The 71136-nt window shown below is 34.5% G+C and overlaps 8 protein-coding genes across 17 annotated transcripts in view; 5 read left to right on the top strand and 3 right to left on the bottom strand.

Annotated features, from left to right (window-relative positions):
* Window positions 1–3193: 3193 nt before the first annotated feature.
* On the top strand, window positions 3194–5077 carry LOC108204813 (probable aquaporin PIP2-8). The gene is made up of 4 exons (XM_017374438.2): window positions 3194–3562; window positions 3829–4124; window positions 4357–4497; window positions 4670–5077. The coding sequence occupies exons 1-4, from the start codon at window positions 3277–3279 to the stop codon at window positions 4787–4789; spliced, it is 843 nt and encodes a 280-aa protein (XP_017229927.2). The 5' UTR covers window positions 3194–3276; the 3' UTR covers window positions 4790–5077.
* Window positions 5078–5867: 790 nt separating this feature from the next.
* LOC108193506 (uncharacterized) lies at window positions 5868–14396 on the bottom strand. 9 transcript variants are annotated; one of them, XR_010287692.1, is made up of 9 exons: window positions 14222–14396; window positions 13136–13426; window positions 11544–11754; window positions 11136–11404; window positions 10815–11025; window positions 10283–10676; window positions 7688–7743; window positions 7355–7428; window positions 5868–7158 (listed from the first exon to the last, which is right to left on the bottom strand). XR_010287692.1 is itself a non-coding variant. In XM_017360223.2 (8 exons), the coding sequence occupies exons 1-8, from the start codon at window positions 14306–14308 to the stop codon at window positions 7421–7423; spliced, it is 1527 nt and encodes a 508-aa protein (XP_017215712.1). In that variant the 5' UTR covers window positions 14309–14396; the 3' UTR covers window positions 7273–7420. The 9 variants fall into 9 exon arrangements, 4 of the variants coding, with proteins under 4 accessions (XP_017215712.1, XP_017215683.1, XP_017215722.1 ...); XR_010287693.1 differs by having other exon boundaries at window positions 5869–6760; XR_001801223.2 differs by having other exon boundaries at window positions 5869–7158; window positions 7355–7540; window positions 14222–14395.
* Window positions 14397–15613: 1217 nt separating this feature from the next.
* LOC108205493 (uncharacterized protein C106.07c) lies at window positions 15614–16401 on the top strand. The gene has a single exon (XM_017375474.2). The coding sequence runs from the start codon at window positions 15770–15772 to the stop codon at window positions 16160–16162; it is 393 nt and encodes a 130-aa protein (XP_017230963.1). The 5' UTR covers window positions 15614–15769; the 3' UTR covers window positions 16163–16401.
* A 3016-nt stretch (window positions 16402–19417) lies between these two features.
* LOC108205492 (uncharacterized) lies at window positions 19418–21521 on the top strand. The gene is made up of 5 exons (XM_017375473.2): window positions 19418–19582; window positions 19691–19787; window positions 20397–20475; window positions 20649–20730; window positions 21054–21521. The coding sequence occupies exons 1-5, from the start codon at window positions 19550–19552 to the stop codon at window positions 21195–21197; spliced, it is 435 nt and encodes a 144-aa protein (XP_017230962.1). The 5' UTR covers window positions 19418–19549; the 3' UTR covers window positions 21198–21521.
* Window positions 21522–23381: 1860 nt separating this feature from the next.
* Window positions 23382–25725, bottom strand: LOC108215515 (monooxygenase 2). Its single transcript, XM_017387995.2, has 6 exons — window positions 25537–25725; window positions 25091–25237; window positions 24911–24976; window positions 24545–24707; window positions 24217–24445; window positions 23382–24077 (listed from the first exon to the last, which is right to left on the bottom strand). Exons 1-6 carry the CDS (start codon window positions 25608–25610, stop codon window positions 23524–23526), a joined length of 1233 nt encoding a protein of 410 aa, XP_017243484.1. The 5' UTR covers window positions 25611–25725; the 3' UTR covers window positions 23382–23523.
* A 3176-nt stretch (window positions 25726–28901) lies between these two features.
* Window positions 28902–41309, bottom strand: LOC108204798 (uncharacterized). Of its 2 annotated transcripts, none has more exons than XM_017374416.2 (14): window positions 41154–41309; window positions 39852–40549; window positions 37145–37226; window positions 37001–37057; window positions 34183–34238; window positions 33562–33796; window positions 32094–32180; window positions 31800–31874; window positions 30973–31056; window positions 30399–30463; window positions 30080–30320; window positions 29899–29987; window positions 29402–29516; window positions 28902–29288 (listed from the first exon to the last, which is right to left on the bottom strand). In XM_017374416.2, exons 2-14 carry the CDS (start codon window positions 40547–40549, stop codon window positions 29247–29249), a joined length of 1926 nt encoding a protein of 641 aa, XP_017229905.1. In that variant the 5' UTR covers window positions 41154–41309; the 3' UTR covers window positions 28902–29246. The 2 variants fall into 2 exon arrangements, with proteins under 2 accessions (XP_017229905.1, XP_017229904.1); XM_017374415.2 differs by having other exon boundaries at window positions 30080–30329.
* Window positions 41310–64427: 23118 nt separating this feature from the next.
* Window positions 64428–67814, top strand: LOC108204288 (probable protein phosphatase 2C 28). The gene is made up of 5 exons (XM_017373647.2): window positions 64428–64783; window positions 65123–65548; window positions 65914–66281; window positions 66871–67107; window positions 67341–67814. Exons 2-5 carry the CDS (start codon window positions 65233–65235, stop codon window positions 67584–67586), a joined length of 1167 nt encoding a protein of 388 aa, XP_017229136.1. The 5' UTR covers window positions 64428–64783; window positions 65123–65232; the 3' UTR covers window positions 67587–67814.
* Window positions 67815–70217: 2403 nt separating this feature from the next.
* The window catches only part of LOC108204289 (protein CHAPERONE-LIKE PROTEIN OF POR1, chloroplastic), a 3166-nt gene continuing 2247 nt past the window's right edge, over window positions 70218–71136 (top strand). Inside the window, exon 1 of the mRNA XM_017373649.2 lies at window positions 70218–70636. Coding sequence (XP_017229138.1) covers window positions 70301–70636 — 336 coding nt within the window. The 5' untranslated portion in view covers window positions 70218–70300. The remainder of the gene's footprint in view (window positions 70637–71136) is intronic.

The raw sequence follows: 71136 nt of genomic DNA on the forward strand, positions 1-71136 counted from the left end.
CTACAACACACGTAGGTCCCATAATAAGCATATATATATATCGGCATCATCATCCCCTCACATGCTTCTCTGTCACTCTTTCTCTCTCCCTCTCATCACCTTCATCCCTCTCTTCCGTCTCATGGATTTATCAGTCCAGCTCCTCACAATTAAGTATTATAATATACTAGCCTTTAACCCGTGGCGGGTATATACTTCGTAATTTATTATTTATAATTTAAATTTAAACATCATTTTATTTGTATTTTAGTATTAATAGATTGAATTTTAATCAAATTATATTATTCAACTGACTTATATATATATTAGTACATTTAATCCGAATTTAGTACATGTAGATTTAAAAATAAAAAATCAGAAAATTCAAATCTTTTCCAAACATAGCCGATCGTGTAATACCTTCGAAAGATTTAGTAATCTAATCAATCGAATTTCAAACGTAATTTTGTAATCTTGATTTTTTTGACAACAATAACTTTTAATATTAGAGTTGCAAAGAGTTATGTAATGGTTCGTGTTTATATTGAAATAGAACACATTAAAGTTAAAAAGAGTTATATGAAGGTTCTTGTTAAAAAAAGATATTCAAAATTGTATATTTATAATTTTATTTATAACATCATTATAATTTTTTTAATAAAATATTATATGATAATGTATTGTTATGAGTGTTTTTAGTATTTGAAATTGTATAACAACAATATAATACTAATAGACTCCACATTTGTAGAGTTGTAGTACCAAAAGGAGAGTACCAAACCAAAAAATATAACTAAAACTTAGGACTACAAATTATACCTATGTTGGCTTATTATAGTATAGTATAGATTATTAATAAAAAGATTGATTAGTATTATTATAATCTTAGATATTTAATATATACTCAGGACATTACGGATCATTTAGAAACTTTCTCGTATTTTAAAAAAAAAAAATTATTTTTATCCGCTAAAGGTAAACTACTACTCCCTCCGTCCCTCCCATTTCTTATGGAATGGGTTGGACACGGAGGTTAAGAAATATGAATAAAGTAGTGGAAAAGAGAAAGAAAAGTGGGTGAAGTGGTGGGACCCATTGATTTTTAATGTATAAAAAGAAAATAGTGGAGTAAAAGTAGTGTGAAAAGCAAAGAAAATGGGAGAAGTGGTAGGACCCATTAACTATTTTTGGTAAGTTTTGAAATGTAAAGAATTGGATGGGACACCCCAAAAAGAAAGTGTAAAGAAATGAAAGGGACGGAGGGAGTAATAATTTATTGTTCCAACTGTTGACTGATATCCATATATTGCCCCAGTTTGGACACGGGAAGTAACTTCTTGTTTTTACTTGTGCTTTTTTTTTTTCGAGATTTTTACTTGTGCTTTTAAATAAGCTGGAAGTAGAAAATGAGACGGTTTGGGCAAGTTTAAAAAAAGTGACTTCTTGCTTAAACTAAAGATGTGGAGCAGAAGTGAGAAGTAAATAAGTGAATAAAGTGTTCGGAAAAGAAGTAGAAGCTGTGACTTGTGAGAAAGAAGTTAGAATTCTCAGCTTCTTAAAAGTGCTTCTGCCTTCTGCTTCTTTACACAAACGGATCAAGAAAAGCAGAAACTGCTTCTGGTAAACAAACAGGCCCAATGTTAGCCTTTTTATAATTTCTCCTTCTTTTCCTAAACACCTTAATAATTTATAGTTATTAATTTAAATAAAAGTTTACTTCTTACATTTACTTCATTTTTTTATTTTAAATAAAAATTATTTTTTAACCTAGCCGAGACAGCCCATTCATACATGATAGTACAAGATACAGTATATTTGGTAATAAGTTCACCGCAGATGATTTTAATTACTGGTAGTACGTGATTATCGTGATAATAAATGCGAAAACAAAGTGAAAGCAAAACCTCTTTTATGACATGCATGCAAAGCCACTCCATTGTTACTTTGTGAGTAATCTACACTATTAAAAGAGTGTTACAAGCAAAATACATTGCCTAACCAAACAAATTACTGATACATACTTCAGTTTCACCATATCTTCTCTTCCCACTTAAAATTACTTAATCATTTGTAACATGATTATTTTCAGAACATTATAGGATGACCGAATGATGAAAAACAGATTTTTAACTTGAGGTTCTCAAGATTTTATTTTATATTCCATATAACAAAAAGAACGACCTTTGGTAAGTACTCCCTCTGTCCCAGTCAATTGTATACGTTTCTTTTTCACTGCTCGACACGCTTTTTAAGGCTCTTATTAAACATAGTTCCACAACTTATTTTTAAGATTTTCTTTTTTTGTATAAAAATATAAATGTTATACTTTTATACAAAAAAAGAAAATCTTAAAAATAATTTACAGAAGTATACTATATCGAAGCGTTAAAGTCCGTGCCGCGCCCCCGTCCCCCAATGTATACTATTGACCGGGACGGAGGGAGTAACATTTTCCGGATGTTCGAGAGTTTAAGGAGACATTCATCAGATGATGAGTACTCATGAGGAATGAGGATAACTGCAAGACCTATCACCTAAACTTTCCACGAAGTAAGTTTCTCAGGATATTATGTAATCACTTGTGTTTAGTTTTGTTTAATATTATTAACTTGTAATTATTTTGTTTAGTTTGGCAATTTTTTTTTATCTATTTTTATACATTTATCATCCTGAAACTTATGCTGATTGTGGCCATTCGTTATAGATGAGAATTAAAAGAGATATCGAAGTAAAGTAGTTTTGATCCTTTGTTCATAAATAAAAGATAAATTTTAATTTATGTATTTAAATATTTTTTTTATATTTATAGTTTATCAGGTTAATAAATTATTATTCTAATAATAATATATTATAATCTTATTTTAAAATAATATTTTAGATTTTTATAAAATCAAAATTAAAAATAAAAATAATTTATAAAATTGTGTGTTCATATTCTGTTTATAATCGAGACATCCAATTTAAAACCAACAGTACAGTAAGATCCAAACTATGCTCACAGTCGCAGACCGGTTTAAATTTCAAATTACTGTGTGGTCCTGTGAAAATAAAATTTGCAGAGTGTTCATTTCATTTCCTAAAACACCCCTGCTTTCTCTAGAAAATTCTCACCTTTTAACCTTTCCCGGCCCACCAGTCTCTGTGTCCACTCTTCAGTTGACAGCTCACCACCACCTTGCCATTCCCATAATAATACATCCCCATATAAACCCCAAGCTAGAAACCAAAGGCAGTTACAAAGCTCTAGAGAGAGAAACACAAAAAGAAGAAAGAAAGAATTGTAGAGAGAGAAACAAAATGAAAGAAGTGAGTGAGGAAGGACAAGCTCATCACCATGGAAAAGACTATGTGGACCCACCGCCAGCTCCTCTTCTTGACATGGGTGAACTCAAGCTCTGGTCTTTTTACAGAGCTCTTATAGCTGAGTTCATAGCCACTCTCCTGTTTCTTTACATAACTGTAGCCACTGTCATTGGCCACAAAAAGCAGACTGATCCATGTGGTGGCGTTGGGCTTCTTGGCATTTCATGGGCTTTTGGTGGCATGATTTTCGTCCTTGTGTACTGCACTGCTGGGATCTCTGGTAAGCTAAACGAAATTCTGAAAAATACCCAATTTATAGTTTTAGAAACCCAGAAAACCCTTTTAATTTCTTGCCAAAATGTTCAAGTTTGTGGTTTCTTGATTTTCCGGTGGCATGTCTTATAGTCTTGTTCCTGCATCGTGAGATCTACAGTGACCAAAACAAAAATGTAAAAATACAACCCATTTCATGGTTTCAAAACCCCAGAAAACCCTTTTAATCTCTTGAAAACATTTTCATGTTTTGATTTTTATGTTTTTTTTCAGGTGGTCACATTAACCCTGCGGTGACTTTTGGCTTGTTCTTGGCACGAAAGGTGTCACTACTGAGAGCCGTTGCTTACATGGCAGCACAGTGTCTGGGTGCTATCTGTGGTGTTGGGTTAGTGAAAGCTTTCATGAAGACCGAGTTCAACTCACTGGGCGGTGGAGCTAACTCGGTTGCACCCGGTTACAACAAGGGTACTGCTCTAGGTGCTGAAATTATTGGAACTTTTGTGCTGGTCTACACTGTGTTCTCTGCTACTGACCCAAAAAGAAGTGCTCGTGACTCTCACGTGCCTGTAAGTAGATAACTCTTTACTTTTTTTAAGCAATGTAACGTTTCAATATACATACATATATATCAGCTTCTTTGTTATTGTTTGGCATATAATTCAACTTTTTGTCATAAAGGTAAGTGAGTCGGTTCATGATTTTGTCCCTTTGCCATAAATTACATCCTTATTTGTTACTCTATTATTAGAAAAATGGTCTGGCTTGGGTAAATGAATGACAATGTCATGATCTACGCAGGTTCTGGCTCCGTTGCCCATCGGGTTTGCTGTTTTCATGGTTCATCTGGCCACTATTCCCGTCACCGGTACCGGTATCAACCCGGCCAGGAGTTTCGGTGCTGCTGTTATTTACAACAACGAGAAAATCTGGGATGACCATGTAAGTTGCATGCCAATATTTTTTTAACTGAGTTAAATGGATAAGAACGAAATTCTAATACATTTTCACATTAAAATCTCTCGAATTGTATTTACATTTTGCTAGTTATATCTAGCTAGTTTGGTAAAGGTTGTTGTTTGTATGCTAACATATGAAATTATGTGGTGGACAGTGGATCTTTTGGGTTGGACCATTTGTGGGAGCGCTTGCCGCAGCAGCATACCATCAGTATATATTGAGAGCTGCAGCTATTAAAGCTTTGGGATCATTCCGTAGCAACCCCACAAACTGAGAAGCACCATTACAAGCATGGAAAAGACTCTGAGAATCTTTGCATGTTATCATATTTATTTTAGTGTGTGTGTGTGTGAACTTTGAACTATGAAGGGACTATGAGTTTGCTATTCTTAATTAAAATTTGAAATAGTTGAATCTTTTGTTACTAGCTTTGGCTGTGTATTTGGTAGGAGTAGTAATGGATAGTGGTGTTGTTTCTTTCACTTTCTGCATTGTGTACTATCTATCCCCCCTGTCTCATTGTCTTTAATGGTATTCAGAACTCTGTGGTCTTTTGTTTTTACCCTGTGCTTTCTCTGTCTTGTTATTTTACCAATTCACACGAGAAAGTTACTGTTTGTGGCTTCACTTGCCACCCCCATTGGCCAGCATCAGATTGATTGACAAATGGTATTATAATCTAGGCAACACCTTAAAATTTGGCCCTTGATTTGATGATTTCTACTGCATGTGACACAACATTGCAGCCAGCACAAAGCCACTAATGTGCAAACATTATTATTGCTTAGACTTATCTCATCAGGTGTTGGTGAAATTTTATTAGGTGAACTTGAAGATATAGTGATAGGGGTCCTCAACCTGAAGCCCATTATTGTGAATAGTTTCTTCCTTAGAATTTGTAAGTATCATGTACATACAAGGCATCCAATGGGAGCAGGACACGTGTCCCCTGAAAAACCAAAGATGCCTCGTGATCATCTGGGGTCACGGGGGATTTGTGTTACGGAATTTGCTGGAATCACAAGTGTTTGTTCATCTTTTTGAATGAAAGACAGGCCACCCTAAATGAGAATAAAGGAAAAGATATAATTGCAAACGGGAATAAAGATAAAATGGCCATTAGTGTCATCTCATTGCTTTGCATAGAAGATTGTAGAGTTATTGAAGATAACAAGGTTGCTTTGTCAATGAAAGCTGCATGAGCTCTAAAGCTAAGCGAAAGAAAAGGCCTACCTAACTCAGCATTTGCTTGCTTTTGGTACCAAGTAAAATGTGACCCTGTGATTCAACAAGGAAGCTTACAGGTTCTTAAAGAGAGAAGAAACAGAGTTGAAAGGGAAAAAATAATAAAGGAAAAGAATTATGGACTTTTTTTCGCTTTCTTTTTAAGAAAACATGATCAGATTGGAAATGTATATCACACACTTCTGTGTTCCACCCTCTTTCCCTGCACAGTTACAGGGACAGTGCAACCACAATCTCCGTGTGCTCCGTTAGGATTTTAGTACATCATGTGAACTTACATAACAAGAAACATGCTTCATCGACGGATACAGAACAAGTTTTAACAAGTGTGATAATAGACAAAGAACCCGAAGTAGCTTCCAAGTTAACGCAGACTGCATTAAGCCACTGCGCTTCTTGCTTAAATGCAGTCTCAAGTCTCAAGTCTGAGGCAAAACAATTTGATGCAACTGAAACAGCATATTCATCGTTGAAGAACTCGGATTGTTGTATATAATGCGATCGGCTATTGCAATTATAATTTTTACATTTAGGCAAGTCAGAACCACAGCCAAGCAACAGATTAGTGATTATTTCAAATTTAAGAACCAACTGCATTGCATTCCACGGACTCTTATGTGAGTGAAACTTAGCTTCATTCTTTGAGGCTCATGAAGCGGCATTTCATCATCTTCTGGCCCTTTTGGCTCTGTATATTGGACCTCGGATCCCTCTCCCCCTTGAAGCGACTCCGGCCCAGCATTCGCCATCTTCTCCATTTCGACTACAAGGTCCACATCCCAGCCATGTTTGGAACTGTCAAAAGCCTTTCCCTCTCTGATCATTGAAACACAAGCCTCATATCCCATTTTAAAAGACATGGCAGTATAGATGTTGAAAATAGTGTTGAAGGCCATTGTAAGGACTTTTTAACGTGGTCTTTGTAAGGCAGCTCTGGAGGTTCCTCCTTACAAAGACCGCGATAGCTGCCTCTCTAGCTTGAAGATACGGCTGGTCTTGGCTGAATAATCAGAATAATCAGATATTTGAGATCAGATCACAATATAAATTGTGATACCTCTCAACAGCCAAACCAAATTATAATCAAAAGAGATGAGATACTTTAAAATCGTAAAACAAAGATGAATCAAGTTACTAAAGATCTCACTTAAGCTTCCGGTCATAATGATTTTTAGGACCGTTAACAAACAAATCTGAGCCGAACTTGTTCTTTTATAGAATGAATCAAGTCGAGACAGACTTTTTAATTGCATAAAAGCTAATAATACATGAGTCGAGCGGTGCTTATTTACGAAGAGGCACTCTTAAAGAATTCTCAGGCTGTTGTTTAGATCCTTTGTTGCCAGAGGTATATGTTGCCTTTGCGCTTTGCTACCTTAATTTGATGTTGACAGTCAGCTTGTAATTCCAAACAAAATGTCATTGGCAACAATGTTAATTCACATATATGCAAGTCCTAATTTCAACATATGTACTTCTTCATTCTTGCAGTCAAAAAGTGAAAATATGAAAAGCCAGGAACTTTTAACTCACAATACCTTTCAAGTTATAACTCAACTTTACCATCAAGCTAATACAAAGCTAAAAAACTTACCTCCAAATTGTATCTCCTACTAAACACTGATTGCGTACAATATTTCAAGTTCAGCCACGTCCATGATTACAAAACTGAAGGAGATTAAGGTAAACGACATAAGAAAGGAGAACAATAGGATCCAGAGCTTCAGATTTCACTACACACTTAAAAATCAACTTCCAGATAATACAGCATTGACAGAACCTGCAATTTTCCACAATCAGCAAATCAGCCAAGGTTTAAACAAGAATGTACACTTGTCCTAATCTATTTGTAGTATATTAGAAATCGTCACAAAGGATGACAAGTGCATCAACAGTGTGCACGTATAAAACTGACTAATTGGTTCACCTGGCACTGCAGATGTCGTAGTTTGACTTGATGGCACTGCAGCAACCTGTACCCTGCTAATTAAGATAACTTGAGTACTTAACAAACTACAAAACACAGTTATCGGATAAAATACAACAATGTAATATATTGGGGAGCTAATATGGAGATTATATAAATAACAATCTTCAGTCAAAATACAGTATGTTCTTTTTCTCATTTCTGTTAAAGAAAAAAAATACCTAAACACTGGACAGAATTATTTTGAGGACATCAAAACTTTTAATATAATCTTTATAGAGTCAATAAGGCAGAAATTGAATAGCACGCAAACAACCTCACAGCACAGGGCCCCGAAATCTGGAGGGCCTCCAATATTCAAGCCCATAATATTTATACAAATATGTAAGCGACTTAACTTTTTATTGTATGTTGATTAAAATCCCTAATTTATATTTCTTTCTTTTCCGTTGGCTGATTGCCATTAATATTATCACTATATATAAATTTATAGTATATATTCTTATGTTAGCGTTTCATTTTGAATTTAATTATTATTTATTAAATTGTTTTTTGAGCCTTTTGTATGGATTTGTTACATTATTCTTAGTGGATAATTAATATATAATCTTCATTTTTTGTCACAGATAATATACTATAACTATTACTTATTTTTCCCCGTGTTTTATAAATATATATATTAATATAAATAAAATTAATTGTTTAATTTTGCACAGGACCACCCAAATTATTGAACCAGGCCTGCCAGAAATGTACTCTATTCCCTCTACCATCTGCATGGGCATCTCGGCTATGACTATAAAGCACCACATCAAGCTCACGTCTCACAGACTAGTACTATAGTTGGTAAAGTTTAGGGGGACATTCTATGTAGATTAAAACTGCCTATAATGCTCCAGACTGAAGTTTGATCCATGCAGTTATTCCAGAAGGAAAATATATTTTTGATGACATTGTAATAAAAACAATTTCAAGATTATCAATACAGAATATGAATACAGAAAACAAGATAAAAGACTATATATACAGAAGTTCACTTAGCAAGGAACTATTAATCACTTGCTAAGAGTTAATTATCTACAATGACCAGAAAGAATAAGATCTTCAAGACACAAATCACAATGTTTAAATGCCATAAAGCAAAGCATGGTGATATATGATCAAATAATCTCCTTAAAAATTGCTAAACTTGGGACCATCCTCCTATTAAAGCTCAAGTATGAATAACTTTACAAACTTCCTATGCAAATCATATACAACTAGGCATTAATTCCTCAAACTTTAGGCTTCTGTCGTACATGGCACAGTATATTCAATACCTGACACAAATTAGAGACACCATTTATGACCCAAAGTATTTTAAGCTATACATACATAGTATATGTTTCTGTTTCTGTTACACAATTTGCGCATAACAATTTTCAGGATCGACAAGACTACAATATTTTAACTTTAATTAATAAAATGATGTGTTATTAATACAGTCAATAAACTAACTGTCCCATTTGCCAAAAATTAACATTTTTCAAATGAAACAAACTCAGTGATAACCCAAACTTCAATGCTTATAGCAAGACATCCTATGAAAGGAACATGATGCCATAACATGAAATCACAGCCCGATCATGATATTCTTTCTCCATATCTGAATAAAAGTCTATAAAGTCATAGGGTGTTTTGTTTTCATGTCAAGCACTACTACCCCTAAAATATTCCAACTCTACAATGCAAATTCTGAAATGACAAAACTTTTTCTAAAAGGGACTCCATTCTCTTCACTAGAATAAGTGAACCTTTAACCTCAAATGTTTTATTATTTCTCATATTCCAATATGTTTATCTAGAGTCTTTATGACACTGAAAGAAAGGGAGAAAAATGTATGATCGCCGAACTTCATTCCAAAAATATCTCACTCACCAATAATTCAAAGCTATGAGCTGATGAATCTGATTACGATACCTATATATTAAGTAAGAGTATATCTACCTAGTGATCAAGTCCAGTTAGTATTATGGTTTTATTTTCAAAGACATAAATGATAAACATATACTTCTTATGTCCCATTTATTTAGCCCCTTAAAATTCCATGGTCAAACTTAACAAATGCTGTGGTTTCTTTTATACAACCAAAAATTGATCTGGGAGAGAAAATAAAACGAAGTCACCTACAACATAGTATTTAACGCTTTAGCACCCAGAGACGCCATTCTTGTGAATCATTAAACAATTGGATTAAGACCGTACAGCATGGAAATTCAAAAGAGAGCATGAATTCCTAGACTTATTTCAAAAGTGAAAAACACTGGATTTGGTACAGTAGGTGACCAACGAAGCATCAGATCTGCTTTATAGACAAGTCGTTTACTCTCAAGTCCTTGGCTTCCAAAAGAGCAGAGCCATAGCAACAAACTTACATCCCATAAAACCACTCCTTTGTATTCATAGCATAAAATAGAATACTCTCCTTGAATTTTCTATGATTATTTCATCAGTGACAAGAAAGAAAAAACTATTGCAGTTCGTTTTGGAGGATTGACAGTTATAACAAACTTTCTGACACTGTAGGAGTACTAAAAGAGGGAAAAAGATCTTACTGAGCATTAATTCCGACTTCATGCTTAGCTTTCTTAGCCTTGCGCTTTCTCTTTTTCGAAGATGTTGAGCCAACAATCAGTGGTTCCACATTTGAAGGCACAATTAAAGTTGTAGTAGCACTAGCCTCAACAAGGGAGACGGATTTTGCTGTAACACTAGACGAATTCCCAGTGCAAGGCTCCTGAGAAGCTCCCTTAAGCATGTTATCATTCGGCACAACTTCGAGCTCATTCCCTTTACTTGAACTGGTGCGTATATTATATCCTGTATGTATCCCCGCAGGCATACCCACATTCTGAGTGTTGCATGAATTCTGAACTTTACCCTTTGCAGGGCAAAGCATCTTTTCTTTTGACTTGATAATCTTAGAAATAACATTGTGTGCATCAGAATCTGCACATGTATGAAACGAAATAACCACTTTACATTATTGAACCATAAAGCCTTACAAAAAAAGAATAGCACAATATATTTTGTTCGGCTGAGTCTTTCTAAAGTAAAAGGTTACAACTTTATATAAATTTTAAGTACCTAAAATAGACAGGATAACAGCACGCGCTGCCAAGTGCTGAGACTGTTTCTTGTTCCTGCCTTTGTCCCCAACATATTGTTTGCCATTAAATGTCAAAGATGAAACAAATGCTAAATCTGAACCATCTGCTTTCTCTGTTTTATAACTAGGGTTCTCTGCATTTATCTTATCTGCATACTCTTTAAGAATTGCTTTGCAAGAGGAGAGCTCCTGGTAAATAAGAAAAACTACATAAGTTAAAAATTCTATCAAATGAAAGGTTTCCCAATTATTTATATTAATCAACGATAAACTACAAATAAAGTTGGAGTAGCACTAGCCTCAACAAGGAAAACAGGTTTTGCTGAAACACCAGAAGAACTCTTAGTGCTGGGATCTCGAGTAGCTGTCTTGAGCATGCAGTCACTCAGCACAACTTCTAGCTCATTCCCTTTACTTGAACTGGTGCCAACATCACATCCTGTCTGTATCCTCGCAGGCATACCCATATTATAAGCGTTGCATGGATTCTGAACTTTACCCCTCGAAGGGCAAAGCATCTGTTCTTTTGACTTGATGATCTTAGAAATAACTTCGGGTGCATCAGAATCTGAACATGTATGAAACAGTTATCACCACTCACATCATTGAACCATGAAGTCTCACAAAGAAAGAATAGCACGAGATAATGTGGTCGACCGAGTCTTTCTAAAGTACAACGTTTACAACTTTAAATGGAGTTCAAGTACCTAAAATAGACAGAATAACAGCACGTGCTGCCAAATGCTGAGACTCTTTCTTGTTCCTTCCTTCGTCTCCAACATATAGCTTGCCATTAAAAGATAAGGATGAAATAAATGTTGAATTTGAACCATTTGCTTTCTCCGTTCTATAATTAGGATTCTCAACATTGATCTTGTCTGCATACTCTTTGAGAATTGCTTTGCAAGAGGAGAGCTCCTGGTAATAAGAACAGTAAGAACAATAGAAAAAGTGCACTACAACTATTGAAGTTAAAATTTTATCAAATGTAGATTTCTAAAGCAAATAACTTGATTAATATGTCAATGAAATACAACTCTCATCGTCCATGCTATTAAACATTACTAAAACAATGTTAAAAACAGTGGAAATAATGGAACAAGAACAACCAGACCTTTTATATATAATTAGCCTCAACGACCGGAAATCTTATTAATTTATCGAGCTTAATATTAAAATGTCATTATCATGCCAGGACCAATAAATTATCAATCTAGCAATTACTAATTTATGAAAGTTCTACTGATACTGAAGCAAAATCCTACACCTTGATATATTTCATTGTGGTTCAATACAATTATATATAATTATATAAATGCTGATGCAATCTACATAGATAATATGAGTTATAATCTGTAATGGTACTGAACAACTGATACATATGATTATAATGATGATATCTTGGCTTCTCTAACCCCCTTTTCTAAACTTGATTTGATAATAAATTATGTTAAGTTACATGACTAATACGTAAATGATAAGATCTCCAGTTGCGTATGTTCATCTACTGCCAGCATATCTCTTGAACATCGCGGTCCCAGCTAAAGAGCCAGCACATTTCTTAGTGCCGCCCGGGCCAACAACTTAACATAGTTATCAGAATTTCAGTAAGGCGCAAAATGCAGCGGATTGTAGCTGCAGCTTGCGAACAGTTTTCCATTCTGTACCTGCTTTTACTTAATACTGACAGCAGTAACACTCTACAGGTGTTACTATTACCTGAGAGCCAAGAAACTTAAAAATTGGTTATAATTACATAACAAGCCAAAGCAGCATAGAATTTCCTTCTACCATTACCCCATGATGCATGATTACAATTTCTTATAAAACTCATATATTCAATATTTCATTTTTAACCGAGGTTCACAGCTCCTGGCTTCCCACTCATCCTATGGTCACAACTTCTATTGTATTTTTTTTCTATTATATCAATATTTAATATTCTGTGCTACAAACCTCAATACTTATGTTACCCATCTCTTCTTATTCTTCAATTAATTCCCCATCACTTTAATAAAGTGCGATGTTCTTTGAGATTAAGCTCCTGGAGGTCTATCCTCCATTATAATTAACAGCTGGTTAAGCATTATCATATATTATTTATAAGACAAAATTTAAAAAACAATATAAAATTAAGTTTTGCTCCTAACAAGTTGCTAGAGCTTTAGCTTGTATATTTAGGTTTGGACTACTAGACTGTGAAGTGTTCTGTTGCAGCATAAAATATCAGATTCAGTTCTCACATCCATGCCCCTGATGTGGGTAGAAGAAAGGATATGCAAGAAGAAAACATGCATACCTTGATATCTTCTCCGTTACGAACACGGAGTGGGGAAGTGTCAGCAGTCTCTTCTGATTTTTGAGACGGTTCACCGCAAAGGCAGTCCAACTCTTTGTTTTCAGTTGTCTTTTCGAGTGGATGTGTCTCGTCAGGTGTAGAGTCGGGCATGTCATGGAACTGGGTAGTACCAGCATTACTAGTTCCAGCAGCTTTAAGAGCCTCAACTTTTGCCTTGACCTTCTCGAACAACTCTTCTAAATCCTTAAATATTGGATCTTGAATCTGAGGCAATGAATCAAGTTTCATACTCTGCAATACATAATAACCATATTGTTAGCCAAAATTTTTATATCAAATATTATCAATTTGCAATGAGCACAAGACATTACAAAACAATAGATAACGTCACAATCCTCTCATACTACATTATACCACAATTACAGATAGGTACTTGCTTGTCACTGTTGAACCCTAACAATGATGAACATAAAGTGCGCATTAAACATTTATATTCGCCTAAATAATCAAATTCGAAAGGGCTACACTAAAATGGTTAAAGTACTTAATAACAACTCAAGGTTTCGGAGCTAACAAGTCCGCGAAAAATGCTTTTGGATTGTTGGGAGTAATACAATTACATGTAAAGAAAAAAAAAAACACATCATCTAGCTAATTCCCCTCAATTCTACATGCACCTAGCAAATTTTAATTTACCATCTTGATTGAGCATAATCATGCAACAATGATACTCCCTCCGTCCCTTTTTACATGTCCATTTTGACTTTTGACCAGTCAAATTGACTTTATTTTGACTGAACTTTACATGTATCAGATAATTGAGAAAAATAATAAAAATTATATCAATAGAAAGTACATTTAGTGTATTTTAATACGCAACTTTCAGATTTTAAAAATAATGAGTAGATAATTTGTAATATTTAGTCAAAAATTGGTCAATTTGACTCCTCGAAATGCATAATGGACATGTAAAAAGGGACGGAGGGAGTAATAAAGAATGAATAATCAACCATTTTGAAACTCATAATCTTCACATGTACATAATTATTAATATCTACTGAAAATGGGAACAAAGAACAGAAGTACCTCGCACTCCGGAAGTGTGTGAATGTTGACAGCTTTCTTCATTTTCTTGTGTTTTAGTACAACACTAATGTTGTTGTCCTCGTTCATTTGCTTTTCTTGTGTTCTGAGGCTCTTTGGATTTCCAACGTTACAGATCCTTGTCTCTTCTGTATTAAGTTAAAGGTATGGCACACGTAAAGTGAAAGTGTTTTCTCAATTTCTAGGTACTGGATTATCGAAACGCCTAACCTCTTTAATATGAATGATTATCACCGCATTAATATAATCTATTCAAAATCTATATATTTACTTTTGATTTATTTTTTCAATATTTTATATTCATAAAAAAAATATTATTTTATTTTAGAAAAATATGAGAAAATATTGAATAATTTTTTATCAAATTTTTCATGATAATTTTTAATTGATTTCATCTCACAAATAGTGATGAGACTACCTGTATACACACTAATTTTCTAACTAAAATCGTCCAATTTGATAAGTTTCAATAGTACATTGTAATCATATTTGTAACCTCATTTGTAACTTGAAAAGCAACCACTTTCAATCGTCTTGGCATCTCATATGTAATTTTGTCCGTATTTTTAAAATAAATTAGAAAAATTGATATTTTTATAAATTTTCTCAAAAGAATTATTTATAAATGCGTCAAACACAATAAATCAAATAATGAAACATATATAGATATTCAGTAGGATCATTTTGTAAAAAAATAATATTAACTCTAATATGAAGAAATATATCTCTTGTGAACATGTGTACGAGTGTGTCATAAATTATATTTTTCCGAGACATTGATTTTAAATAATTTTTTAATTTTCAGAATAATTTTGCAGAAGTTTTTATTGAAATTGTATAATTTATGTGGATGCAAGTGAAGAGAGAACTGAGTGAAATACAAATGTTACTCCCCAAACTAACATAGGAGCAGATCCAATAATATTAAATATAATAAAAAATAGTGCCCTAGTGATTAAGGACATCATTTTAATATATCAACTCCAACAATACGCTTTATTATTGTGTCTTATTGTTAAAATATTAATATATTTAAATTATAGCTGAAGGGAAATGAAAAGGAGAGAGGAGAGAGATGTGTTGAAATGAGAGAAAGCTAATTTTTTATTGGTAGAAATGATTTAAGGCATGCATACACGTGCCTAAAAAATAAGGCATTTGAGAGATGTTCTAGTGTTGCACTAGGATATTATTGAAGCACTCATATTATTGAAGCACTCATTTGCTTCGAATACCTTAAATTTTGATTTATGACAACAATTTGAGGCACTCATGGACTTCTTTCGAAGAAACATACTGAACAGCAGGGATTAATTTACAAGAAGAGCAGGAATAGCTATTAGCTGGTCCACTAAAAAACCTAAAACCAAAAAGCAAGGCCCAGTACGAAGAAGCCCAGTTCAAGCAAAGAATCCGACTCATCCATCCATCTCAATCTAGAACCAAGGTTTCTAAAACCCTAGCTTGGACAAGAAGATCCAAACTCTATACACACACCGTCACACACAGACACATCACACATACACGTCAATGGCAACAGCAAGAATCAAAGAGCTTTTCAAAAAATACGGCAAAGTAGCCCTCGGTGTTCATCTCTCGGTGTCCGCAGCATCCGTCACAGGTCTCTATGTAGCTATTAAAAGCAACGTCGATGTCGAATCGCTGTTCGAGCGCTTCGGTATCGGCGTCGCGAAAGAAGATGAAGAAGCTGTTAAAATAACGGAGAATATGAATGATGAGATTATTAATCCGAAGAAGAGGAATAGGACGGCGGAGCTAGCTGCGTCGAGTGGCGGTGCGTTGGCTGTGGCGGTGTTGTGTAATAAGGCGTTGTTTCCGGTGCGAGTTCCGATTACGCTGGCGCTTACGCCGCCGATATCGAGGTTTTTGGCGAGGCGTCGGCTTCTTAAAGGCGGTGTATGAATTTATGTGTTTGTTTAGATTTGTTTTTGTTTATAATGTGATGTGCTTGTGGATTAAGGAGCGTGTTTTCGGGTTTAGTTATCGTTAATTTGATAAAATAATGGAGTATGCGCTGCAATGGATGATGATCTTAGCAAATTGAATTTATATTTAGCGGAAGTTATAAATGATCTTGATAAATGGAGTATACTGTCTCTTGATGAATGATTAATAATAAGATGGCACATATTGATATCTGACTTTGCTAATGAGTTCTTGGCTTTTTCCTACCGAGTCTTCCACTTGTGTTTCTGGTGTGTTAGTGAATCTGTTCTTGTTGATTCGTTGAAACAGAGGAATTCCTACAACAAAGATACATTACCTTTTTCGTAGCGCCGCTATTGTACATCATGAACTTTCAGAGCATACAATCTATGACGTTATAAGTATAGTTGAAAGTTGTATTCATCACATTTAAGATTCCTAATTCTAAAATCTTGTTACAGATCAGGTATCTGAAATAGGTGTTCTTTTCTTATCGATATAGTAACAATGCTGTAGTATTGCTCTAGGTCTGTGTGCAGTTTCTTTTTTCGGTCTTGGTCAATTACAGAAACGAAAATACTCATGCAGCCTACTTACATTCACTGAGGTTAGAACATCAATTTGTTGTTACCACTGGACTCTCAATCTTTTTGATTTGTTGAGCTTTTCACATGAATTACTCTCCAGTTGCAGTACTGTACTGTCGGCCATATGGAATCCTTTGTATAGACATTGGAGCTTGCAGGTCTGTAGACTCCACTTTTTTTCTATTTGCGTACTTCTGTTGGAATACCTACAAATTTTCTTAGTTTTAAATTACAATGAAATGTTTCCTGTACCAATGGAACACAATCAATGACTCCGCGTTTGGACATTTCTATCGTGTCTTTCTTCTTCCTTTTGTTTCCTTTTTCCGTGGTTTGATAGTCCTCTATGTTCTGTTCTCCAGCTAGAATTGGTAAAGCTTTAATTGAAAATCTCATGTTATGAATACATAATTAGTTACATGAAATCTTTTATCATTGGATTTTAACAATTGAGTATCTAAACTTTTTTGTTGCAGCCTATATTAGGAATCAGAAGTTCCAGTAAAACGAAAAAGTAGAAACTGCTCATGTTTTATTCTTGAATCCAAATACTGCAACTGTGAAAAATGAAATGTTATGTTGTGCATGTTACTCATACAATTTTTTTTTTGTTAAAGATGAGTCTTGAAGGGGCTTGTGTTTTACTCGCCAAAAACAAAGCTGTGACAAATCTACTAGTTACATCTGCAAGATCTCTATTCAGTAAATTTGTTAATTACATGAGCAAGATCTTCCTCATGTTTGAATCTCTGGACGCAGACGTAGACTACCAACTTCATTTTCCATTTCCGTTGCCTTGCAGTCGCTGAGTATTATTATGTAGACGAATAGAGTACAAATATAATATCTGATATGTAGAAGCATGATAATTATTATGTACATAGAACCAAATACCATCAAATTGTACTTATATTAAACGTGCCGCTGCCAATAATTATCTTAACATTGTCAATCAGAGACTCGGGACCTGTAATAACACATGCAATGTTAAATCTGGTGCATTATACTTCTAATCGATAATAAAGCACGACCATTGAAAAATATATGAATACTTGTTCTCATGAACATATGATGTCGGTAGATGGTTATCGGTTATGTGACTCTGATTGTCGACTCATTCAGCTGATCGTTGTCTTGCTCAGCTGATCGGACTACTACCAAATTCTTGAATCTCGTGCAAGTTAGTTTGTGATCATCGTCAGACTCAGCTAATCGTCATCTCACTCGGATTGAACGATTTAAATCAGGAAGCTTTTATATAAATATTTGCTCATATATAAATATAAGAGTTTAAATACTTTGACGCTATAACTAGTTTAATCCTTTTTGAATTTTATTTTCGGTGTATAACTCCTTAAACAAATGTTGGAATTCTTCGTTAGGTTAATATAATGATCATCCTCGTACATGTTGACATTTAGTGTATTTGTCTGGTTTACAAACGATTAACACTGATGTTTACCTTCGTATCTTTTTCCGATAAATGATATTGTTCAGTCCACCTTGATTGTATTTGATTTGTATTCTGATTATGAATAATCAGAGTGTTGATACCGGAATCTTCTAATACTTGATACTGAATCGTTAGACAACTTTTGTTTCTTGAAACTTTTTGAACTTTGTTGTTTAGTGAGTCTTGAACATATTAATGAATTTCTTCAGTGGACGGGTGTTCGTTTTAGTTTGTTAGATTATCTTTTTCCGCACATACTTGATCTTCTATCTTTTAGTTTACTTTCAAGTCATCCTCTCATGCAATTGAACCTCTCCATCAGCATCAACTTCGCTATTACCTGTTGAAATCTCATCTTAGAGACTTCTAACAAGAAATGTCTATTTGATGATCCAAGTTAGCCTCGCCCCAGGGCCCAGGATGAGCCTCACCTGAAGTGATCTGGTCAGCCAAGCTAAGCATTCAGCCAGTTGGTATACGCCCACCCGTCTCGTTTACCGATGAAATTCGTCTAATGGCTCATTAAGTCAATCTCTTCATTTGACCAAAAAAGCTTGCTGAGCTAATTTCTTGAGTTCTGTTATAACTGTTATCTTAAACTCAAGTCCACCTTCAGTCTCGTTTTCAGTGATGACAAAGGGCTAGTCCACACAACTGACTTGGGGGAGGTCCGCACGGTCTGGATCGGATGTCAAAAACGGGATGTCGGGTCAGCACACCTAGTCTCATGCTTTTCGGAGGAGGCGGGGTCTCAACGTTTCATATCTATCTGATATAAGGCGGCGGCCTTACAGTTAGAACCAAGAAATGGGAAACATATTTTGATTAGGTTACTTATTTTCCGAGAACACCTTTAGCTTGATCCCCGTAAATAGGATATATAGACATATTGTTTGGGGATAAAACACTACCCTTGACAGAGTGTATATTTCTTCCGTGTTGTAAAGAAATCCTAACTGCGAACGATCTCAGTCAAAAACTAAATCACATATCTTGCCGTACGTCATAATTAACTACCCACGTACGTCGTCATCAATCATCCCTGATTCGATTAACCCTCTCGAATTTTATTATCATCAGATTCCTCGATTTACAGAATGAAAAATTAAATTTTCTTTTCAATGACAATTTTTTCCAAAAATGGAGTAAATTTCTTGTCCTAAATATATAAGAAATTTCTTTCCAATCTCCAAGTTCTTCCTTCGCATAATATTACCAGAAATATTTTAAATTGTTTACTTCTTTTTTTTCCCTTTTCTGTCGTAGTCGCCGATACCAAAGATAGAGTGACAAGATTTTTCTGTTTTACATTCGCGATCTAAGATGAGTGTGTGCGTCGCTGTGGTCGGGCACCAGGTATCTCGATCTACACTTGTTATTTTCATTATCTATACGTATAATTTAGATATACACTTTGATGTAGTAGATCATAATAGAATTTTAATTTCGTTTAATTGCGAGCAGAACAATCCGCTATACATACAAAGCTTTACAGATGCCGATGATGCGTTGAAGCTTCATCACATTGTTCACTGCTCTCTCGATGTTATCGACGAACGAGGTGCTTATATCATCCTTTCATCTACTCTACTCATTGTTTCCTGTTTTATATAGGCTGCTGTTACTTTAATTTCTATGTATGATGATTGATTATGATCTGGGTTTTAATTGGAAGTGTGATATCGATACTGTAATTAAATTCGAATCTAAATTAAATCCGTGTTGGGTGATTTAATCGAATATGTACGGGTATGTATGTTTGGTTGGTTTAAGTTTATGAATTAGTAGAGAAAACATTCGCGTGAGAGAGAATGTAGTAGTTAGGGATGTGGATGTGTCATGTGTCATAAGAGGTAGAGGAAAATGGGAATTTTCTCCCGAAAGTGTTCTGAATTTGAATTGGCTAGTGGCTACTAAGTTAGGGAAGGTGCTGTGTGACCGGTGAAAATTTCAGCCCTTGGTATCATTGATCCCCTTTTTTACTTGTGCAAATGTGATATCGAAACAATAGAGGAAGGAGGATATACACCTAAATAAAACATTTTGTCGTCAACTTGGTAATCCTTTTCACTGTTTTCAAGTGCTTTATATATACAATACATTGTTGTTGAAATATCTTGGAGGCAACAGCACTAACGGATTAGTAAACTTTTATTCATGTATAATACAGTAAATAATCCGAAAAAATCCGGACCTCTGCTGAATGAGACTTTTCTTGGTCTACTTTACCCGGCTGATAATTACAAAGTGTAAGTAAAATTCTGTTTTTTGAAGCTTTGCATTGCCAATAATCTAAACATCACAGAACCCAATATGTGGTGAAGACTGTTTGTCTTTGGCTCCCTTTAATGTTGAATTGATGCACGAATGCAAGTTTTCTTGTCGCACTACTCACCCCATACTGTATATATTATTGGTGCAGATTTGGCTATCTGACCAATACAAAGGTAAAGTTTATATTGGTGACAACAGATGTTGATGTCAGGGATGCAAGCGTAAGAAATGTGAGTATTTACAGTCATTTCATTAACTTCTGCACTTGCTTTTAGAGATGATTGAAGATACACAAGTAATGCCCCTTACATATTCCTATGGGAGCTAAAATATGAAATCCAGGGTCTTAGATTTGATATGAATATCACACCTACTATTTCTTGTATATTTCCGAGATCATATGATCTTCGACCTTTGAAAATGTCTAATTATGCAAAGTCTATAACTGTGAGGGTAGTACCTTTTGTTTCTTGTCAAACCTATTTCTAGATCATATGTTGAACCCATGACCTACGGACTTCTTTCTTATGCTTGGTAACTTGTTACTTCACAGTTTTTTAGAAGGTTCCACTCTGCATATGTTGATGCTGTCTCAAACCCATTTCACGTTCCTGGTAAAAAGATAACCTCCAAGACCTTTGCTGGAAGAGTCAGTGCTATTGTCAGCTCATTTGGGTCAAGCACCACTACGGATTAGCACCAGCCATTGAAGGATAAACATTCTGGCATCAACAAAGAACACAGGGGTGGAGCTCTTTAATCATCTTTTTCCCTTTTACGCTCTCAGGGGGGTGGGATGGTTACTAGAGTTTACAGCGATGTCTCTCATTGACTATATGGTCTATACCTTTCTTTTTTTGTTGATGAACTTGGATATATATAGAGCTCCTGTAGAGTTTACATTGAAAGGTGTTATTGACTATTCCGTTTGGTAATGAATTTGGACAGGTGTTAAGCATACAGTATGTAAGATAAGATCTTTTCAAAATACTAGGTTTTGATGATATAGTTTTATGTCAAAGCAACTGTCATCAGTGATATATATATATATGCTTTGTTTAATAAAGTTTGTTGCTGAGCTGCAGTATACATGACCCAGAAGTTTGCTTCTGCAGAAAATCTTAAGCTGTTCCACTTCTCACCAAGTAAGGTAATATGAAGCTATTTTGTTTTAATGTCCTCAACCCCATTATGCTGTTTAGTTACAATTCAAAAAGTTGTCCCTGTGAATGACTATACTGAAATCCAGAATTGAGAAATCGGAGATTACTCTATCTGCTTCCCAAAGTAGAGTCTAAGATATACAAGCCATTATCAATAATACGACCTGCCACAAAATCATTTATTTGTATTTAACTAATTACTAGTGTTATATGGAAAACAATATGTTTCACTAACTCTATCACATAAAGTATATAATAATTACACGCGCGTATAGAATAGAAAAAGAATTATTAAATATTTCTGCTGGGTGGTGGTGTGGGTGTTTGTGCCGGGGTAAAGGGATAAATGCATAGCTAATTGATCGGCTGAGTCTCACTTGGGTGATGGGATTAGTGTCATTTTGTCAAGTGTTGGATGAAGACTGGTTTTTTGGCGACTTTTATTCGATGTTTGTATGCTGAAGCCATTTTGGTATGTTAGTGTGTACAAATCTTTTTTGTCTAATACAGTGATTAGTAAGTTTTGGTTAATGGTTAAGCAGTAGTGTAGCGTAGTGCCTGCTAGCCAAATGATTAATTAAAGTGGAAGATCAACATTCTTGTTTGTAATTCGAGTTAATTGACACTATGATGAGCATTTTGTAGAAATTCTCTTGTTGGGCTACCATGTTTTTTTTTGCGATAACGTATTCACCAAGTTGATCACTAGTTAAGTAGCTGTTTATTGAAGTTTGAAGTTATTAAGTTACTGCTAGTATTATTTCAAGTCGTATAGTGCCTCTGAATTGTACACACAGGACAGTCTTGAGATATCTCAAATATAACAGTATACTCCCTCCGTCCCATTTTAACTGCTTTTGACTTTTTTACATGTATTTTAAGATGTTAAAAAAATCACATCTAAACATAATATTTTTTTATAAAATTTATATCAAATAAAAGTTTAGGTTCTAAACTTTTATTTGATAAACTTTTATTTGATATAAGAATTGAATTATTTTATTGAGTGTAGATATTGTTTTTTTACATCTCAATATACGTGCTAGAAAGTCAAACATCAGTTAAAATGGGACAGAGGGAGTAGTTTTTATGCTATTTGTCTGCACACTTAAGGTGTTGGAGAAGTACGATCTAACACATTACTGATTGCTCGTAGTATTGAATTTGTTCAAGACATAGTCAAAAGAGATCGTCTAAAGAATCTTCCAAAATTTCCACAAACAACAGTAATCACAAGATTTTCCGTTCCAGTTTTGGATCAGAACCAAAACGGTAGAACAATTTATGATCATTCATTTTCTTTGCCTCATTTTCCATTCTAGATTCCATTCTCTTTTGCCGGCATGAACCAGACACCCCTCACAGTTTCATAAAATTCAGTCACGTAAAGAAAGAACATACATGGATCACTCAACCGCACACCTATTTAACAAAATGATCAATAATGCAAGTTAAAATATACTTGCATAGTATTAAAAAATATACTTGCATAGTATTAAAAAAGGGTGTATATTGAAGTCTTAAAATTTTTAAGTTATACTCAAGAGACGTATGGGTGTCTGATATGAAAGATGAACATGTATGCTATAGTTGGTGTATGATGATACAGATACACTGTTAATAAATCCTAGTAGGAATATTCTTACAAATCAATTCCTTAAATGAAAAGTAATAAAATCAGTTTATGATGAATTTATAGTATATGAACTAAATTGGTATGAAATTCAGAAGATGTAAACATTTTTCATTCATTGAGCAATGAAATTTAGCTGGAAATAAAACTGACACACAACATTCCATCTTCTTATTAAGGACATCCAAATTACAAGTTGACTACACAATACTGTAAATAAATACTCCTCAAGCAGTGGCACTGAGATTTCCACAATCAAAGTCAGCTCTCTTCATTAGCAGCCCTGCCAATAATCCACCCAACAATTTATCTCTAACAAAGCTGATCAACTTCCCATCACTTTGCTGCAAAAACCCAATCAAATAAGCTGTACTAATGAGACTGAAGCCTCTCCATTTCCTCTCATTTGCATACTTCTTCAATCCCATTTTGATCCTCATACCTTCATTATCCTCACTTCCCTCCCCCTCTTTGCCATTCGATTTTTTCTTCCAGGCCTCGCCCAAACACCTAGCTAAAACAATGCCATCCTCCAATGCTGAACATCCGCCTTGTCCTAGATCCGGTGTCATTGGATGGAGAGCATCACCAGCTACACAAACATTGTCTTTGTGAATATTTCCCCACAGCAACTCCCATGGGTGTCTAAACCTCAATGGAGAGGATACAATACCATCAAGTTTAGTAGTTTCTATAACACTTTTTATCTTTTCTGGTACTTCTCCAAGATTGTCCAAGACATATTGCTTCATGTTGTGTGTATCCTCTTCCATCTCCCTGTCTGCACCAAAGAGAGAAGTGCATCAAATAATTTAGAGAGACCTTTTGTGATAAATTAGTCAGTAAATAAGACTAGTATTTCTAGACATAAGAGGATCCAATGGCATCAAATAAGGTTGTGAGATGTTGAGTTTATATACCATTTCGAGAGGGGGTGTAAGTGAAGAACCAATAAACAGTGTGATCATCACATGGAAGGAATCCATATTTGACACCTTGACCAAAATACTGCACAAATCTGGGCTCAAACTCATGAGCATCATCGAAATCTGCATATCCCCTAAAGGCAGACCGGCCTGCAAAAGCCGGTTTTTCCAGTCCCAAGAATTTTGCCACCACTGAGTTCACCCCGTCACATCCAACCAACACCTTCCATTGACAAGTTACGACAAAGGCTTTAGTAAGAATATACGGGTCGGCATTCTAATATTGGGTACTTGTGTGTGTGTGTGTGAACATATATAGCACCTTAGCTTTGATAATGGTTCCATCAGCAAGATGAAGTAGTTTTATGTGTCCGGACTCAATAGATACAACCTTGGAGGAAAACCTAATAGTACCACTAGGCAGTTCCTTGACAAGAGTTTCCATCAATATCTTCCTTTTCACACACCTTACTTCATGCCCTTTCCTACATGTTTGCAATTCAAGCATTCAACAAAATTAAAACCAAGAAACCAACCCAAACATACACGGGGTCATGTTCTATTACAAACTCTAAACACAACCTACAAACCAATAGCCACAGATCAAATACTGCATACAAATTATCCTTATGTACTTTGGAGAAAATTTAGTTTCTACTAAACGAACATGACAAATCGGCAATCTTACTGAGTTGCACTTGGCTCAAATGACAATTCTGAGGCAGCACCTGTCTCTAAGGAGGTAGCCACTACCCTGCACTCAAAATATCATGGTTAAAAAACAGACACGCGTTGAGTAAACTTTATCAGTGAAATTAACTTTCCCGACGAATGCGAAAGAAAGGATAAATGAAACAGTCATGTATACCCTTGAAGCTGTTTATGCTGTCGACGAATGGAATCAGCAATGCCTAAGGCTTCCAATGCCTTCCAGGCATTACTCCACACCATGAATGCAAATCCTGTAATTCTCAAACTATCTGCCGACTCCAGTACCATGCTCCTAATTCCCAATCTACAAAAACAGAAGTATATATATAGGATCTTTCTAGTGTATGTCCATGGGCACATGCTAACAATGACTTTTTTACACATGTGGGAGATTTTGATTGGTGAGGATTTTTGTGTATGCAGAGGGCCACCATTATTAATAGGACATAAGCCAATAGGAATCCACCCTATAGCTAAAAAATGATTGTTAGTGTCTGTCATGGGCACACACTAGAAAATCCGATATATTTATACTAGTAGTTTTCTTCCATTGGAAATCTGATAGAAATGTGTGCAAAATTAATGTGTGTAAATTAAAGAGACCTGTGAAGTCCCAAGGAAGTTGTAAGACCAGCGATCCCACCTCCGACAATCACAATGTCTTCAGTGATTTCCATTGTATTCGCTATGTTATTGAGAGAGCAAGCAAGCAACAAGAAGTATAAGAAGCTTGTTTGTGTGTGTCACAGTGTCAGTGTGTGTTTTGAACACTGGAACAGAATATGCAGTTATATAGGAGATAAGATATGGTCCCTGGCAGAAACAATAAGAATAAACTAAGATATGAATTATTATGGTGGTGATGACAGGCCTTACGTATTATTTTCTTCATGCACAGTTCACACTAGTACTCCAGACTATTTTGTTTTTACTTGCTAAAAGAATATATCATCGAATGCTACTCCACACCAGCCAAAATATATGTGCTCCCAACCCTGAACCTATATTTGCGAATGACTAAAATCCAAGTTGAGTGTATGTTAGGATATTGGTATAAAAAGATGGAAAAAAATTGTCCACATATTAAATGATGGCATCTGCATGTAAGATGCATATGTTGAAATACGTTGACTCGTCGAGCGATATTGTATTAAGACATATATTAGGGAAAATTTTAATTATGATATATATTTAAATTTTAAGGGGACAGTAGTATTCAAAAAATATTCATATTAATAGAATTGGAACAACTGAGAAAACAAAAGTAACCCCGAGTGGCATTCGTTGTGCATTTGTGCCGGGCAAGGTAAGACCTTGTAGTGCACTGTCCAAAACAGAGTATTCTTCTTGACTCAAATGCACATTATTTACCCAACAAATATTGAATATTATGTCCTACTCCAGCCGCCATTAAATAGAAGAAAAAAAGTGCAAGTTTTACTCTTTGTATGAATTTAAGACATCATACACGTTTATCAGTAGTAATTTGCAGTTTAGAAAAGAATATAGAGTAAATGACAAAGTGGTGACTGTAGTTTTCTAAATTTTACAAAATATTGGCTGGACTTCAAAAATTACAAAATGGTGGTCGGAGTTTGCTTCCGCTTTTTAATAAGGTGGCGGCCGTTAAGTTCCGTTAAATTTGCTCCGTTAACTCTAAAAAAAATAAAAAAACAAGGGTAAAAGCGGGTTTTGGTAGGATGTTCAGAGCCATGGAAGGAGTGGCACAAGGGTTGTGGGAATAGGCAGATTTATCGGAGAAGAGAGGAGAGATAAGAAAAAAGTAAGGGTGAAAGCTGGGTTCCTCCCGATTGTCATTGTCAAGACGCGACTCCACATATCAACTCTTCTTCTCAAGCACTCACACAACGTCAATCACGCCAAGGCTCATCTCGAGAGATCACAATGGCTTTTAAAATCAGTTGCCTCCTGCTTCGATGTTACAGCCTGTTGAGCCAGTGTTACCATCTAGTGGGTGCTATTCTTTCCCAGAAACAAATCCTCGCCAAGGCTTAACCCTTTCCAAAACCTCTTCCGAGTAAGCACCCTAACTCCAATTGGCTCATTCTCTTAATTAATCACTCCAGTCCCTAACCCAGCCACTACACTATTCACCGAATCATCAATTCCTCTGTAATTCAAAACAGGACTCTCTAAACCTGAAAAAATCAACCCCAAAACCCCAAGAGAATTCAGAGAAGATGAGGTGGTTTGGTTTGTGATCAGAGAGATGGGTCTTGATTCAATTGACGGAGCAAGCGCCTCCTGCGTTTCCCAAACACACAGCCACAAAATCCCCAAGCCGAAAACCATGCTCATGAATCTTGTGTATATTAGATGGGCAGCTGTTTGTGCATAAATTTGTGTTAAAACCCGTTTTTACCCTTAATCTTTCTTATTTTTTTTGGACTTTAACGGTCAGATTTAACAGACCTTGACGGCAGCCACCTTATTAAAAGATGGAGGTAAAGTTCAGCCACCAATCTGTAGTTTTTGAACTTCAGCCAACATTTTGTAAAATTTGGAAAACTACAGCCACCATTTTATCATTTACTCAAGAATATATTATCTTGTGGGTGCAATTATTTTTTTAACTCGCGCAGGCCCTCCTGAGTCCTGGCGGTGGATGAGCCATATGTGAGATTACTCTGCTTGTTGCTCTTTACTCCTTCATTTTGCATGATTGGTGGCGTTTTGTTCCGGAGATGCGAGATTTACAAGATAATAAATAATAATTATGCGTGTACTTCAGAAGATTACAACTCTCGAGCAGACTCGTTTTATCTTCAACAGAAAATATTATTCATAAAATATATTTTTCCCTGTAAAATATATTCCATGAAAGATATGTCAAAAAATAATTTTTCTCAAAAAAATAAATTTTCTGACTAAAAAAAACATAAACAATGATAGATTAATTAAAATCATGATCATCTAAAACAAAGTGGCCGGTAATTTGTAAAACAACCCGCAAGGGTTGGTTCAGTTGGTTAAAGAGGGGACATGTATCCTCTTGGTCACAGGTTCGACTCCCGAAAAGAGCAGAATTCGTGATTATGGGTTGGTTCAGTTGGTTAAAGAGGGGACATGTATCCTCTTGGTCACAGGTTCGACTCCCGAAAAGAGCAGAATTCGTGATTATGCCTCCTGCTTCAGAGCTGGTCGCGCTTAGGGTTTACGCGCACCCGAAGGATAGCGGCGGCTGCGGGTTACGTTAAAAAAAACTAAAAAAAATAATTTGTGAAACAATTTATTCAAAACTATTATGCGTAAAGGATACCTAAAGGGCGATACCTTGACACCATGGCTCAATTAATAGTCATGCATAACTTTTCAGCATATCATAACTGAAAAAAAAAATTACGTGAGAAAAAGAAAAGGTGCCTAGTTTGCATAAAGGGAACAATTAGCAATTGCCAGAGCGTCTTCAAACCTCTGCTCTGGACAAAAAAGTCAGTTAAACTTTTTAAGTACAATTAGCAACATATACTTGATGCTTAAAGACTCTGAACCTTGTTTGCAAGTATGACTTCCTTTATATGTTACTTGAACAAGTGATGAATCATCATCTGATTTTTGAACTTGCTTCGTAGCCAAACAGCCTTGCGAGTGACGATAGGTGCATCGATAATAAGCCCTAATGAGTATGACTGTATGAGCCACTAATTTAATTTATTTTTCATTAATTTACTTAAGACAACAAACTTGCTTTTTTGTTCATCTACACCAAAAATTAAATTTTGGTGCTTATTGAGCACCGAAAGCAGACTGAAACTCAGACCACACAGTTCTGGCTAAACCGTTACAGCAAAGTTATGTGCAACTAACTACTGTTGATAGCATATCTACCGTTATGGTATGCTTGAGAAAAAACAAATATACCCAAAATTTGCCCTCACAAAATATAATTAAACTAAAGATATATATAGCTATAAGTAGAAGATGATTGTATGGAACGGCCCTGGGGATAGGATAAGAATATGCCACCGACTGCAGCACAACTTTAAATATATTACAGAACTTAAATCCACAAAACTGCAAAACTCATTTACATCACAACAGTTTGGACAACAGAATTGAAACATCGAGCAAGAGCTACTTTGCAAATTTCTGTAGTGAACCTTGTTGCCCTGCAGGTCCCGGGGTCCCACATTTACTAACCTCTTAAAAATCAACATCAATAAACCAAAATTTCTTCTACTGAGACAACATGTCTCCGAGTATGCTCAAAGGTAGTTGTCTGTTTCATAAATAGATACTGCAAGTTCTCGTCTCGGACACATTAACTTGGATACATAGGCTCTCTCTTCATGTCATCTGCTATCAGGAAATCTGGACTCGTAGTTCTGGGGCAACTGCAAAATTATCAGTTTTAGGTTATTTGATGTTTGTTTCGATATTTAAAAAAAAAAAATCAATCACAAAAATGTTACTGTAATTGTTTATAGCTAAAAGAATTTTAAATTACCATGAATGTTGCTGTGATCATCTTCCCAGCAAACCATCTTCCATGAAGAGCACGCTGAGCACTTACTGCAGCTTCAGTATTATCAAATCGCAAGTACACAAACCCAGCAGTATTCCTATTATTGCATCAGGAAATTTTTTAAGTATGTGTGCAGCAGCTATAGTAGTTTTACTTGGAATATTCACTTGATGGTAAAATATCAAAACATTGACAAAAATAATGTGTCGAGGTAAACTTCAGTGTATTTTACTTCTAATAATTGCATGAACACATAATCTTCTTAATTCCTTTGCTTGGGGTGAGTCTATAATCGAATGTATTGCCTCAACTCTCAAGTGTCTATTAATGTACATGTTATTAATAGAATATAGTGTTGTTGGCATGCCTAGTGCTGTAGCTTATCTCTAAGTCTTTAAATGTTCCCACATGAAACACCACATAACTATAGTTTATACGAATATATAACACATCATGCAGGGAGCAGTAAGGAAGTTTACTTGTCCACGTATATATGCTTGAGTGTGCCATATTTTGAACTTTCTTCCTGAACGTCTTCTTTTATATCCAGATCAAAATCCGGTTCGGACTGCAAAGAGTTCATAAAGTATAGGAATAGAAATTTGTTAGAGGAATGCTCTAGAAACATACAGGAATCTTAACAAACTTTGCAGTGACAACCTCTGAGTTTGGATCAAACATGTTCTTCAATAATAGACATTCACTAGGCACACCAACAATATCAAAAGAGGGAACATTGACCGTAGGAACTGAAGAACCTGCAGCCAGCAACCCTGCAAGGGGAGGAACCGGAGCCTGGGCAAGAGGATTGACAAGGGAAGAAACTGTCGAGGCAGTCCCAGGTAGCGATGTTTCTGGCTGGGATGAGCCAAGGGTACTAACACCAGGAATTCCCAATATACTGGTAACACTACAACATTGTAAGAAATTTAATTTATGAAAAACAACCAAGTAAGCAATAGTCATGTAGATTCCAAACCTTGAGGTGGTACCACTGCGATCCAATTTCTGCATAAGAATTGCACGAGAGCGTGCATTGAGGGACTGAAATAGAAATAAGCAAGGTCAGCATTGATCAAGGACAAGATTAAGTCACTTAACACAATTTCTTTTAAATTAGATATAGTGCAGTACCTTTAGAAATACATGTATAGGTAAGGCCATAAAACCATGAAGAAAATCATAATTGAATACCCTAGTATGGAACTTTCTTAAACTTAAGAAGCAGACTAGAAAGCATGTAACGAAACTCATAATCTTACATAAGTTGATTATTTCTATGGGTCACATAATATTGAAGTGCCACCAGAATCAAGGGGACCTAAAAAGAGTTGTATGAACAGAAGTCGCTGAAACACTTTGGCAGATGATATGGATTAGGTGTCAACATACTTACATCATAAATCTAAAAGATATATCCACTGTTTAGCACATGCGATTTTTTAAACCGATTGCAGCATGCAAAAACATATACAGAGCTAACAAACAGAATAATTTGAAAATGCACTAGTAGTGTCCAGTTCATTCAAAAACATCAAAAGATAAAGACCGACCAAGCCACCACCCTCATCATCATCAAAGTCGCCAGGATTAGCCCCAACATCTTGCATGCCAGCTTGATCAGTAATAGCGGACACCTACACACGGAAACAACATACATTCATACAATGAAGATTATCAGTGAACACCAACGCCCTGAAGTCCATTATGTATACAAACAAACATTCTAGGAATACACTTCACTAGAAGTATTCCACGATGATTTGGAATATTTTACGTTGTATATAAATAAAACCTTAACCAGTATTTTAGAATTAAATCATAACTTTCCCCAGAAACAAAATTTTGCAGGGCAAGATTTCACATCCAACGTTCTTATTTAATGTGTTTTAGTTGGTCCCAGTCGTTGATTTCTAAAACTAAATAATACCAAATTTGAGTAAAACAAAAGATCAATCTGTTGTGTGCTTTACCTTGATTAGAAATTATCCAAGATGACACAGTTTTAGCAAGTAGTTATATTTTTTGTAACTTGCATGCAAGAAATTTTTTGATATAGACTTCTTTCTTCCATCTTTCAATTACTGGGATCAATCTCGAAAATACAAATCTCGGGACTCTATCAAAAAACCCAATGATGAAATACTAATTACATAACTATAATTTTATTAGCAAAAGTTAACTGAGAGCATTAGCTAGCAAAGGGAACTGTCTTCAGAGGCATTTGCTTATGTATAGAATAGTCAGTGTCTAAGTAACATTTCTGTCTTAGCTGGTAGCCGGAACTTGTCTCACACTAACAAAAACGCGTGAATTTTGAGATCCAATTATTTGCAAAAACGTAAATGCATGCATGTATAGAAATTTAAACTAGAATCACCTTTATTGCTCGACCTGCAATTTCCAGTTGTCCATTTAAACTTTCTGCAGCTCTGGCATCTTCAAGACGTGCAAACTGTAATAAAGCAAACACAAAATTAGATGCAAAGGTAATACTTAATTCATACGCACTTGTACCAGTTCAAATTGCACTCAGTTCACATAAAGCCCGGTTGTTAACATCCCTGATATAGTGTTATCCTTAAAAAAGCAGCTAATGTCTTGCAACTTAAAAACAACACAAACAGAGTAACAGATCCCTGCGGTCACTAAGCAAAGCCGCCACAATACGCACCTGAACAAAACCATAACCTTTGCCATTCCCAGTCACCTGGTCAAGAGGCAACTGCACCAGCTCTACAGAGCCAAATGATTCAAAAACCTGAACAGAAAAAATGAGATGTGTATCAAGTTATGCCCAACTGGAATAGCATAGTATTAAAAATGGAAGTTAGAAGTGCAATACGGTTATCTCGGAAGAAAATGTATCACAAGGCAAGGTGGCAATAACAAACATATTGGTCCAATGAGTTAAAGGAAAATCAGACAAATGGCATGATAAAACACCTGTTTAGCATGAGATAGGTAGATAAATACATCATGTAAGATATATACATAGGATCCAATCCTACGGAGAACAGGAGAACACTAAGAAACACTATTCTGCACTTCACAACCTTATGGAACAATACATGCAAAAAGTGCAGAACAGTAATTCTTGTGCTAAAACAGTCCATCTATGAAAAATATTACAGTATGAAGTGTGAAGTGCATTAACATACCGAAGGAAGCTGTTTTACCTTTTTGTTGTTGAAAAACTATAAACACTCCCTGGTCCCTTAAGTTTTAATACCAGCATCAACACAACTTATAGAGCAAGTGCAAGTATTTGGGAGGCATTTCTAAAAGCATGTTTTTCAAGCTACTCACAACAGTAACGACATAAACTTGTAAATCTCAACTGATTGCTGGCATAAATAGCTAATAGAATTCTTAACGCCCGTATTTTTATGATGATGTTCATTTCTATATATCACACCGATGCACAGGCAAACCTAGGTCTTAAACAAGTTTTCCAGAGATACAAGTATTATCATACAACTGCAAATGCTAATAAGACCACCATAACCATTAATTTGGACTATCAAGGAAAGATAGCACAAGTAGTCACATAAATTAACTACTCCCTCCGTCCCTCTCATTTCTTTACAGTTTTTTCCACTCCTCGACACGCATTTTAAGACTCTTATAAAACATAGTTCCGTAACTTACTTTTAATATTTTCTTTTTGTGTATAAAAGTTCAAACATCAAATTTTATTCAAAAACAAAAAAGATTAGAATAAAGTTACGAAACTATGTTTTCTCGGAGCATTAGAATGTGTGTCAAACTCTCGTCCACCAAGGTAAACTACCTAGGGGGACGGAGGGAGTACTAAACAAAATTTGTTCCTCAAGAGAGCATAAACCCAAGAACTGTTCTTCTACAATTATGATAATGATCTGACTAGCTCAAAAGAAGACAGCACCATAACCTGTGGAGCGTACAGTTTAGAAACAATCACTTTTAGCTTTCAAGTAAATCAAGCATGAGTTTTGCTCAAGCTTTGGTGGCAAAAATAAACACCAGGACCCAATTCTAATACTTCAGGTATATAGATTCACTTTCCATGCTTATATCATGAATAACACATTTGTTGTGCCAATATCCGTGTCCCTACTAACTGCTGTTTACATGTCTCCTTTTTAAAATTATAAACATACCTGACGAAGTTGATCTTCTCTTATGTTGTAATGCAAATTACCAACATACAACCTTCTAGCTCCGCCTGAATATGGAACTATTCCCCCACCTGGACCACCAGCTGCAGATGTAGTAGACTGTACAAGATTTTTTTCAGCTTCTGATGGCTTAACCATCACCGGTTGGCTGAGAAGTGTCTGACCAGATAAAGCTATTGCCATGGGAACGGACATTGCATCATAAAATTCAATATAACTGCAGAGACAAACAGGCGAACTTACTATAAGTATGACATCTAAACCACCATAGGATGTAAAGTTACACACACACATATATCTCACTTTTGATTTAACAAAACAATTCAATTGAAATGATACATTCTATCATTAGTACATTACTTTGCATTATATTTTTTTATCCGGGATGAAGAATATCAGCTAATTTTGCATTTTATTGTAGACACATAGAACAGAGTTCACAATGAAGACAGCTTTACTTGAAAAAAGTATCTGCCTGCCAGATGGTAGGTACAACATTCATTCCATTGAGATGATGCATATATAACAAGGATGCATATTGTACTCTTCTAAAGCAGCAGGTATTTATTTCATCATAAATCACTGCAAAAACATTAATATTACCCAACTCCTTTTGAGCGTCTGGAATTGCGGTCCATTATGAGGCGGACATCTCGAACCTATATTAAGAAAAAACAAACATAATAAGTTGTACTGAGAAATCACCCAGTCTAGCCCATTTCTCAAAGATATAATAATTGACCATTGTTATATGTAAGGGTAGAGCTGAAGCAAAACAAGTTTCTTGAGTCTTAATTACAAGGACTTGAAATATTCACACCGAGAACAAGTAATTTGTGTTATGCAAGCAAAATAGCATACTTTGTATTTAGCAAAAAACATTTAGCATATTCTGATTGAAACTATCACACATTATCAAAACTCAGCACAGCCAATATATAAACAAACAGGATATAAATTGCTAAATTATATATATTGGGAGTTAATGCAGTAAAGATGGAGGTCTGTACTAAATCTTAAACTTGAATATTTTGAATTTACGATATTAGTTGTTAATCATAGTAAGTTTTTAATTTCTTATCTTGAAAGTTTATATATTATTGCCCTACACACACACACACACACATATATTGTTTTGCTATATTATCCATTTATATGTGATTGCGTGCTCATTTATACTCCTAATTATGTTGTATACTATGATTACATTCCATAACCTCCAAATAATCGTGCAGTGTTCTAGAAGAAGATATTTTCTATATGATAACAATCATGGTTTGTCATGAAATCAATGAAGTAGTTTATCTTCTCTATGCATGCGAAGTTTGAACACCAAATATTTAGGTTGACAATGATTTTCTCAATCTATGTTGTTAAACAAACAATACCTGAATTTTCATAATATGTCAATCTTCCTCTTTTGTAACTAAAAGTCTAAAACAATCAGATGTGATGCATACATATTTAAAATGTTATTTAAGCAATAAACTGACAACAAAATTATTAGTAGAGCAAAAATATATGCTCTTCAAATCATTTACATTGATATAATATTACCAAATTTTTTATTCTGGTTACTTTTTATTGAGCGTTACGCTGATTTGTTATCTTTTATATTGTATTATACTTGATTATGGCAATTTAAGTTTGTGAACAGTAATCACTTTACATAACTTTATACATCTTGAAAAACGTAAGAATGACTTTCTAAGCTGAAACATTTTTGGTTGAAGAGATCAGATAAGACTTGCAACATATCCAACATAATCCGAAACCTCCTCACATCAAGGGGAAAAAACACTGTCGGGATAAGGATCACTTGATTTTCCTTTCATATAATAAACCATCCTAATCATAATCCTATTGTAACCTAAACAAATTAGGGCTGATTCATACGGGAGAATACCTTTTCATGTCAGTGACCTATTACAATGGAATTAACCAGAAGGATCCTAATAATATACAAATATATATTAATTAAAAAAACATACTCCCTCTGTCCCATTTTAACTGATGTTTGATTTTTTGACACGTATATTAAGGTGTAAAATATCTACACTCAATTAAAAAATTCAATCCTTATATCAGATAAAAGTTTAGATTCTAAACTTTTATTTGATACAAATTTTATAAAGAATAATTATATTTAGATGTGATTTCTTTAACACCTTAAAATACGTGTAAAAAAATCAAAAACTGTTAAAATGGGACGGAGGAAGTACTTACAGTGGATTACAAAGAATGTTTTGGTTCCAATAAAATGAATACAGCAAAGCAAAAGAACAGAAAAGCTAACACCCCCCCCCCCCCCCCCCCCCTCACTGGAGGTGGCAAAAATTGCCACTTGCCACGACCCGAAACGGAAAAAAAACTGCAAGGGTCTTGGGTTTCAGGTCAGATTCAGGTTAGCCATTTTACCCGAGGAACTCGGGTTGGGTTCGCGTTGACCCGAAATACCCAAACTCGACCTGATATTATTATATTATAATATAAAAGTTTGCATTACTGATTACACAACTATATACATTTGTCTTATATGTACATATCATTTAAATTATTTTATTCACATTAAGTTCTTTTTATAATTAAAAATCATTTTAATTTATTAAAATAATTAATTTTTAGAATTTTCGGGTCAAAAAGGGTCATTTTCCGGTTGACTAGGTACATTAACAGGTGGGCATTGAAATTTTTAAACAGTTTCAGGTTGGGTTGGGGTAGACCCAAAAACAGGACCAGGTACACTATACAACAAACCCAACCCATTACCCGAAATTGTCACCCCCATCGCATCTGTGACTCTCGCACTTTATCTGATTGAATGCTTCCTCGCAGTCATTTTGGAAACAAGACTTCTTCGTCAACTAATAATACATGATCAATGTTCATTCCTAGTTGCACTATTAGACATAGTACATTAGGAATGTAATTGTAACCATGGACATCACAAAGTCGCATTACTCGAATTTTGGGCAGAAAGACTCCCAGATTAGCATGGTCTATTGAACACCCCAAAGTACGCAGCCGTACCCTTATTTTTCACTTAGAGACTGTTCATTGCTGTTCAAACCCATAAGAGCGAGTAGATAATTTGGCATTGCACCAAGCAAAAGGTTTGATTTGAATATTGTGTCCTTGTTCCAAAACTTGCTAAAAATAATTTTGAAAGAAAGAACAAATATAGAAATAATAGGTTTATCAATGAAGCATGGTCCTTTTACAACTCCATGACTCGGGAAAAAATTATTTAGACTTTTGTAAATGATTGTATACACATATGAAACTGGTTAGATCCACTATAACTTTCTTTTACTTCAATACAGAGGATGCTTATTTAAACAGGAAGCTATTAAGTATTAACACACAAGTTATTTATAACCAACCATCTACAGTATGTATTGCTGCAAGGAGAGAACGTAACCTTTCCAGCTCTGGAAAAGAACTCATAGACATCCCTTTCATCTGCCTTTAAACATATCTTCAATATCGTGAGCAAGGAGAATCAAAGTCAGTAGACAGTAAATAGTGAAATATTGAAGACAATTAACAACCATCAAGTAGATACCTGATAAGCAAATACTGTCCGCTGATCACGTTCAGGATCAACCTCTGGTTCAACAACTTCTTCCCTTTTTTCTTTAGGTCTCCTGCAGTTTAAAATGCAAGAAAACCATTTATCCTAGCTTGACTAAAAGGAATCAGTATAAACTAAGCATGAAACCGAAACGAGAGAAACAAATCTTTGAACATTAATATATTAGCTGGGAGAACTTTAAACTGTTAACTTTTCTGGCCCATATATAGATACATGTACAATAATTACAGGGTATATAATCATATATACTCAAAAGGCAACCACATCTTCGATATGCATATACAATGGTAAAAGTAAAAGGCACTTGTTATCAGTCCTGCGACTATGGAAAGTTGGAATGGTAGAGCCTTGACGCAGCTACTCAATTAGGAAGCAGCTCTATGGAAGTAAGAAGGCCACCTGGAGACCATAGTAGCATCTATGGAGACAATGGGTATGAAACTATGAACTGTTTTCTATAAGCTTGCCTAGGCTTTCACCTTCTTTGACTAACCCAGTATTAATAGTGAACAACATCATCAAGGTCACAGAAATAAAAGTAGTGAGATAAATTAACCTGGGACCTTCCAAATGTCCGTACCAGTTCACTCTTTGAGTCCGAGTAATGGAAGAGATAAACAGATTCACCATTAATATTAAAAAAGAAATTTTTTTAAGGATAAATGATGTTTGTTAAATGGTGAAAATGCTTTTCTTGAGTAGCGGTAAACTAATATCGTAATACATCTTAAAGATTGAAACACAAAATCCTTGAAATGTAAAATCTAATTCAACTTTTAAGATTTCTAAGTAATATGCTAATTTTTTTTCAAAATATTAGTTCTGTTCGGCAGCTTGGACAAGAACAAAAAGTAAAACTCAGAAAGTAATGTGGAACAAAGTGCTAAACTTCATTGGGGCTCCCACAATGAAATATAGCACAAAATTCCCTCCAAAGTCATAAGGCCATATTGGCATATTAAACAACAAATTACGGCATTTTGTCATATCTTGCTAATTTGTTGCGATAAAAACCCACAAAAAATGATGAAAAAACATTTAATAAATTGTGTCTCTATCGGTGTGATATATACAGGTGTACATCATGAGATGCTCAAACATATTGCAGCAATTAAAAACAAAAATTCTGCAAAAGAGAAATATTCTTGTAGTCAGCTGAACACTGAATTTCCACAAGCAAAGCTTCTGTAAATCAAAGGCATAATTCCCTCACCAGCATTTCTGCAACAGAATAAATAATATTAAGATACTAGGCTGACAGGGAGAGGATAACAAAAGTTATAGCAGGACATCCCCACACCAATATGACCCCCAATAATGCAAACCCAGTCTTGCAATGCAAACTGATTAGTTGATTCCATGGAGTCTATGTAGGAATATCTAAGCCCATGACCCGAGTTCCTGTGCCTACCTAAAAGCCAGGATGACCATCTGTGGATTGCTCTAGTACATCTGCGATTTTTCCACAATCTAACATTCAATATTCTGTATCTTTTGAACTATTGCAAGTAATAACATTAAGTAGACAAATTCAAGTACAGTACTAGAATGATTGCTAAGTAATCTGACCACAAAGAGCCAAAAAACTGATAAAAGAAACTATCATATAAATAAACAAATAAATAACACTGGTAACTTGGATGTCCTTTAATGTACAAAGATACCCTCCTACAGACAATTCCAACCCATACCCTTAGAATCAAGCAATTGAACTTTAGGTCTAAACTCAACTGTGACGACCAGTTCAGACTAGATAATATTCATAGAACAATGTACATAACCCAGTTCAAATAATCTTCAGAAAAATTTTATTTCTAGAATTCAGTATATACAGTTTAGGATATTTACTATATTTGGAAGTCAACGAAAATTAAGCCAAAGCAGGTAATAAATTTAGACTGTAATAGATCAAGTGTACAACATTACACTCTTAACTGAAACACATTTACATAAACTGAACACCAGATACTTAGTGATGCCACTCTTAGAGCACAATATTGCCCAATAAAATTGATTAAGCAAGGCCGACATATAAAACCCAGGATATAACGTATGTATAATGTATAATGTTCCTAATATTAAGCCTAAATACTATTGTATGGTGGTCAAAATTATCTCAACAATGATTACACGTCTCTTTTACTTCTATTACATAAGATAATCACACAATTTACACAAAATCTGCTATATTATCAAGGCCAGTACATAACCCCTCGATGGCAGAACTAGCATTTCTACAAAAGAGCTTCCAGAATCTAGTTGTATTTTAAAACTTAGGACACTAAGGCACAGAAGGTTGCATAGTTTATAGAAAGCGGAGGGGGTTTCAGCAAAGTAACTTTATTTTTGAATTTTTAAACAAAAGAGGGAAGGAGATATTTGATATAATCTTTATGAAATTAAAAGCAAAAAACACAAGGTTTTCCAAAACAAACTGAAAATCAAAATATTATTTATGAAGGCTTAAAGTTTGAACTTGTCAAGCATGTTAAGCACTTACCAAGTATATAATAACACCTAATAATGGAATATAAAATTGTATTTAATATGGAAAAACATAAGAGGGGTCCAAGTAAACACTATAATATTCCTAATAACAAATAAAATGCATTTCCATGTTTTAGATTTGAACTGCATACAAATTGAAAAGGCAAACAGAAAAATATAATTGTATTACCTAATCATGAGATCTGGTTCTTTTGATTCCTCCTCTTTCTCTCTTTCTCTTAATTCCTTGTCTCGATGCTTCTCTCTATCCGGCTCATCCTTCTGTCTTTCTGGGCGGCTTTTACTCCGTTGAGACCGCTCTCTCCCACTTCCCTTATCTTTCTCTTTATCATTGTCCTTTTTAAGCACTCTCTTTTCCCGTTCACAATCTTTCTCTTTATCTGCTCCTCTTTCTCGGTCCTGGTCCCTGTCTTTGCCCTTCCCAATCTTCTCCTTCCTTCCTTTGTCTTTCTCCCTATCTTTATGTTCACGAGTACTTCTCTTTCTACCCCTCTCACTTTTCTCTACATCCCTTGAAGACGAACGATGGCGTGATGATCCTTTCTCCCTGTCATGATCACCCCTCTCCCTGTCACGACCACCCTTCTCCTTATCACGCTCACCCCTCTCCCTGCCCCGATGACCCCTTTCTTTGTCACGAACACTCCTCTCTCTATCACCATCCCCCTTCTCATCTCCAGACTTCACCCGCTTCGAACGATGACTTTTATCATCACCATTCTTTTCACTTTTGTGCTTTGAACTCTGCCTCCCTTCTCCACCTTCAGATTTTACGGTTTCCTCATCAGTGTTCACTTTCTCCTTCAGTTTCTCAGGTTCTACAGTTTCAACAGTCTTCTCCAGATACTCATACTCGTCAAAATCCATCTAATATTATTCGGAACATACAATCCAAATTAATTAAGACATCCTTACCGGCTGGCTTATTTAAAATCTTTACAACACAGACACTTCAAGTTCCATTCAACATACTCCAACATACATGTTTATACAATTACTCAACTACACACATATACATATATAAATTATAAAGTGTATGTATTGAAATCACAAAAGGAAAAATTCTTTGATTTAAGGAATTTCAGCAAGGGCAATGCTCGAGTAACTAGGACTAAATTCAATCACAGCAATCAGAACCACACACACACAATTCCGGTGTTACGTAATTTCAGCAAGGGCAATGCTCGAGTAAGTAACTAACCGCACATACTCTCTCTCTCCCCCCCCTCTCTACCCCTCCCCCCTCTCTCCCTCCCCCTCCCCCTCCCCCTCTCCCTCTCCCTTTCTCTCCCCCTCTCTCTCCCACTCTCTCCCACTCTCGCTATCTCCCCCCCCCCTCTCTCTCACACACATACTTAACAGTTTACGCAAAATTTAGGTTTTAAATGTTCATTTAAATTTAAAAAAAACCTAATTTAAGTGAGCTATTTACACATACACACATGGATATGAGTGACAAGAGAGTGATTACCTGAGAGAGACTGGTTGAAAACGAAAAGCGCAACACCAAGCCAGTCAGTAAACGAGTTGTAATGAGTTCAGGTGGTGTTCGAATGAGCTTGAAATAAAATGAATTGAATGGAGTTTTTCATTTCGTTGTATGATTGTATCTGTACCCAGCAACATTGGGCCTGTTAACAACTTTTACTGAACGGGCCTTTAAAACCTTTTGTGTGTGGAATAGGCGAGCATGGGGCTTTATGTTAATTTGAATTAAACTGTTGTGGGCTTATGAAAGAGGGGAGGAACCGAGGCTCTACAATATTAATTAGGGATGACAAATTTTTTTGAATCATCCCATCGAATCAATCGAATGATTTTTTTCTAACTCGATTTTTGTGATTTGTTAATGAGTTCAGTTTTTATGTTTGAAATTTTGAATATGAAAAAAAAATACAGAATATTTATCTTTTCATTATAAAATAAGACATAATGTAACATTAAATAATATTTTTAAAAAGGAAAAGTATCATCAAAATTTTGTATACAAATAAATAACATAAAATTCATATAATTTTATATTAAAATATGATGTTTTATTTTATTGTGTATAAAAACAAAACCTACATTTTTGTTTTAACAAGTCGATTCCTTAAAAAAAATTTAAAAATTGAATTAATAACACTTAGCTAATAATTTAAAAAAATATTAGCAATACTAATGTTATTTTTTATATAATTTTCGAGTTTCACTTCAAACCGAACCAAATAGAAAACTGGTGGTTCGGGTTTGATTCTGAATTTCGGATTTCAATTTGATTATGTTCGAGTTTGGTTTTGAAAAATATTATCCGAATTTGATTTTTGTGAAAAGCAAAACATATTGATTGATTGTCATCTCTATTATTAGTGGACTTGCGTAAAAAGCAAAATGTTGGACAATTTTCCTTTGGATAAAAGACAGACGTGACTTAAGACTTGTTTTTTTTCCTAATAAAATAAATTATTACTTATTTCGAAAAATATATATAAGTTCGTATATGCATTTTTCTAAATAAAAAATTATTCTTATTAAATAATGGAAGTTTTTTAAAAAAATATCTTTATTTCCTACCGTGGATATCTTAATTTAGGCGTTGATCTTCATTTCACATGTGTAGTTTACATGACTTTCAATATTTATAATTTGACATTCTAATTACACATCCCACTACTAGAATTTTCGAATACTGCAATGGAATTTGGCAACGGAAATAGTTCCGTCTTTAGCTACTGACGGAACAACAACGTCTTGTTGGAGAAGTCTTGACAACGAAACTCACAACGTTTTTCTAACGGTCGGTAGACGAAAGTTTACCAACGGAATAAAACCGTCGTAAATGTTGGCGCGAAAACAACCGTCCAGCCGTTCCAACAAAATTGTGACGGCTTTGGTGACCGATTTTGCAACAGAATGCACTCGTCGCTAAACTTCGCGTCAAAAATTCGGTTGTTAAATCGTTGCAGCTTCGTCATAACGGCGGTATTGCAACGGAATTTGTCGTCGTTAATTCCGTTGCTAAACGCGATTACCGACAGAATTTGTGTAATGCCAACGGAAATTTCTGTTGCAGAATGCGATGTTTGTTGTAGTGTCGGTTAATAGATTAAAATAAAATCTTATCACTTGATCAGCTTATTCTATCAATTAGTAGTATCGAAAGTACTTATTTTGTTACAACATCTCATCCGTTGATCGGTTATCCAATCAACGGATACGATAGACAGTATGTTTATTGATTGATCAACTAACGAGTAAAATTGCACCAAGTGTGTCAAATTTCTTTGACTGAGATTTTTTTAAATTAAAATTGTTCAAATTGTTTTTTTTTTTTGACTCATTTCAGCTATAACTTTTATTATCTAAATTTTTAGGAACATTTTTTACATCCTTTAGTTGGATAATAATTTTTTTCAATGAATATTATTTCGTAGAAGATAACAATCTCATGACCTCCTTGACAGGTTTTGGAAATAAAAATAAAATATTGAATTCAGTTGTTTAACCTTTTCTCTAAATATTTTCAAATTTTATTTATGAATATGAAAAGAATAATTTGCACACATTCAACAAAAATATTTTTTTTCAATTTTTAATTGAAAATTTCCAAACACGTTACCTGAAATTATATAAGTTAAAAAAATTAAAATTATCTTCCTATTTCAAAACAGTCTTTGAACACGGTATAAGTTTCTGGTGATTAGCTTTTCAGGAGGGTCTGTCATAGAAAAAAGGCTTCCCAGTTCGGGTCCATGAATTCAGTCTTGATATAGCATTTGATTAATCTTGCTGCCAAGTCTTTGAGATCTACACAGATAGTAACACATCACAATTAAAAACTAGCATAATAGATGTTCTATCAAAGATTATACAGGTTAACCAAATATATAATTCACCTCCGATTCCTTAGAATATATTCTTCTCCATGAAAGTCTGAAAGAGATACCTTGATTGTGAGTTTAGCTCCTAATTTAACATCAAATTCTCTGTTTGACCTATTACTTCTTGTTATTTTCGAATCGCCGGCTTATATGAATTATTTTAGCAAACCTGGCTTCTCAGTAATTGCATTGTCAACAAATAAACATTTGATTACAAACAACGAAATCTTTCTCTCACCACTACTATAACTAGTACAACATGATTCATGTGGAATGTCGAGTTTTTTTCAAAGTCACGTATGCTTTATTTTATACGGAAACGTCAAATGATAAATAAAATTAAAGAAAGAGACAAAAAGTAATTTAAAATCGGTGTATTTACCTACAGATACCACCTAAATGTATATGTATGTCCAAAAATTTAATCCAAATATCCATGAAATCATGATTCGGTTCGGGCAGGCGTCTACTGGTGAATGCTTTTTGCTCTCGATATTCAACATCAACTACAAGTCTACAATAAGAATACAATAAGACAGTATATATTTTCAAAGTAGACCCTCCAACAGTCCCAAGGAAAGAGGAGAATAGATGGTTCCTACTTGAGTTCAATGCATGGGCAATCCTCCTGCTCATAAAATACATATATATAATTTATTTATATATGTGATGACGAAGATATATTATTTTTTTTATGGAGAAATTAAATTATGTGGCTCCGGTGAGTCGCATTTTGTATTATTGCAACAGCTAGCGTGAATAAATGCAGTGCTTCAAATTTACTAGTAAAATTTTGTTTTTGTTGAGGAAAGGAGAAGAAGAATTGGAATAGGCAGTAGCTTGATGATGGTTGGCAAACATTATCCGTCAAACTTCAACTCTCGGTGGTTAAGATGTACGAGTCATTCCCATGCACTCATGATCGAGTTGTTGCTATCCAAGTGTACGTGCGTGCCAGTGTACAAATAGAGGGTATGATTGGTGCATGGACCGGTTTAAAAGCCCGGTTTCTTATTTATAAGTTAGAATTAATTTTTATTTTGTCGCTCATACAGTCATATGTGGAGTATAGCATGTTTTTTTTTTGAAAAAAAGGAGATAATTCAATAAATAATAATCATACGGCATCTACAAGAATGATCAAGTTGAAAAAACATTGAAAAAATTAACATGTATGTGTTCATACCCAAGATGAGACACATAAGCGATGTTGAAATTAATGATGATACATGTATAGATCCTTACTCTGTGTTCACCATCTTTTTCAAAAACTCCGTTTGAGCTATCAACCACAAATGCAATTACCCGAAGGCTTTATCGATGAATCCAAACTACTCTCACAAAAGGAGAGAAAAATCACACACTCTCACCAGGAAGAGAAATCAAACTATAATCAAAACAAACTAAAACAATTAGATTTGCACCACGATTCTTGGGAGATAATCAATCCACCCGCAATCCCAAAAAGACCTCTGGAATAAGATCGAAAATCGAAAATTTCGGTGATATAGATCTAATAAAACTTTCCCCGAAAAAGAAAATTTATTAAGAAAATCAATTAAAAAACAAGAACAATCAAAGAACTAGCAATCAAAAGCAAAGATGAACTACAAAAATCAATTTTGACAACAATAACTAAAAGTGCCAACATAAAACAAGTCCCAGCAGCTTCGTTTTATTGTTGAAAAATTGGAAAATAAGCTGGATTCAAATTGATAATTTTAAAGTCAAGCACTCACTCGAATTTCAGAAATATCTCTTTTAAACTTTCGAATAAAAACATATACCAAACTCTACTGGCCGTAGAGATCAATTGTTCAATTTTTTCTACAAATAAATGACGAAACACCACCGATTTCTCATTAGGCATTGCTGTAACTTGTGCCCGCATTATTGTTTTCGAAAATGTCACAAGATGATGATTGTAAGTTCAAACTTTGATTAGACAATGCGAGATAGGTAGGGCTGATTTGATTAATAAGAAAAGAAATGAAGATCCATATATGATTAGCCTGGATTTGAGATCTTTATATATTGACGGAAAAGTTAAGGAAGAGGTTAGCTAGGTTTTATGCATGTATTTATCAATTATCATCACATATCATGCAAGTAATTATCAGGCATCAGTGATCTTTCTTAAATTCAGTCGTTAATCAATTAAGCCCTACCATTCTTTATTATTATACATACATTGCACTTAATAACATCAAAGATTATATAAATTCACTCATATTTAGCATTAAAAAGTTCTAACCACAGTCCGATTTTTTTTTTTTTAAATCGGTGTTCGTGTGAGCTTATGTACACTCCAACTAATCCGGTTAGACATACTTGCACACTCATATATATTCCGAATATATTAGCCCACTAACTCTTGGTGGCGATATAATCTTATTCTTTGTATGAATATACCATGAGAAATTAAGTGAAATTCTTTATAACCAATGATAAAATTAAAAATTCAAATAAATATATGCTAACTATTAGAATTATAACTCATTTACCTTAGTTTGAATTGTGTATTACTTAACGCGACTTAATACGGCAAGTTTCAAGTTTGTGATAATTTGATTTATTAATAATTTGTATATTATTAAAAATATGATAATAAAAATAAAATTCAAACATAAAGACGCTTATTATTTTTCTGAAGAAGCCGTGGAAGAACAATGAGAAAGTCAATCAAGAAGATAGAGGCATCCCCTCCTGGTTTGGAGTCCATCAAATCATGAGTTAAAGAAGAGTCATGTCTTTTATTCACTTTATCCAACTTTGTCCCACAGCTACTGTCTACTCCCACCAGAAAATAAGAAAATTAAATAAATCACAATCTACTACTGTATATATAATATATTATTAATGTATTATATTGACACATCTCACAATCGAAAAAAAACATATCCAATGCAGTACTCATGAACCACATAGAAACACGCGTGTGTGTAAGATTGCGCTTTCATAACTTTCGCTGATCACTTTTTTGCTCGAGTTGTGTATATATTGGTTTAGCTTGTCCGAAATGTCATATTTGTAGATATATAGTGTAATATCCGTATTATTTATTTAAATCTGAACTAGAATAGAATTATTAATATTAGCTTAGTATTTTTGATTTAAAATAAAATTAGTAATTAGATTATATAAAGATTAATATTATTTATTAGAGTCCTATTAGTCATAGGATATTTAAAAAGCTATTTATATAAACACATTGTTGTTAACAAAACCCTAAGAAATAAGTGAATAGCCGCGGCGAGGGAGAGAGCAGGCCAGGGAAGAGATTCGTGTTGTGAAGATTTTAAGCAGAGGTAAAACTTTTATTTTTATAGGCATGTGTTGATCGGCAACATAATTAATATGTGATCATTTGTTCGTGCATCAATATTACGTACATGAGCCTGCAGGTTGTAGTTCTTTTTGTTTAATACATGAACAGAGGATGGGGGTTGTTTTATACATAATTCACTCTCGAGGCATGTTAATTGGTGGTTAAAAGGATTGGGTGAATTAGTGGACCAGTGAGCATATGATCTGAGTAGTAGATGTACTGGGAGGTTAATGGTTTTAAGTTTTATATTCACGTGGATCATACTTTTGATTTTGGTCATCTAAGTTATCGATAATTAAATAATAATTTAAACAACGACAGTAGTTAACATATTTTGTGTACACACTGTTCGTGGCCAATGTATATAAGATAATAAATTATATTTTCGTATTTAGGTTCGGAGTCCGGAATTTAGCGGATTATTTACGGCTTCTCGTGAGTGTTCGATTAGCTATTTTCGAGGTACGGATTCTACTCCTTTTATTCAGCGCTACTCCTTTCGATATTAAATGATTTTGTTCTGTCCTCTTTTGTTCTGTCCGATTTGCTAAATTTGTTTTGTGCTATTCATTTGACTGTTTTGATATCCGAAAAATATTTTAAAAATCTGTTTTGAGGCATTCAAATATTTGTTATGCGGTTTTCAAGGATTTTACAAAATTATGATTTGTTCAGTTTATTTGAAATATCTGTACCATGCGATTTAAGTTGTGAAAACTATTTTGTTTTGAACCCTTAGAGAGATATAGGGTATACCGAGTTTCCCAGCTGTAGGGGTACTACAGCCATGTCTTTGCGGCACCATTGACATGACACTTCCGTGACAGTGTGATTGGTCACGGCGTATCCTTCTGTTAGCTCTTGGGAGGAGCTTTGGCCATTTTGATTATTTGTTCAGGATACGTGGATGCATCCAGTTCAGTTTTGATATGATATTTGACGGTGACGTTGTATATGCCGTACACGTTAGCCGGTTTGTTGCACACATTAGGTACCCTATGATGTGTGTATCTGTATATGTTCTGATTTGATCTCGGTATGAAATATCCTAACCCCCTTGTTGCCTCAGCCTATTATTTTAAAATAACTGATTTATATTACTGTCAAAATATTTAAATGTTTCTTGTTTTATAAATGTTCCAATCCGTACTGGGCATTTGGCTCATGCCGTATTCTTATTCTGGCAGGTACTTAGGGGGATTCGGGACTGTGTGATGGAGAGCAGCCCATTCTTTTCATTGTTTAGGACTTTATGGACTTCTAGCATTTATTCGGATTTTATTGTTTAGAGATTCTATTTATTCGCATTATTCGGATTAAATTATTTTCGAGGATTTATATCATTCGAGTACTTATTAGAACTGTTTATCATCGTTTGGAATATATATTAGTGCTCTGTTCGCAGGTTTTGGATTTGTAGGTAACCTCTCGTCTTAATTTAAGATGGGGGTGTTACAAAGTTGGTATCAGAGCCAGGTTCTTTCCTGTAGAAAACCTATTTAGGTTGACCTGTGAGAGTGGGTAGACGTTAGGATGGGTATTCTGTTTAAATTCATTTCGACTGCTCACTTCATCTGCGCTATTCATTTGATATCTGCTTGTACTATTTTCTTATCTAATCTCGTTTCCTTATTCGTTTCGTTTCTTATATTGTAGATGCCTCCTAGACGTGAGAATCCTAGGCGCGATAACGTTAACATTGGTGCAGCTGAGTTAGCTCAGTTGATAGCTCAAGCAGTGACTCAGGCTTTGCAACAAGCTGGGCAAAATCAGGGAAACCCAGGAAATAATGAGGAGCAACAAAATCAGCCTGATGCACTAGCTTGGTTCGATAGGTTTGTTAAGCAGAAACCGGATTCTTTTCATTCAGCACCACAGCCTATTGATGCTGAAAATTGGATTGTTCATCTTGAGAAGATTTTTGATGCATTGGGATGTGATGACGCTACAAAGGTGAGGTTGGCTGTGTATAAGTTAGAGGGGGATGCTCAGAGGTGGTGGAGAGGAGTGAAGACTATCAGGGGTGATGCATTTGTTGAGGCATTGACTTGGCAAGGGTTCACAGATTTGTTTTATGAGCAGTACTTCTCAAAGGCGGAGAAGGATGGTTATATGAGAGAGTTTAATTCTATTGAGCAGAAGCATGATGAGAGTATCACTGAGTATCTTGCGAGATTTATCAGGTTGGCGGGATTTGCTGGGACTTCTGCAGGGACTGCAGCACAGCAGGCAGAAAAATTCAAATGGGGGCTGAAGTCGTCTCTTAGGATGTCTATCATTTCTTCTAGATTTCAGAATGTAGCAGAGGTGGCTGATGCAGCCAAGGATGTTGAGAAGGAGCGTATAGACTTCCGGACTAATAGATCTGACAGTGGTCGTAAGAGGGGCAGAGATGATCATCAGGTTACAGTACATGGCAGACAGGGGTATGGTGGTCAGAACAGTCGGTATGGACAGTGGCGTGGACAGAACCAGAATAGGGGAGGTCATACAGCTCATGGTCAGAGACAGAATCAGTATAGTGGTCAGGGGCAGGTCCAGCAGGGGCAGACTCAGCAGTTTCAGCAGCAGCCTAGACAGTGGCAGAATCGTCAAAGGGGACAGGGACAGGGACGTTATCCAGTGTATGGGGGTAACCCCAATATGATTCCGGTGGCTCCTTGTGCTACATGTGGTAGACACCATCCGGGCAGAGTTTGTTATAAACAGACTGGGGCATGTTTCTCATGTGGTTCGATGGATCATAGGTTAAAGGATTGTCCACGTAATAATGGTGATGGAGGTAGTGGCAGTGGAGGTCAGCCGAATCAGCAGAATCAGCAGAATCCTACAGGCAGAGTCTTCGCATTGACTTCTTCTCAGGCAGCAACTAATCCAGGTACTGTTTCTGGAACAGTCTTTGTGGGTACACGTGATGCTTATGTGTTATTTGATACTGGTTCGACTCATTCTGTGGTATCCCTATCATATGTTCGTTATCTTGGTGTCTTACCTTCATTATTATCTCCGCATATGTCTATTGCTACCCCCATGGGGACTTCTGTTAGTATTTCTGATGTGTACCGAGAGTGTCTGATAGTTGTGGGGGATAGAAATTATAAGGTCAACTTGCTTCCGATGATGATGCATGACTTTGACATTATTTTGGGTATGGATTGGTTGAGTGAGTATAGGGCGACGATTAATTGTGAGGAGAAACGGGTTATCTTTGGGGATGTGAATAAGCCAGAGTATGTATACCAGGGGTCTCAACCAAAAGGGGAGGTTAAGTTGATTTCGGCTCTAAAGGCGAAGAAGCTCTTGTCTAAGGGTTGTGATGGTTATCTTGCTTTTGTAAAGGATACATCTAAGGTTGAGTCTTGTATAGAGGATTATGCAGTTGTGAGCGAATATGCAGATGTGTTTCCCGATGAGTTGCCAGGTTTGCCACCGCATCGAGAAGTGGAGTTTAGTATTGAACTTGTTCCAGGTGCAGAACCTATTTCTAAGACGCCGTACAGGATGGCACCACTAGAGTTGCATGAGTTGAAAGAGCAGTTGCAAGAGTTGTTGGATAGGGGATTTATCAGGCCTAGTGTGTCTCCGTGGGGTGCTCCGGTGTTGTTTGTGAAGAAGAAGGATGGGTCTATGAGATTGTGTATTGACTATAGGGAGTTGAATAAGGTGACTATCAGGAACAGGTATCCGTTGCCACGTATTGATGATTTGTTCGATCAGTTGCAAGGGGCGAAGTATTTTTCAAAGATTGATTTGAGATCGGGTTACCACCAGTTACGAGTAAGAGATGAGGATATTCCTAAGACAGCTTTTCGCACTCGATATGGTCACTATGAGTTTCTTGTGATGTCTTTTGGGTTGACGAATGCACCAGCCGTGTTTATGGACTTGATGAACCGGATCTTCCATGATTACCTTGATAAATTTGTTGTGGTCTTCATTGATGATATTTTGATATACTCTAGGAGTAAGGAGGAGCATGAGGAGCATTTGCGCATCGTGTTGGGAATTTTGAGAGAGAAGAAATTGTTAGCCAAATTTTCGAAGTGTGAGTTTTGGTTGGAGCAGGTTGCATTTCTGGGGCATATTGTGTCTGGTAAGGGAATTGAGTTGGATCCTGCGAAAGTCGAGGCTATCACTAATTGGCCGAGACCTAGCAACGTTACAGAGGTGAGGAGTTTCTTGGGTTTGGCAGGCTACTACAGGCGGTTTGTTGAGGGATTTTCGTCCATAGCCTTGCCAATGACTCAACTAATGAGGAAGGGTGCTAAGTTCGAGTGGAATGATGATCGTGAGCAGAGTTTCCAAGAGCTAAAGAAGAGGTTGGTGTCAGCTCCTATACTTGTTTTACCATCAGGCAGTGGGGGATATCAGGTTTATAGTGATGCTTCCAAGAGAGGTTTGGGGTGTGTTCTTATGCAGCATGGGAAGGTGATTTCTTACGCCTCTAGACAGCTTAAGCCCTATGAGGTGAATTATCCGACCCATGACTTGGAGTTAGCAGCAGTGGTATTTGCATTGAAGATTTGGAGACATTATCTATATGGAGAGACTTGTGATATCTTCACTGATCACAAGAGTCTCAAGTACATTTTTACGCAGAAGGAGTTGAACATGAGGCAGAGGAGGTGGCTTGAACTTCTTAAGGATTATGATGCTAAGATTCAGTACCATCCGGGAAAAGCTAATGTGGTGGCGGATGCTCTTAGTAGGAAGGACTTCGGGAGTGTGGCATCTCTTGTTACTCAGCCGCACCTTATTTCAGATTTAGAGCGCTTAGATGTGGAGTTGTATGTTAGAGGGTCAGATGGCAGTGTAGCAAGCTTAAAGGTGGAACCTAATCTTATTTCGAAGATTAAGGATGCTCAAAAGAATGATTCGGAGTTGGATGCTATTAGATTGGAGTTGGCGAATGGGAAGCAAACCGATTTTCGTGTTGATGATGAGGGTGTGATATGGTTGGGCAGTAAACTTTGTGTTCCTTCAGATTCGGCAATTCGTGAGGCAATCTTGACCGAGGCTCATAGTTCTTCATTTTCTATTCATCCGGGTTCTACTAAGATGTATAGGGATTTGAAGACACATTTTTGGTGGATTGGAATGAAGCGAGATATAGCGGAGTTTGTGGGGAAGTGTCTTACATGTCAGCAGGTGAAGATAGAACATCAGAGACCTAGTGGATTGTTACAGCAGTTAGATATTCCGATTTGGAAGTGGGAAAATATAACCATGGATTTTGTGACCGGTTTACCAAGGACTTTTAGAAAGAATGATGTCATATGGGTGGTAGTTGATAGACTTACTAAATCTGCTCATTTCTTACCTATTCGAGAGACTACTCCTGTTCATGAGTTGGCGGAGATTTTTCAGAGGGATATTGTTAGACTTCATGGGATGCCAGTGTCTATAGTTTCTGACAGAGATACGAGGTTCACATCATACTTTTGGAAGGGATTTCAGCGAGCTTGGGGAACAAAGCTTAACTTTAGTACGGCCTTTCACCCGCAGACAGATGGACAGTCAGAGAGGACGATTCAGACATTGGAGGACATGTTGAGAGCTTGTGCCTTAGAGTGGACAGGCGATTGGGATAAGTATTTGTATCTTGTTGAGTTCGCATATAATAACAGCTGGCACGCAAGTATTGGCATGCCACCATTTGAGGCTTTGTATGGTAGGAGGTGTAGGGCACCGACTTGTTGGGATGAGGTTGGAGAGAGAGATATTGAAGGGCCAGAGTTGGTTAGAGTGACTAATGAGAAGGTGGCGCAAGCTAGAGAGAATTTACAGAAGGCTCAATCACGTCAAAAGATTTATGCAGATCAGAAGAGAAAGTTTGGTGGATTTGAACCCGGTGATCATGTGTTCTTGAAAGTGTCTCCTTGGAAGGGTGTTAAGCGTTTTGGTATGAAAGGAAAGCTTAGTCCGAGATATGTGGGGCCTTTTGATGTTATGGAGAGAGTGGGTGAGGTTGCATATAGAGTTGCTTTGCCACCGCAGTTATCTCACGTGCATAATGTGTTTCATGTGTCTGTTCTAAAGGGCTACAAGTATCATCCGTTTCATGTGGTTCAGTATCCGTTGCATAAGATTAGGGAGGATCTTTCTTGTGAAGAAGAAGCGGAAGCTATTTTAGATCGAGAGGAGCGAGTAATGAGGAAGAAAAATATTATGTTTGTCAAAGTTTTGTGGAAAAATCATTCGGAGCGAGAGGCTACTTGGGAATTAGAGGATTCTATTCGTGAGAGATATCCGCATTTATTCGATTCAGGTACGAGTTTTAGTTTCGTTAGATTCCGAGGACGGAATCCTTTTTAAGGGGGTATATATGTAATATCCGTATTATTTATTTAAATCTGAATTAGAATAGAATTATTAATATTAGCTTAGTATTTTTGATTTAAAATAAAATTAGTAATTAGATTATATAAAGATTAATATTATTTATTAGAGTCCTATTAGTCATAGGATATTTAAAAAGCTATTTATATAAACACATTGTTGTTAACAAAACCCTAAGAAATAAGTGAATAGCCGCGGCGAGGGAGAGAGCAGGCCAGGGAAGAGATTCGTGTTGTGAAGATTTTAAGCAGAGGTAAAACTTTTATTTTTATAGGCATGTGTTGATCGGCAACATAATTAATATGTGATCATTTGTTCGTGCATCAGTATTACGTACATGAGCCTGCAGGTTGTAGTTCTTTTTGTTTAATACATGAACAGAGGATGGGGGTTGTTTTATACATAATTCACTCTCGAGGCATGTTAATTGGTGGTTAAAAGGATTGGGTGAATTAGTGGACCAGTGAGCATATGATCTGAGTAGTAGATGTACTGGGAGGTTAATGGTTTTAAGTTTTATATTCACGTGGATCATACTTTTGATTTTGGTCATCTAAGTTATCGATAATTAAATAATAATTTAAACAACGACAGTAGTTAACATATTTTGTGTACACACTGTTCGTGGCCAATGTATATAAGATAATAAATTATATTTTCGTATTTAGGTTCGGAGTCCGGAATTTAGCGGATTATTTACGGCTTCTCGTGAGTGTTCGATTAGCTATTTTCGAGGTACGGATTCTACTCCTTTTATTCAGCGCTACTCCTTTCGATATTAAATGATTTTGTTCTGTCCTCTTTTGTTCTGTCCGATTTGCTAAATTTGTTTTGTGCTATTCATTTGACTGTTTTGATATCCGAAAAATATTTTAAAAATCTGTTTTGAGGCATTCAAATATTTGTTATGCGGTTTTCAAGGATTTTACAAAATTATGATTTGTTCAGTTTATTTGAAATATCTGTACCATGCGATTTAAGTTGTGAAAACTATTTTGTTTTGAACCCTTAGAGAGATATAGGGTATACCGAGTTTCCCAGCTGTAGGGGTACTACAGCCATGTCTTTGCGGCACCATTGACATGACACTTCCGTGACAGTGTGATTGGTCACGGCGTATCCTTCTGTTAGCTCTTGGGAGGAGCTTTGGCCATTTTGATTATTTGTTCAGGATACGTGGATGCATCCAGTTCAGTTTTGATATGATATTTGACGGTGACGTTGTATATGCCGTACACGTTAGCCGGTTTGTTGCACACATTAGGTACCCTATGATGTGTGTATCTGTATATGTTCTGATTTGATCTCGGTATGAAATATCCTAACCCCCTTGTTGCCTCAGCCTATTATTTTAAAATAACTGATTTATATTACTGTCAAAATATTTAAATGTTTCTTGTTTTATAAATGTTCCAATCCGTACTGGGCATTTGGCTCATGCCGTATTCTTATTCTGGCAGGTACTTAGGGGGATTCGGGACTGTGTGATGGAGAGCAGCCCATTCTTTTCATTGTTTAGGACTTTATGGACTTCTAGCATTTATTCGGATTTTATTGTTTAGAGATTCTATTTATTCGCATTATTCGGATTAAATTATTTTCGAGGATTTATATCATTCGAGTACTTATTAGAACTGTTTATCATCGTTTGGAATATATATTAGTGCTCTGTTCGCAGGTTTTGGATTTGTAGGTAACCTCTCGTCTTAATTTAAGATGGGGGTGTTACATATAGGTTCGGGTGATAAAACTGATTAGGATTGTCTAAATCCAAATTAGTCCCCTCACACGGGTGGCAATCAGAAAACAACACCACAGAGACAGTAGCGTGGAAACAAGTCTAGGTACCACGTCAAATAATCAAGGCCTCCTTTATTTAGCAGGATTTATATTTAGGCAGGATCTACAAATTATTTGGAACTAGTTTTGTGATTGTTTTGAAATTTGAAAATATAGTGTATGATTCATATTTATAACTAGTTGAGAAGCCGCGCGTTGCGACGATTTATAAAAATTATATTAATGATTCAATATTAATATTTGTAGAATAAAATAATTTTGTGGCTGCTTATAAAAAATATATTAACGTTTCAAAATTAATATTTGTAGGAATAAAATAAATTTTATATTATAAAAATCTTGATGTAATACCAATATTAATATATAAAATTGCAAAATTGGACTATAATTCTTGGTTAAAAATAAGATGAAATTAATATAAATATTATAAGATGGTTAAATTGTTAATGCAAAGTACTCGTATATGTTATTATATAAATAAAAAATAAATTAGTATATCTTAAATATTATTAATAAAATTAAAAATATTGTTTCTCTAATAATTGATAAATGTAATTTGAGTAAATTCTAAATATAAAATAATGCATTATTAAAGAAATAATTTTGATATAATATTTTTTATTAATAATTTGATTTTTGTGAATTTGATCATGGTATTTTAATAAAAAATAAGCAACTATTTAATCCCTTCCACTAAGTGATTTTCATTTTGATCGAATCTAATTAATTACGAAGCGAATAGAATATCTTTAATAAAAATATTATATAAGTAACCTAACTGTCAAGCGCTGAAAGTGACAATACTACGGGCCGGAAAACATACAGTTGGAAACTTGAAAGCGAGATTTTCCGGACTGGTAATTATAACGAAGGAATAGGGAAATATCGCATGCACGATGTAGATTATATGATTGGAACGTACATGATCCACGTCGTTTAATTTTCAAAAATTAAACTATTTATGAGGCTATCAAAAACAAGTTCAAACAGAACACAATAATTTCATTCTTGGAGAATGCAAGCTTTCATTATTTGGTTGTAGCGATAAAAAAAGTGACCAGCTGCTTGTATCGACAATTATCATATTCTACACTGCACGGACTTGGCGGATTTGGCCATACATAATTTCATATAGTATGTTGGAAATTAATTCGAGGATTCCATTAAGGATTTTGCGTGGCAAAATTACATATATCTTTACAATTTTGGATGAGAACTCGTATAAATGACAATCTATTATGGAGTTGTCGAACAAGAGAATAACTCAATCACATGACACGAAAAAGTAAATATAATTTCAAATCTACAAGTCATATAATATTTTGGATTATGAGATTGATTAAATTAATCATAAAAGTTTACGGTGCTCTTGAATTCCTGGGTTGGAATTGAAAATTTAGAAATTTATTAAATTTAAAATTGAAATATTTTCCATGTTTATTTTTTATTTTAAGCAAAAGCCAAGATATATATACAATAAGTTATAAATATTAATAAATTCACTTACAAATAATCTTTAATTTTTAAGTTCTAAGGTCTCTTTAATATTTTTTAATTTTGATCGGATGTATTGTTTCTTTACGCGTCCTGGCTGATTATTTATTTGACGTTACCGAATAAAGGCATGTCAAAGTGTAGATACATCGATTAACAAATATAGGTAGCTTTTAAAAAAATTGAGATTGCCTTCATTCGTATGAAATGAAATGAACGAAGAATTGAATGAAATTTTTTATGACAGGATTAACTAGAAAAAAGGTTTATATTTTTATTATTTCAATCATAATGTTATTTGTATTAGAAATCAAACCTATGTGATCAGAAAGAAATGCTCATTCCTTCATTGTTTCTGTACAATATTCATCTTACAAAATTTTGAACAGTTATATTAGGTCCTATTTTCTCGTGTATTTCTTTTTCCTCGGTAAATTTCTTTTATGATTTTTCATTTCATTTACCTCCTCGTTTATTCAAGTACTGATATACAGGAGAATCGTATGGTCAACAGTCTGATGAAATGGATTTCAATGGTTACGTGAATCAATTAGTTTGTTAAGATTCTATACTGTTTTGAGTGTGTACAAGTAAATGCTTTAACAGCTTAACTTAATGACAGCAACTGTATATTCCTTTAGGCGAGGAAACGAAAACAGTGTACAGAAAGCAATTTTTTGGAAACAATTTAGTTTTCATTAATTAAACCCTACTTATAATTCCTATTAAATATAATTATATATACGACTTAATATCAGAAAGATATTTTTTAAATGACATGCTAATGATAAAATTTTACCCAGGCCAAGTCATCTTACTGCCAAAGTTTACTAAAGTCCTCACCCGCAGCCTCTTCTACCCCTCTCCTTCTTACCTTTATACACTAATCTAAATGATCTTGGTCAGTGCAGGAGATCTATATTCATCTTTCTCTTGTTTTTTTTTTGTTTTTTTCAATAATTTCCAATAATCTTCATCTTTTAGGTGAGATTTTTTTTTTCTTGCATCCATCCTTTTGGGTATTTTATGTCTCTCCTTTTGAAGTTGTTTGTGTCTCTTTTGGAGTGGTTGGTGTGTTTTAATATGTTTTGGTGCGTTCTATTTTGTTATTTTGATCCGTTGATAATGATTCAATTGGTTTATTGGGAGATCTAGGAAGCCCGTTTTGAATTTGAACTGGTGGTGATTATTGCAAAAGCCCACCTTGAACAATGAAAGATTGTTCAATATATGGGGACATTGTATCCCGGCCTCTAGGGGTGTAATTCGGGCCGAGCGAACCGAGTTTCGAGCCGGGCGTAATTCGAGCCAAAATTAATCGAGCCGAGCCGAGCCGGCTCGTTTAACTAATCGAGCCTAAATCCCTAATCGAACTCGGCTCGTTTAATTTCATGAGTCGAGTCAAGCCGGTTCTTTTAGCTAAACGAGTCGGTTTTAGCGAGTCGGGCGAGCGGCTCGTTTAATTTTACACTTAATCGAGCCTAAATCCCTATATACCCGAACTCGACTCGTTTAATTTCACGCGTCGAGTCGAGCTGGCTCGTTTAATTAAACGAGCAGGAACCATTGCCCGAGCTCGGCTCGTTTAACTAAACGAGCCGAGTCGAGCCTAGTTAAACGAGTTCGAGCCGAGCGAGCTCGCGAGCCGCCCGACTCGAATTACAGCTTTACCGGCCTCAGTTAGTGTAACTGACGAGTATGAACACGAGACTATCACCTATTTTTTATGTGCATAGATCAATTGTGACGTTATTATTTTTAGGATTGTTGGTGTCGACTAGATTGCTAGCGAAACCTTTGTAATCATTTTGATTGTCAAGAATATTTATATTTTATTTGTTAAACAATCCAAAAAATCTAAATATTTATAAGAGGTAATATTAATATAAAATTTATTATTTATGATATAAATATAATATAAAAAATTAGTAAAAAAGCATGCAAAATAGATAAAAGACATGCCTAGCTAATGGTTGTCATGGTATGCCCATGCCCTCGTGACATGAACTCTAATTAACAAGGGTTTGACACAAAAAATAATATAGGATAATCCGAAAATCATAAATATAATTTAAACTAAATTATATTTGATGATATATAAATATTTATATATTTTTTAATCTAAATAATACATAGCAAAAAGATTAAATATATTTTTGAATCACAAAAGTTCTTAAATTATTATAACTAATATAATAGATATATAAATATATTATTAGTCAGATTTGATCAATTTAACAAAATCAAATCAAAATAAATTGTTATCTTGAAATAACGTGAATATCTCATGAACATATCAAAAAGGCGGATGCAAATCTATCTATCTATCTATATATATATATATATATATATATATATATATATATATATATAATATTGAGATCTTATGATTATATGATTGACCTAATTTCATATCCGATCTATTAAGAAATTAAGAAATTAACATAAACAAAAATTAAGGATCTCATGTCCCATTGGAAACATGGCCTCTGAATTTTAATGGGACGGCCGCGCAGCTGATTTTTTTTTCTTTTTACAAATATAATTTATAGCATTACAAATGAGTATGTGTTCTACGATCTAAAACAAGAGAAAATAAGCTCTTAATCACTGAGTTATCCAATCGTGCTCGGTTCATCTGCTGCCTTGGGGCCGAAATGAAAGAGAAGAGAGAACATTCAATTTGCAATTTTCCAAATTTTTATAGTACATGCTAATATTCACAAGTACTTATAGTTTATGCCGTAATTTTGATATATTCAAATTATCGAAAACGGGGAAAGGGCTGACAGTCATATTGGGATACAGTAGATTATTAGATTCTTAGCTGGCGAGTGGGAAAATAGTACCAGCAGGAACAGAGTTGGAGGGTTGAGTTTTCAACAGTGGGCTGGCTTTTGGCTGGCTATCCTCCATGGGGTCGGCTTTTAACGTTTATTGGTACGTGAATGACGACAATTTTCATAAATATCGAGCTAGACAAACATTTACACAAATCTGCGAAATAATACCATAATTTAATCATGCATTTGCCTTTTGTATTTCAACTTTTTATTAGGTATAAATTAATGGCTGTTTCTTTATCCTATCAAAGCATCCAAAGATCCACAAGCATGTTTTTTCGAGATTAAATTTAGTGATGGGCGTTCCACCAAAATACAATCATTCGATTATAATATTAAGTCGTTAGTTTCAAACGAAAATTGAAGAAAATCCAAACACGTCTACATAGTAAGATCTTTTTGACAGCACTTTCTATTTCCCACTTCACTACATAAAAAATTAAGGTCAAGTTAGGTATTAATTAAACAACAAAGTGGTTAAGTTAATAGAAAATTAATTCCGTGGGCGTTGCTCGTATATTAATTTTAACTAGCTTTTTAAACCCGTGCAAAGCACGGGTTGCTTTAAATTATTTTTTCAATATATTTTATATTTTTTTGTTTATTTTTTTAATTTGAAGTTTTTTGTATTATAAAAGTAATTTAAAATATATATCTATTTGTATTTTAAGTCATATTATGTTAATGTATATAGGTACACATATCCTCGCTATTATGATATTTATTAAAATATACACTATTTAAAATTTTTTATATAATTAAATTATCACTTAGCTAAAATTATTGAAAATTTGATATACGAAATGAGATTCTTGGCGAATCAGAGTCTTTGTCATATAATTATATATTATATTTAAAATTATTCTTATATATGCATAAAATTTATTTAAATCATAATATGTAAATATTCTAAAAATCGGCCGATTAACCGATTAGTCGATAATCAGACGGATTTTTAAACTGATTTGACAAAATTCGGTTAAATTGATGATTTATTGGTCTAAAATTGGATTAATCAGTCGAAAATCAGAAGATTATTAAAATTTACAAAATGTGTGGTGGAAATTTAAAATTTTAAAAATGATATATATATATATATATATTATCTCTACATATATAATATTAAATTAATTCTGCATAATGATCCTACTAATCATTCTGATAAATCGCTAATTTTCTGATTCCCAATTTTACAATACAGGATATTTATTTATTTATTAAATCATAATTATAAATATAATACAAGTATATGTATTAAATTTTTAATTGTAAAGTAATTAATGTATAATGAATAGACATTAATGTCTAATAAATAAGTTAGTATTAAAAGTCAATAATAACCTTTGTATAAAGTATATATATATGCATAGTGAGCTAAAGGTATATAAGTCCATTCGATTTAAATTACTCAAAGTTCCCCTATTAGATATATAATTATATATTATATTTAAAATTATTCTTATATATGCATAATATTTATTTAAATCATAATATGTAAATATTCTAAAAATCGGCCGATTAACCGATTAGTCGATAATCGGACGGATTTTTAAACTGATTTGACAAAATTCGGTTAAATTGATGATTTATTGGTCTAAAATTGGATTAATCAGTCGAAAATCAGAAGATTATTAAAATTTACAAAATGTGTGGCGGAAATTTAAAATTTTAAAAATGATATATATATATATATATATATATATATATATATATATTTTATCTCTACATATATAATATTAAATTAATTCTGCATAATGATCCTACTAATCATTCTGATAAATCGCTAATTTTCTGATTCCCAATTTTACAATACAGGATATTTATTTATTTATTAAATCATAATTATAAATATAATACAAGTATATGTATTGGATTTTTAATTGTAAAGTAATTAATGTATAATGAATAGACATTAATGTCTAATAAATAAGTTAGTATTAAAAGTCAATAACAACCTTTGTATAAAATATATATATATATGCATAGTGAGCTAAGGGTATATCAGTCCATTCGATTTAAATTACTCAAAGTTCCCCTATTAGATATATAATAGATTTAACCCTGTTTTATAAGACTATTGCAATGTTGCATGCAAGAATTTTGTAACTTTATACTCCCTCCGTCCCTATTTATCTGTCCACTTTGGAAGTAAAAATTTGTCCCTATTTATCTGTCCATTTATACTTTCAAAACTATATTTAATGATAGTTTTTCAAATATATCTCCATAATTTCAAATTTCAAGGCTTGACTTATTTAAAACTTGGTTGAATTCATGTTTTCAAGACATAAAATAGGGGTATTCCACCATTTTCAAGATATTAATTAGAGGTATTTAATGAAAAAGTTCATACAATCTAGGGGTGAGCAAAAAAAACCGAAAAACCGAAACCGAGCCGAAAAACCGAAAAACCACACCGAAAAAAACCGAAACCGAGAAAAACCGAAAAAAACCGTAGCCTAACCGAACCGACGGTTAACCGAACCGACGGTTACGGTTTTACCCCAATAACCGAACCGAGAAACCGAACCGCTAATATTATTTTAAAATATTTAATATATATATATATATATATATATATATATATTGAAATCATATTATTTTAAAATATTTAATATATATATTTGTTTATTCTATATAGATTTATGTGCTACTAACTATATACATTTATATTTTTTTTAATAGATGATCAGTGCATTAGTGATTACTAGTTATCGATTCCCTTGTATCAAGATGGGGTCTGCAGGTCAGGTTTCATCTGATTATTGTCACCATTTGCCAATGTGTGGTAACAAAGCTAATGTGTGGTAACAAAAAATGTAGTCTAGTCCCTGTGTCTTGAGTTTTCAAGTTTTACAAGAAAAAGTTTGTTCAATCTTGCCATCCTTTTAACGATTTAATATCAATATGTTCACTGCCTTTAATTAATTTTTGCACTGTTAATATGACTTTTATAATTTTTATCGATGTTAATATGATATTTATAATTTTTTATTAGCATGATATTCAAGAGAATAAACTATTAAATTTGAAAACCGAAAAAAACCGAAACCGACAAACGGTTAACCGAACCGAAAAAAACCGTTCCGAACGGTTCGGTTACGGTTAATACCTAGAAACCGAACCGAACCGACATACACGGTTTGGTAACGGTTTTTGGTAAAAACCGAACCGAACCGACCCGTGCACACCCCTAATACAATCAATTATTCTTTGGTATGTGTTTTTTTTTCCAAAATGGACAGATAAAAAGGGACGGAGGGAGTATCTGTTTTTGCCGAAAGTGTAACTAGGCATCGTTTTCTTCTTGTTTGGTTTATAGGCATCTTTGCTACGAAATGTCAATTATTTTATACAAAAGACACGTACTCTATTACGTATAGCACAGAAGTTTCATAACTTCATTTATTAACTTTACCGTCTGATAGGAAAAGTTTCTACAAGTAAGAAAGGCAAAATGAACATAGATATTCGAAAAAATTTAAAAGATCTTAAAGAATACTAATTTTTGGTCGTCGTGAATGTCCTATTATCAGAAATCAGAATATTGTTAATTAGAAAAGCTGAGTGTAAGGATAATTTGAAGAACTATTCCTTTAAATGGATGACGGTTTGTGATCACAAAAGAAATAATTGATAGTCGGAAAGGATAATAAGAAAGACAATTTGGAGCCATCATTTTCATTATTAAAGAAAATTAATTTATTATTAATTGAAAAACTAGGTAGAATTGTAGAAATGGTGAATCTGAGTATAATTTATTCAAAACTGATTCCGATTGCTGTTGATATCTAGACAATTGATGATCCGGAAATATCATGAGTTGTAATAATTAGAATACGAAATTAACATGTTGACAATTTTTTTTACAAATAACATTTTACTTTTATGACTAAACCGAATCCCTCATAATGATAATACCGAATTTTTATATATTACTCCCTCCATCTCATTTTAATGTTCTTCTTAATTTTCGATAAGTTATATTGACCAATTTTTGACTAAATATTACAAATTATCTATTCACTATTTTTAAATTATGAAAGTTATATATTAAAATATACTTTCCGATAATATTATTTTTATTATTTTTCTCAATTATATGATACATCTAAATTCGAGTGAATGTATACTCGATTTAACTGGTCAAAAATCAAAATCAACATGTAAAAAAAAAGTAAACGGAGGGAGTACATGAGGTTTTTTATATCTTAATGAATTTATTTAATTTCATATTATATATTTAGGAAATAATGAAAAAACCCACAACTAAACTATCACCCAAATATTACCCTGTCTTTAACTGGCCATGCCCATGACTCATGGGTCTGTCACTGCGCACGAAGGAGAGCAAAGCTATTTTAAACTGTTAAAAGCTGAAATTTCAGAATACAGTGCAATTGGTATAGAATCTGTGAGAAACTAATTTGAGAAGACCCGGCCATGCCATATGATATCCACAGTTTATGACTTTATAACATTTTTATGTTATCACCTTCTTATCATGGTCCTTTTTGTCAACAAATAACAATAATATATAAAATTACAATCATGCTAATAAGCACTCCTATATAAGTGTTTTTATTGCAAAAGCAAAACAAATAAACTGATGACTTGTAAACCACTGAGCCCGTCACAAAACAAATACTTCATTGGTCTCATTCGAGCATATGTTACTTTTCGACACGTTTTTTAAAATTCTTTCAAATTCTAGTTTCATAATATTTTTAAAATTTTGTTTGTCTAAATAAAAAATTGTGTTTAAATTTTTATTTAACAAAGAAATTTTCCAAAAAAACATTGTGAAATTATACTTTATAAAATTCTTAAAATGCGTGCAAATAATGAACGTACGAATGAGTAGGCTGAGGGAGTACTACCTACCTAAAATATCTGAAAATAAAAGAAATAGAAAGGGTAATTCTAGAAACAAAATACAAGTAAAATAGGTAGTAATTGATTAAGATGATATCACTTTAATCCACGTGGCATCATGTCATGTTCATGTAATAAAAAATCCATACACTTGCCATGCATTGAATCATTATCCTTGTAATATCATTGACCCTATATATGTAAGTATGTATGTATCTATCTTTGTGTGATACATATTTCATTTTATCTTTCTCCTTGTATTTTTCCTTGCTTTTTTCTCTCTGCAGACTCTACCTCCAAAGCAGGAGGGTTGTGGAGCCCATTTCTGGTCCTCTGCTTTGCTGGATTCAAGCTCTCTAGTATTGGTTTCTTAATGATGTTTGTCTGCTGAGAGATACCAGACTTCTCACTTGACCCAATCACTTTTATTACACTTCCATCCTCACCTTGTTCAAGAGAAACACAACCTAAACTCAACTAGTTCGATTTCACTTTTTCTTGTTGGGTCCTCAGATCTGTTAGATTTAGTTTCAGATCTTCTTGTGTGATTCAACTTCTAAAGGTTAGTTTTTTCTAACAACTTCTTTTTATATGTTGTTGATGTGTTCTTGGTATGTGTTGCTGGTAAAAATGATAGGATTGATTGATGAACTTTTTGGGCTAAAGTCAAGATTTTGGGATGTTTTGTGTTGGTTTGACATTTTGGTATTGAACTGTATGATCACACAATTGGTGTGAGTTTGACCACTTTTTCTTTATTTATAAATTTATTTGTATTGTATTTACAAGGCCACTTTACTTTCAATTGCATAAAGATTAAAGCTTGATGTTGTTTATATTGTACTCCTATGGGTGTGAACTCTGATTGTGTTGGTTACTCTATTGCTTGATGATTTTGTAGAGTTTGGTGCAAGTAGAAGTTGAGGGGAAACTTGAAGGAGTTTTGGGCCATTCTTGATTTAGGTCATTACTAAATGTGGACCATTAGGAGTGTTATCTAAATGAGGAGGTATGTTGACAGGTTTAATGAACTTCTTGAGGGCCTGTTTCAGGCCAAGGTCAGATAGTTATGTTAAAAGCTCTGATGCCGTTGGGCGCCAAGATGGGCTTCTGTGGTACAAGGATTCTGGGCAACACTTTAATGGGGACTTTTCAATGGCTGTAGTTCAAGCCAACAATTTACTGGAGGATCAGAGTCAGCTTGAATCAGGCTGTCTGAGCTTGAACGAGTCAGGCCCGTATGGTACTTTTGTAGGAGTTTATGATGGACATGGCGGCCCTGAGACATCGCGTTTTATCAATGTTCAACTCTTTCAGCATCTAAAGAGTAAGTATCTTCTCTTGCAATAGAGTTTAAAGTCATTGTATTGGATTTGTTAGTTTCTTGCAAGAAATAAGATATTCTATATGGACGAAAACTGTAGATTTTTGTTGAATACTGATGCTTATTATACGTTTGAACCTCCATGATGACCCAGTTGTAGCTGAACTGTTCTGTGCAAGTTTTTGTTTTAGGCGAAACCCTATTAAATTTGATATGTTCCTTAAAAGAAACCTAGGATGGTTCCTTTCATGTATGGGGAACCAAATAAAATGAGCTTGTAAACAATTGAGGAATCGTTGATGTGTATGCTTTTAGTTTCTCTTACTTTTCCGAGGGTTTGAGGTTAAGTATCTGTCTGTGTTTTGCAGAATTTGCATCTGAGCATCAGTCCATGTCAGAGGAGGTAATAAGAAAGGCATTCCATGCAACAGAAGAGAGTTTTACATCTATTGTTCGCAAGCAATGGCCAATACAACCACAACTTGCCGCAGTTGGATCCTGTTGCTTGGTTGGAGTGATATGCAGTGGAAATCTCTATATTGCAAATCTTGGTGATTCCCGTGCTGTGTTAGGCAGACTTGTCAAGGCAACAGGGGAAGTTCTTGCAATTCAGCTTTCAGCAGAACATAATGCGTGCATCGAGTCAGTGAGACAAGAATTACATTCTGTTCACCCAGATGATCCGCAGATAGTTGTTCTGAAACATAATGTATGGCGAGTAAAGGGCCTAATACAGGTATGTTCTTTTGTGGTTTTAATATTAATTTTGTAGCAGTAGTGTTGGTTAGTAACTTAGTATCATCTTTAGTAGTCTGCTGCACAAGGCTCTGTCTTAAACATCACAGATCTGAAATATTCATTTCAGTATAACATAAGTTTGGTTAGTTAACGTGATATGAGGGAAATTGAGTATGCTTTTGACGAATCATTATAGGCTAAAATCATTGTAATATAGGCTCTGGTGATATCATCTTTACCACAATAATTTGAGTTTGATCCATTTAATGTATTATGCTCCTTTCTTCTATCTACTATGTTGCATATCTCCTGTTGCAGCTGCTACTGCTGTTTTCTTTATCTACCTAATTGCTTACCTGATTACTATACATCTCTTCAGTAGTCACACATTTCCTTGAGGTGTTTGGTTAGAAGAATTGGAAAAAGATGACTTGTACTGCTAGGATGTTATTTATTTCTGATTTAGAAGGGCTCATTCATAGTATTAACGTGTATTTTTTTTTTTTACCTTCAGTGACTCTACAAAAATCCTTTAACACATTATGTTAATGCAATCTCATAGATAAAGTGTTCTTATTCTTTGACAGATCTCAAGATCCATTGGTGATGTTTACTTAAAGAAGGCTGAATTCAATAGGGAGCCATTATATGCCAAGTTTCGGCTTCGTGAACCTATTAAAAGGCCGATTTTGAGCTCTGATCCGTCAATATCGGTGCACCAGTTGCAGCCTCATGATCAGTTCATTATATTTGCATCAGATGGTCTATGGGAGCACCTTAGTAACCAAGAAGCAGTTGATATTGTTCAAAAGCACCCTCACAATGTAAGTAATATATTACTAGACACTGCCATATTTCCTCCAGTATAAAATTGTATTGCGGCCCTATGTTCTTAGTCATAAAGTTTAGATCAGTGAAAACTCATATTGGTAACTTCTTTTTTGTCAGCAACTGATATTGGTAACTTAGTTGTGTTTCTGACCAGGGGATTTTCATCAATTTTATTAAAGGTTCAAAAATTGGTGGTACTAACCATGATTGTTTCACTTTAATGCAGGGAAGTGCTAAGAGATTAGTAAAAACTGCTATGCATGAAGCAGCAAAGAAGAGGGAGATGAGATATTCTGATTTGAAAAAGATTGACCGTGGAGTACGCCGCCATTTCCATGATGACATCACAGTTATCGTTTTGTTTCTGGACTCCAATCTTGTGAGCAAGGCTAGCACAGCAAAGGGTCCGAACCTGTCTGTAAAAGGGAGTGGAATAAGTCTTCCTTCTAGGATTCTCGCCCCTTCAGCATGACGCGCCAGTAAAAGCGGAGGAACCTGATGTAGAGATTGGCTAATTATCGTCTGTTGTATTATGTTCATGTGAATACAAGGTAGCTTCTTTAAAGGCAAGAACATATGCTGTCAATTCTTTTAAATGTACTCCTTAACTTTTTAGCCAAGAACTAATACCAATGGGCTTAGCTTATATGCCCACCAAGAGAGAATTGACAATCATAATAGAGTTATATCACCTTCTCAATTCTTGCCATCTTTTTTTCTTCTCAGTTTTTTCTGAAAAAGTGTGTTCCTTAATTTTGCTCTCCCAAATTCGGTTGTGTTTCATATTGGTTAATGGTTATATATGATCTTGGGCCTCTTGACTTGATTCATCAGAAATTTGGTGCTTGTTGCTCGGGTAATCTTCTTATGCTCAGAAGTTTAAGCCTAGTGACCTGAAGAAAAATCCTTGCCATATCAAGCTTTTCCTCTTATACTCGTACGTTTAAGCCCAGTGATCTGAATGAGAAATCCTTACCAGGGCCTATAATCAGTTAAATGCTAGAAAGTAAATATCAAGCCAAAGGTACATTTTTGTTGGAGAGTAGTAGTAGCAGTATAACTTGTCTGATGGTTGTTGATCTTGAATTCTTGATCATGTGCTGGGTTTTTACAAGTAAACTTTTTTATTCCAAGTACTTTCACGAATTTTGACAGCACAATTAAAAATGTTATGTTAAATATATACACATAATACAGAGAAGATGTAAATACAAACAAGAAAATGATACATAAATATATAATTGCATCACATTCGAAAATGTATATTTGAAAACAGGATTAGGATACCTGGAATTAATCATATCAAAAATACGAAAAATAAGCAAGATACATGATATATACGTGTACGTGTTTGTATGAGAAGAAGAATCACACATCTTGTGCTGGAATATTCTTTTCTGCATCTACTGAAATATTCAGATCAATATCATAATTCCCAGTCCATCTTCTAACTTCTCGGTAGCTATTTGAAATTTTGAATGCACCTGCTCATAGGTCTGATTTGTGTTTTGTGTGTTACAATGCACGCTCATCATTTACAATATTGTTATGGAAGCTATGCAAAGAGGGGATTTTTTTTTTGGAAAATTTCAATTTGAATCATCTTAAAATTATGGAGGAAAGTTTTTCACCAGTGAAAATGATTTTGCTAGCTAATGTCCTTTCGTTTTGAAATATAGATTGATCGACTTTTTATCTCTTACTTCTAAATCGTTTGACTGCAGAGCTAAAATTGTTTTTTAAAGGTCGCCTGCCCAATCCGCGTCGCTAAAGGCATGCAATTGTAAAGGTGAGGCACTATTAAGCTTTATACCATGATGAGAGGTACCAACAAGATACCGAAGTAACCGTTTTAGAGCGACCCAATGAGAATCTGCAGGTTGATGCATATATTGAGGCTACATCTGTTGACAGCAAAGGCAACAATATATTGAGGTATTATTGTTTCAAAAAAGAATATACGATTAATATTATAATTCAGCAATTTTTTTTATAAAAACAATTATTTTAGATATTCAATTAAAAGATTTAGAAACGTGTGTGAAAATATCAAACTACTTATTTCAAAACGCACAAAGTACTAACGTGAGTTTTCATGCACCGTCATTAATATATAATTATAATTATAGGTGTTAATAAGATAATAAAAGAAATATATTTAATTTTGTGTGTTTTATTGAGAGCTGAGACATCTTAATGTGTGTATAAACTGAGAATGATATATAAAAATAGAGAGAATATTGTTTAAGTTCATTTCAGCTCAACTTTTTTATACACTCTGCCCAATATTTTTATGCGCTAATATAGAGATACTCATGATCGGCATTGGCAGGCAGCCTGCGTGTATATACGAAGATTATGTTCGGATGTGCTGTTAGCCTGTTACCGATTGTTGTGCAATTTAGAAAGAATGTCCGTAAAAAAATATTATTATAAAAATCAGATAAATGTTTTGTAATTTTCTTTTTTACATTCAATATATAAAAAATTAATATTTTTGAGAAGATTTGATAATGAAATTTATGATAATTTTTTACAAAAGCTGAAAAGTAGCATTTTGCAAAAGTCTGGGTGAGTTTATTATTTCTAAACTAAAAATTGCCATTCAAAATATTTACTTTTAAAATTTTACAAACAATTTTTCACCTAAGCAAAATATTATTATTAAGTCTGCAACAATAATAGCAAACATTATCTAATTAATTAATAATAGATGTTATTATCTTACTAACTGTAACTAACAGAGCTTTTCCTAAAAAAAACTAAAAAACTTTAATACAATATTATTGTTCAAATAATATAAATATAATTTTTTATATATATAAAAATAATTTAATAATTTAATATTTCACATATTATATGGTTTCGTATTGGATAAAAAATCCGCACTAGATCAGTAAAATCCATATTAAGATGCAGCAACATAACTTAACTTAAATCAAACCTCCCCTCGAAATATTGACACCAAATGACAAAAAATTATTTTAACTTTCAAAAACAGCATCTAAAGAAATTTGCACTGAAAAAGAATAAGAAGAATCATCTAAAGAAATAAAACCAAAAATATTTATTTATGTAGTTGCTTTCCTTTTTGTCTTATAATTATTGTTTCACTCCCACAAGCAATACCAATAAGCAATAAACAAAATCAACCACCCAATCATCTCTTGGACTTCATACAAACAAATGGCTACAACTCTCTCGGTCCGGCCCAACCGCGCCATCTTCTGCCGTGACTCTCCCCATTTCCGACGACCCCATCTGCCGGCGCGTCGATTAAAGAATACCCATCTCGACAAACTCTTCAGCCGAGCCACGGCGCTGAGTTTGAGCCACAGGTCATTGGTGGGTGTGTTGTTGGCTAGCTCACGAGCTGATGACTCGGCTCCCTCTGAGATGTCTGTGGAGAACGCTCTGAAATTGCTGGGTGTGGATGAAGGAGCTAGCTTTGATGATATTCTTAGAGCCAAGAAATCTATTCTTGCTGGATGTAAAGATGATGACCAAGATTCTATTGCCAAGGTATAACTTGTTAGTAGTGCCTAATTGGGGCTAAATAGTAAGACTAATGGTTCCGGCTTTCGGGTTTGAATAGGATGTAAATCTGTAAGATCATGTTTATGCTTATATATTTTCGAGAAATTGTTGGAATTATAGTTTTGTTATGGTTAAGTGATTTGCTTGACTTTGATTGAAATAAATTTTATGTCTTTATGACCTTTGTGTGGTATTGTAGTTATAATTGTGCTTACCTGGATTGTGAGATTGGGAGGATCATGGTGTTGTAGTGATCTTTGTTAATGTGCACATGGGTTCTATGTGTTCAATTCTACGAGCCAACTATAAATCACTAAATTGCACCAATGTTAATACTAGAAATCATCTGTTTGCAGTTCAGACGGAATATATACAAGTGTTTTATTTAGGCACATCAATTCGTTGAGTGGCCTCTTTTCGTCCAAGGCATGATGTAAATTTGGTTCTCCATAATTTCTTGTCTTCATATCTTAGAACCTATTTAA

The sequence above is a fragment of the Daucus carota genome, chromosome 1 (genome assembly GCF_001625215.2).
Source record: "Daucus carota subsp. sativus chromosome 1, DH1 v3.0, whole genome shotgun sequence".
NCBI classification, from domain to species: domain Eukaryota; kingdom Viridiplantae; phylum Streptophyta; class Magnoliopsida; order Apiales; family Apiaceae; genus Daucus; species Daucus carota.

Excerpts from the sequence above, each read along its gene's own strand:
- LOC108204813 (XM_017374438.2), top strand. The coding sequence starts at position 3,277 with ATGAAAGAAGTGAGTGAGGAAGGACAAGCTCATCACCATGGAAAAGAC. Across the intron at positions 3,563-3,828 it reads CTGCACTGCTGGGATCTCTG|GTGGTCACATTAACCCTGCG; the intron begins GTAAGCTAAACG and ends GTTTTTTTTCAG. Across the intron at positions 4,498-4,669 it reads AGAAAATCTGGGATGACCAT|TGGATCTTTTGGGTTGGACC; the intron begins GTAAGTTGCATG and ends TGTGGTGGACAG.
- LOC108193506 (XM_017360194.2), bottom strand. The coding sequence starts at position 14,308 with ATGAACGAGGACAACAACATTAGTGTTGTACTAAAACACAAGAAAATG. Across the intron at positions 13,427-14,221 it reads ACACACTTCCGGAGTGCGAG|AGTATGAAACTTGATTCATT; the intron begins GTACTTCTGTTC and ends TATGTATTGCAG. Across the intron at positions 11,405-11,543 it reads TGTTATTCTGTCTATTTTAG|ATTCTGATGCACCCGAAGTT; the intron begins GTACTTGAACTC and ends ATACATGTTCAG.
- LOC108205493 (XM_017375474.2), top strand. The coding sequence starts at position 15,770 with ATGGCAACAGCAAGAATCAAAGAGCTTTTCAAAAAATACGGCAAAGTA.
- LOC108205492 (XM_017375473.2), top strand. The coding sequence starts at position 19,550 with ATGAGTGTGTGCGTCGCTGTGGTCGGGCACCAG. Across the intron at positions 19,788-20,396 it reads CGATGTTATCGACGAACGAG|TAAATAATCCGAAAAAATCC; the intron begins GTGCTTATATCA and ends TGTATAATACAG. Across the intron at positions 20,476-20,648 it reads CCGGCTGATAATTACAAAGT|ATTTGGCTATCTGACCAATA; the intron begins GTAAGTAAAATT and ends TTATTGGTGCAG.
- LOC108215515 (XM_017387995.2), bottom strand. The coding sequence starts at position 25,610 with ATGGAAATCACTGAAGACATTGTGATTGTCGGAGGTGGGATCGCTGGT. Across the intron at positions 25,238-25,536 it reads ACTTCCTTGGGACTTCACAG|ATTGGGAATTAGGAGCATGG; the intron begins GTCTCTTTAATT and ends CTGTTTTTGTAG. Across the intron at positions 24,708-24,910 it reads TTTGAGCCAAGTGCAACTCA|GAAAGGGCATGAAGTAAGGT; the intron begins GTAAGATTGCCG and ends GCAAACATGTAG.
- LOC108204798 (XM_017374415.2), bottom strand. The coding sequence starts at position 40,549 with ATGGATTTTGACGAGTATGAGTATCTGGAGAAGACTGTTGAAACTGTA. Across the intron at positions 37,058-37,144 it reads GGACAGTATTTGCTTATCAG|ATATGTTTAAAGGCAGATGA; the intron begins GTATCTACTTGA and ends ACGATATTGAAG. Across the intron at positions 30,464-30,972 it reads ATGATGAGGGTGGTGGCTTG|TCCCTCAATGCACGCTCTCG; the intron begins GTCGGTCTTTAT and ends TTTCTATTTCAG.
- LOC108204288 (XM_017373647.2), top strand. The coding sequence starts at position 65,233 with ATGTTGACAGGTTTAATGAACTTCTTGAGGGCCTGTTTCAGGCCAAGG. Across the intron at positions 65,549-65,913 it reads ACTCTTTCAGCATCTAAAGA|AATTTGCATCTGAGCATCAG; the intron begins GTAAGTATCTTC and ends TGTGTTTTGCAG. Across the intron at positions 66,282-66,870 it reads GAGTAAAGGGCCTAATACAG|ATCTCAAGATCCATTGGTGA; the intron begins GTATGTTCTTTT and ends ATTCTTTGACAG.